The sequence below is a fragment of the Mangifera indica genome, chromosome 13 (assembly GCF_011075055.1).
Source record: "Mangifera indica cultivar Alphonso chromosome 13, CATAS_Mindica_2.1, whole genome shotgun sequence".
NCBI classification, from domain to species: Eukaryota; Viridiplantae; Streptophyta; class Magnoliopsida; order Sapindales; family Anacardiaceae; genus Mangifera; species Mangifera indica.
In genome coordinates this window covers 5,877,438-5,949,526 of record NC_058149.1, presented here as the reverse complement: position 1 = coordinate 5,949,526, position 72,089 = coordinate 5,877,438, and the positions used below count along the sequence as shown (strand labels likewise).

The 72,089-nt window shown below is 32.4% G+C and overlaps 2 protein-coding genes across 2 annotated transcripts in view; both read left to right on the top strand.

Annotated features, from left to right (window-relative positions):
* Nucleotides 1–42,473: 42,473 nt before the first annotated feature.
* LOC123194989 (homogentisate phytyltransferase 1, chloroplastic-like) lies at nt 42,474–56,998 on the top strand. Its single transcript, XM_044608518.1, has 13 exons — nt 42,474–42,735; nt 42,902–42,952; nt 43,638–43,888; nt 44,071–44,154; nt 44,243–44,317; nt 44,933–45,016; nt 51,764–51,853; nt 54,269–54,370; nt 55,172–55,267; nt 55,448–55,519; nt 55,603–55,698; nt 55,983–56,087; nt 56,704–56,998. The coding sequence occupies exons 1-13, from the start codon at nt 42,684–42,686 to the stop codon at nt 56,743–56,745; spliced, it is 1,200 nt and encodes a 399-aa protein (XP_044464453.1). The 5' UTR covers nt 42,474–42,683; the 3' UTR covers nt 56,746–56,998.
* A 7,954-nt stretch (nt 56,999–64,952) lies between these two features.
* LOC123195024 (lysine--tRNA ligase, cytoplasmic-like) overlaps nt 64,953–72,089 on the top strand; it is a 7,505-nt gene continuing 368 nt past the window's right edge. Inside the window, exons 1-16 of the mRNA XM_044608578.1 lie at nt 64,953–65,231; nt 65,352–65,427; nt 65,782–65,847; nt 65,953–66,118; nt 66,200–66,293; nt 66,989–67,074; nt 67,464–67,618; nt 67,698–67,760; nt 69,701–69,826; nt 69,964–70,246; nt 70,354–70,450; nt 70,554–70,710; nt 71,260–71,403; nt 71,520–71,588; nt 71,678–71,821; nt 71,911–71,962. Coding sequence (XP_044464513.1) covers nt 65,131–65,231; nt 65,352–65,427; nt 65,782–65,847; nt 65,953–66,118; nt 66,200–66,293; nt 66,989–67,074; nt 67,464–67,618; nt 67,698–67,760; nt 69,701–69,826; nt 69,964–70,246; nt 70,354–70,450; nt 70,554–70,710; nt 71,260–71,403; nt 71,520–71,588; nt 71,678–71,821; nt 71,911–71,962 — 1,879 coding nt within the window. The 5' untranslated portion in view covers nt 64,953–65,130. The remainder of the gene's footprint in view (nt 65,232–65,351; nt 65,428–65,781; nt 65,848–65,952; nt 66,119–66,199; nt 66,294–66,988; nt 67,075–67,463; nt 67,619–67,697; nt 67,761–69,700; nt 69,827–69,963; nt 70,247–70,353; nt 70,451–70,553; nt 70,711–71,259; nt 71,404–71,519; nt 71,589–71,677; nt 71,822–71,910; nt 71,963–72,089) is intronic.

Genomic DNA, 72,089 nt, shown 5'->3' with positions numbered 1-72,089 from the left:
TAGAACTCACATTTAGTAAAATTTATGAATAATTACCCCTCTCTCAATCTCTGAAGCACAAATCTCAAGTGTTATTCATGTTCTTTTCGAGTTTTATAGTAAACTAGGATGTCATTAATGAAAACCAGCAAAAACGTATATAAAAAATCTTAGAACACCCATTTATAAGGTTTATAAATACTGTTAGGGCATTGGTCAATCTGAAAAGCATGACCACAAACTTATAATGCCCATATCTGATTCTGAAAGCAATCTTAAGTATGTCTTGCTTTATTACTCTAACTTAGTGATACCCTACCCTCAAATCTATTTTAAAGAATAATGAAACACTTTTAAGTTGTTCAAATAAATCATCAATTCTTGAAAATGGGTACTTATTCTTCATTGTTGCCTTATTCAACTTTATATAGTTAATACACATCTTTATCGATCCATCTTTCTTCTTTACAAAGAGGATTGGTGCACCCTATAGTGAGTAGCTTGGATTGATGAATCCATTATCTAGTAGTTCTTGTAACTATTTCTTTAGTTCTTGTAATTTGGCTAGGCCATTATGTAGGGGGCTTTAGAAATTGGTGCTTTTTCCAAGGCCAACTTAATGCTAAACTTTATCTCCCTTTTTAGTGCTAACCCTAAAGGCTATCAAGGAATACATTGCGAAACTGCACCATTGAAGTATCTTTTATGCCTAGAACTATCTCTACTGATTTTTGAACCACATGTACTAAATACACCATACACTTTTTACTCAGCATCTTCTTAGCCTTGAAACTACTAATCATTATGTTGAGAATTCGACCTTATCCAAACATGAATTGCTTACCATTATCCATATTGAATCTAACTTTCTTTTTCTTGTAGTCTATTTCAACTTCATATATGTTCAAGAAGTCAAGGCCAACTATCACATCGAAGTTTGGCATGTCTATGATTATTAGGTTTATAACCATTACATGGCCTCTCAGGAAGACTGTTTCTCTTACCAAGATTAAACTGTTGTGGACCTAATTCTCATCTGACATTTTTATTCTTATCTAGGGAATAACTAAAAGCTCTAAACCTAATCTCTCAACTATACCTCAAGCTATAAAATAATGTGTGGTATCAGAGCCAATTAAAACATATAAAAGACAAGTATGAAATAATAACTGACTCGTCAGAGCTATAGGGCTAGCTTCTGCTTATGTCTGAGTAGCTACGAATACTCAAGCTTATCATTTCCAAATTATCAACTTTATTGGGGTTAGCATCATTACTGGGGTTGTGTACTACCTGGCAAAATGTTCTGGCTACTTATATCTATAATATACTTTTTTTCTGGCTAAACACTCACCAGTGTGCCTCCTACCTTCTGACATGCAGAGGAATCATCATGTTTAGGTTTTTTTTTTTCTCTATTTCTTACCCCTTTAGTTTTTTGTATTCTTAGGCTTGAAAAGCCTTTTGTCTCTATTGTATATACTAGGACTATCTTTAGTGCCTCCCTTTTAGTTTGCACTAATAGTCAACTAACTCTATCTCTGCACTGGGGTTAGTGGTGCAAGCTCCGCTAACACCTCTTTGAACTTGGTCATGTGTTACCTCATGGTTTTAAATCTCTATGCTTGACTAAGGGCCTATGAAAGTCTTAGGAGGATTATCTTCTATCATCACATCTTTGGTTATATTTGGCCTTAGCCCTCTATAAACATATCCAATTCGTCTCTCTCTTAATTAGCCATGTTAGGAGCATAATTGGCCAACGCATTCAACTTAGTTGAGAACTCCCTAATCGATATGTTCTTCTACCTCAAATTAAGGAACTTTTAGGCCTTTACATACATGACATCAGTTGAAACACACTCTGACCCAAAAGTTTATCTAAAATTTGCCCATGAAATCTCTGAAACTTGATAGGTCTTATACAACATCCACCACTAGACCTTAAATCCTTATGACATCCTCTACTACCTCTAGCCACTCCTTAGTTGGCAGTCCCTTTGAAACTACACTACCTCTGAAGTCCAAAAGTTGATGATGACTAGACAGTTTATAAAAAAGGATACATTTGTCCTCTATTACTACTTCTAATCTCTACTCAAGATGCTCTTACACTTCTTCTTCTCTATTGGAAGGGTGTCTTTGTATCTGACTACTGCTCAAACATCAGTGAGTTCTAGGCTAAATGTATCATATTAGTCGACACCTCTCTATTTTGCCTTAAAACATCATCCACAATCTTGCTGATAGCAATACCATTAATAAATGGTGTAATTGGTACATGAATACTTATCATCGCCCTCCACTTGGCTCCTCTTCTAACTAGGGACCTCTAGGGCATCTCTAATTAATCTATTTGATTTTTTCATCTTAAAATCTTGATAACCTTTATGCATATATTGCTTTTAATCTGAAAGTAAGTATATTATACTTACTGTGGTAGGCATACTAGAACAATCTCTAGATTCTTTGTATTATACTTATTGTTATGTGACACTAATCTTTCTTGAATTCTTTATCCTTTATTAGTTTATTATTTCTCTCACATAACTCTTCCCTCTTATCTCATATGAGAATATTGAACGACATTCATACGTGTTTGTATCTATAGCCACAAAGGAATAACGTTATAGCCTAATCTATGTTAGTCATTGATCTATGTTAGTTTATCTTGAAAAACTACTAAGATAGACATATTTCTATGTCTCAGCCTTGAGAGATATTGGTTGATAAAAAGGATTGAATTACATGCAACTATGATGTTGTAAAAGCTTAAAAGATATCCACTTAATGTGCTAGTCATCTATTTAAAAGATATATGGGTTGAGAGGACTCAGTTTGACCATATCTTGACCAAGTACATAACCATGCACTTAATGTGCTAGTCATGTACTTGGCGAGAGAGGTACCAACCATACAAATGCATAATACCACTTAGCACCACAAAAAACGAAGATATGCCAATTGACACACATATATCATACTAGTTGTGCAAGTTTTTTTTTTAGCCATGTCTGTTGGCACGCATATGTGTGCCAATCGTGCAAGCTTTGGTTATGTTGGCTGATACATAAAAATGATGTCGATTGTGCAAATAGCCTGATGGATATTGGTTGGACAATTTTTCATGCCAGTCGTTCATTTGTATGTTAAAGGTATCGTGCACACTTAGAATTTCAATTGTGCTTGGATACTTGCACATATATATAAGGCATGTTTTTTCATATAAATTAGATAAGTGGATACAAAACACATAAAACCCTAGTAGTTGTTTTCTATGCTCTCTTCTTTTGTCATGAATAGTTTTTCCAATCGAGGTCCCTAATAACCTTTTCGCTTAGATTTTCTTTATCTATGTTTGTGTTTCACATGGATATCAAGATGCCACCTCATGAGGCTTGGATAATGTACTATTTCAAGTCACATGATGTTTGAATGAGTCATTAATACAGGTATTAATTCTAAAACACTTTATGAGTGTTTTGCATGTTTATGAATTTTATGTTTAAAATAGGTATCCTAGTTGGGGTTTTCAAGTTTATTTGATTTTAAAATTTTAAATTTCATTGTGCTGCCAATTATTAGTGCCCTAAAAACCTTACAAATTTACCATCCATTATTAGGTATTTTGTACCATTAACAAGTGATCTGCATAATATACAAATTGTCACTTTATACATACATGTAATAAGGTTTGGTCAAAAAGGTAAGTTGGCCCTAAGGTATGCGAAACTATTTAAAATTTTGGAGTGTGTAAGTAAAGTTGTTAACTGACTTACGCTACCAACAAGCATAGATTGCATTCATAACGTGTTCTATATGTTGTTACGACATAAGTATATCAATGACATAACTCATGTTTTCAAGATAAAAGATATAGAGCTCAAGAACAATATAGTTTATAAGAAGTGTTCTGTTCAAATTTTTGATATACTAGTAAAAGAGCTAAAAAAACAAGCAAATTGCTTTAGTTAAGGTTCTTTGGAAAAACCATCAAGTTGAGGTAGCCACTTAAGAGGTGAAGTAGGATATAAGGCAAAGGTTCTTATAACTTTTTAAGTAAATTTTAAGGACTAGATTCTATTAAATGAAGAAATATAACACCCACAAGTACATCTAAAGTTAATTTCATCTTTTGCCTCTTATTTTACTTGTTACATTGGTATGTTATGGTTTTTGTGGGTGTACATGACTATTTGAGGGAGTTATGTAGGGATTTTGTAGTCTTTGACAGTGGAATAACAACAAACAATCCACAAAACCTCCTGTTAGATCATCTTCATAGTACGATTAATTCATAAACATACAAAAACACGTATATGGTGTTTATTCGATACATTTACATTGGGTAGCTCTTTTGTCTTTTTCTAATGGTGAAAGGTTACAAAGTTGTGCTTTCAAAACAATACGCAAGTTCTCTTCTTAATATCCACACAAAGCAATAATGAATAGAGGCTTAGTTTTGCTTTTGCCTTGCTAGAACCAAAGGACAACTTTATGGTGTAAGGGAAAGGAAATTCTCACTCATCGACCAGTATTGTATATATAAAATAAAACTTCTCCTTTTAAAGCAAGGAGGAACCCATAAATATACATAATTGCATATGTCATCTGGGACTTGAACATGTCCTAGGTGGTATCCTTATACATGTTTTGGACAAAACAATGCCCAGGTATGTACGACTTAGGTGGGAATTGCCTCACCCGTGCATATGAATGTATAACTCACAAGAGTTTTTCATTCTATCAACACCCTCATTAATGCATATGTTTATTTAATTTCCATGATTCATAGGATTATCAACTTAATAAAATTAAGATAAAATTAATATCATCGTAATTTAAATTTCAAATTAGATGATGTGGAATTGAATCAATCAAACTCAATTCTGCCAATTCTCGTATACACTTTAACAACTCAAGATTATTACACTAATGTCCCAACATATTATAAAATGTATTTCAAGTCCATAAATCTTTTCAAGGCTTTAGTCTCTATCTGAAATCCAGAATGAATCCAATTTAAATAATCTTCGTGCCTTTAGAGTTTATCAACTTCTTTTGTGTGTGACTCATAGGCTCTTCTCTAAGTTGGTTCTAAATTTGTGTAAGACTCTCGACCTGAAATTCTTCCAAACACAAACTAAAATTGACCTCTAGTAAGGCATCATGGCCACCCAATTAGTGAAGGTCAGCATATGACTTCTTCTAACGTGTCAATAATATGGTTACTCTACAATTCAATATTTTCATCATATGATATCTCTTCAAGGCTAAGCTATAGATTAAGTGTCTCCTTTAAGGCTCCCCGAATTATATAGATTAACCTTTGTCAATGATTGAATAATATTGAATCAAGCATCAACTCAATCCAACTATAGCCACAAATCTAATTAGTCAATGACATTCATTAGATAAGCCCTAACTAAGACATCAGCTCTTGTGTTAGAAGTGACAAATCTTTTATTGATTCACCATAGCTTTTGTACAGATCTTGATAGAGCTAATTACCATATTTTTGTAATCCCTTTATCAAGCTACGTTAAGTTAGTGTCAAACCACATCAATTCTTGTATAAGATAGTTTGATGACCTTAAGTCTAGATCACATGTACCTCCGTTCACTAAGAGGATATTTTCCATAGTCAATAGATCAACAATCCATATGGAATCCTCTTAGTGGGTTAATCCAGTGGACATGTCTATAACATGTACTCATGTGTTGCACCAAGTCATTAACAAACAACTTTGACACTTGAGAACTATCATCATCTTTCGATGAGATTATTCAACACCATGATAACTCTATCATTGTTACTTATGCCCTTGGTCATGGTAATACCAAAATTACAAACATTTTAACAATAGCCATCTAATATGCATATAAGGTTCTCACAGTCAAGTGTTAAGCACTAATACCCCTATAATGTTTAGCTATTTTTATGACAATTATTTATTTAATATAATGTACAGATAATATATATATATATATATATATATATATATATATATATATCATTTTTATTAATTAAATATGAATGATTACATTAAATACTAATTGTGATGATTGATTCTAGGGCACTACCCTAATAATTTATCACTTGTATTATAATCAATCATACATATATCTAATGGCATATAAGGCTACATGTCTATCATTCTTCTATTGCGATAAAGGTTTCATCAATGGGTTAGACAGTTTGTCATAAGTATCTACTCTTCTTATCTGTACATCTTCATGTCAATACAACTTATGTGATTTATCTCTATAGATCTTTATTCCAAGGATATATGTTGTTTCTCTTAATTTTTTCATAGAAAAGCACTTGAATAACTAAGTCTTTACCAAATACAAGTTCGATATATTGTTCCAAATAATTAATATGTTATCAACATATAATATCAAAAATATTACCTTGCCTCTACTGACCTTCTAGTACACACATGACTCATTTTCATTTTTTATGAATCCAAATTCTCTCATAGTTTTGTCAAAACAAATGTTCTAACTCTTAGAAGTTTGTTTGAGTTCATAAATGTCTCTTTATAACTTACATACCTGATTTGCTTGTCTATTAATAACAAAACTATTAGGTTGTGTCATATACACATCCTTTACTAGGTTTCCATTCAAGAAAGCAATTTCAACATTTATACGCCAAATTTCATAATCATGGTATGTAATTACTGTAAGTATAATCCAAATAGACTTTAGGATTACAACTAGTAAAAACGTTTCACTATAGTCTATGCCATGTTTTTGTGTGAAACCTTCTGTAACCAGTCATGCCTTATAAATATGCATGTTACCTTTCATATCGATCTTCTTTTTGAAAACTTGTTTATACCTTACAAGTTTTACCCTTTGAGGTGGATCTACCAGAGTGTAAATTTGGTTCTAGTATATGGAATATGTTTTAGATTTCATGGCTTTAAGCCATTTAGCAGAATCGAGATTTGAGATAGTGTATTGGTAAGTCTTAGGTTTATCATCTTGAATGACTAGTGCATCATCATATTGATTCAAGAGATAACCAAACCTCTATGGCTTAAAATATACTCAATTGGACATATATGGCTCATATCTATGCTGAGTTGGTTATACAACAATCCTCTCATGATGTTTAAGCTTTTGAGGTGACACATCCTCATATCCTATTTTTGTGATATCTTTTAATGTTTGAACTTTATTAAGTTCAATCTTCCTCTTACTCGTTCTTTTGGAAATGAGCTCATTTTCCAAGATGATAGAAGTAGTATCTCTTAGTTTCCTTAGGATACCCTATAAAGATACATATTTCATATTTGAAACTTAATTTTTTTTGAAATCAATTTTTTGACATAAGCTTTACTATTCCAAACCTATAGATATTATAAATTGGGCTTCCACCAAGTCCATAATTCATAAGGAGTTTTATCTATAGACTTGGATGGGACTCGGTTTAGTGTATATGTAATTGTTTATATTGCATATCCTCATAATGATATGGGTAGATCAATAAAGCTCATCATGGATTTAATCATATCCATCAGAGTCTTATTCCTCTATTCAGATACACCATTATATTATGGTGTACCACGAGGAGTGAGTTGTGATACTATCCCATGTACCTTTTTGTACTCTGAACTTAATAGATAAGTATTCACCTCCTCAATTATTTTGGAGAATCTTTATACTATTTCTACTTTGTTTTTCCATTTCACTTTTGAATTCTTTGAATTTTTCAAAGCATTTAGACTTGTGTTTCATTAGATACACAAAGTCATATATACTAAAATCATCAGTAAATATAAAGAAATAAAAATACACATTTCTAGCTTGCACGATTACGGCTCCAGATACATCACTATAAATAATGCCTAATAGTTTACTTGTTTTTTCACTGTGTCTAGTGAAGGGCATCTTGGTTATCTTTTCTAAAAGGTGTGATTCACATTCATCATAAGACTTTAGGTCAAATAATTATAAAACTCCATTTTTGTGAAGTTTTGAAATGCATTTTACTCTTATATGACTAAGCATGAAATGCCATAGATATGTGGTATTCAAATCAAAATGTTTAGTTCTCTTGTTATCAATACTAAATACTTTATCATCCAAATCAATAACATAAAAACCTATTTATTAAACTAGCAGTTCCATAATGAATATTATTTAAACTGATGGTTATAACACTAGTAGAAATCAAGAAAAAATATCCAAATTTGTCTAAAGCAGACACAAAAATTTTGGGCTTTGGGCTTAAACTTGGCCTTGGTCTTACCTTTGCCTTTGTATGCCTTGGTATCCACCAGAAGCATATAAGAAGACTTTTTCATCTCCTGCTCAACAATCCTAAGCAACGTTAAAAGCTCATGAAAGACATTCCTTTTTCAAAAATGTATAATTTTTTTTTCTTGACATAGTATGATCTAAAGGCTTTGGTATCAGTCATTGAAGTTATCACCTTCAAGCCTGTTTTTTTTTAAATCGATCAAACATTCATATTGTTTGACATTGTGGTCTTTTTATCTACTTGTGCAAAAAGGTAATTATCAATAACCTTGATTTTAATTAATTATTTATTCAACGTGGTCTTTATTGAATAAATCCTCCAATTATTTTATTCAAGCCAACAACTCTCTTTGTTAGACTTGAGAGCTCCTGATGGAATTCCTTGTATGTCAAGATTCCATTGCATTAGCTTTCATATTCTCTTTGGCAAATAAGTTTGAATTAATCAACAAATAAGTCAATCAAACCAATCACAAAAATCCACAATCTCTATTTTAGCATTTAGCATGAATCAATTGTGTAATATCAATTGTAATTTTTGGTTTATAGTAGGGTGGACACTACATATCGTCTATGCAACGATATCCTTAACTCTACCTCTAATGCACTCACATTTGATTTGTTGAACAAATTAGGTGTACTAGTTAAGTCAAACCCAATACGAATAATCACTTAGTCTTCTGCCTAGCAAAAGTATACCCTTCAGATTGGTGAACAAGGTTTCAATGAATAGGAGCTTGTCTTGATGCATTGTATTGAAAGGTATTGGTTATTTTTGACTTAATATGTTTAAGGGAGTTTTTATGGTCTCAACAATTTTAATTGTTTAACATATGAGGTGTTTATTTTAAAAATAAAACCTAACATGCATATTACAACGTAAATTTAAATATGTTGGTATATAATTTTAACTAATGTTAATCCCCTAGAGCCATGAAAGATTGGCTGGTCAATCTAGTCTTGCTCTTCGACTCTTCAAAAGCCTTCATCTTCAATCTTTAGTAGTACGTTGTTTTATTTCCTAGTGACAATTCTTCTAATAAAGAAAAAATATATTCTTATTCTAATTTTACTTTCATAAAATAAAAACCTCGACTTACATTCAAAGGGATTTAAGCAAGAGAAGAAGTACGTTAAAAATTAAGAGAAGACAGGATGCCCATGTCCTATTTTAATTACAAACCCAATAAAAACATTCATAATATAGGTTATCTAACTATATATTAAGCACCATGCATATCAATAAATAGGTACACATATAACCCACATTAAAAACTATTCATTTTAATTAATTTAACCCAACTGTCAATTTACTTTTAGTCCCTTAAATTTTTTACAATTGTAATTCAACCCCAAAGGCTAAGAAAAGTTCCAATTCAATCTTAGTTCATCAAAACAGGACTAAATAAAATTTTTCCCACCTTAATTAAGAGTGTAAGTAGATTGCTAGTCATGCATGCCATGTTTATAAAACTCACAAAAACTCCAAAAGTCTACATGACTTCCAGAACAGCTTAGTGCTAACCATGCCAACCATGCATGACCATGCACAAATTATGGCATGACCATGCCATTCAAGTACAACTTGTGGAATAGTCATGCCATTGAAGCATAACTTGTGGCATGGTCATGCCATCCGTGGTATGACTTAATTTTCCCAAGGCACGATTATTCACAAAAGTGTCTAATTGTGTCTTCCAAAGGAGTTTGTTAAGAAAAATATTGCTTGTTCTAGCAACCATCCATGCACAACCATGAGCATAGGCATTCTCGATGTAATTTTCCAATGACTTGCCATGACGTAGGGATTTTGCATCTTCAACAACGGAATAACAAATTAAAATTTTAATTTAACATCAAACAATTTGCAAAACCCCTTTTTGGATTATCCATGTGGTATGATTCATTAACAAACATACAACAACACACATAAGGTTTTTATTTGATATAGTTATATTGGGTGTTCTTTCGTCTTTCTCTGTTTGTGAGAGGTTATAAAGTCGTGCTTTCATAACCAAACATAGGCCTATTCCTTGGTATCTATATGAAGTAGTACCGAATAAAGGGTTAGTTATGTTCTTCACTTGCTAAAACTAGAAGACAACTTTATGGTGTAAGGAAAGGGAAATTTTCACTCAATGACCAAGTTTGTCTATATAAAATAAAACTTGTCCTTTTAAGCAAAAAGGTACCCCTATATATACATAATTGCATGTGTTGCTCGGAACTTGAACATGTCCTAGGCGAAATCCCTATGCATGCCTAAGACAAAATAATGTCCTAGGTGTGCATAACTTGGGTAGGAATTGTCCCACTTGTGCACATGAATGTACAACTCACAAGGGTTGTACATTCAATCAACGTCTTCTTTAATGCATATATGTTTATGTAATTCCCATGATTCATGGGATTATTAATTTAATAAAATTAAGATAAAATCCCACAACATCCTCATATTTATTTCAAATTAAACGATATGGATTTGAGTCAGTCCAACTCAATTATGCTAATTCTCACATATACCCCAACAACTCAGGATTACTACACTAAGGTCCCAAAATATAATAAAATAGATTTTGGGTCTATAGATCTTTCCAAGGCTTTAGATTCTCTATCGAAAATCTAAACCAAATCTAACTTGGACAATTCTCATGTTCCCAAAGTTTATCAACTCTTTTTATGTATGACCCATAGGCTCTCTACTAAGTCAATAGTGACCAAATTTGTGTTAGACTCTCAACCCCACATTTGTCTAGACATAAACCAATATTGGTCTCTAACAAGACATTAAGGTTGCCCAATTAGTATAGATCAACATATGACATCTTTTAACTAGCTAATGATATAGTCACTCATACAATTTGATCCTTTCATCATATAATATCTCTTTGAGGCTAAGTTATATATTAAATGTCTCCCTCAAGACTCTCTGAACTATATAGATTCACTTCTATCAAAGATCGAACAATATTGAATCAAGCATCAACTTAATCCCATTATGGCCACAGATTTAATTAGTTATTGACATCTATCACTAAACCCTAACTACAACATCCACAAATAAGTCCAAAGGCATTTTAGTAGTTCGCTTATATTCAAATTTATATTTGAAGTGTCATTTAAATGGATTTATAGTGAGAACATTCATATTTAAATGTAAGGTTTGATCATTTTGCGATTATTTTACCTTAACAACCATCTAACCCACAGAAAAAAAGGAAAAGAAAGAGAGAATGATCTTGGCCATTGGAAAGTAGCCTACAGTCGTTGGAATCCCTGTAGCAATGCCAAGAACTTGCAAGCTTTGGAAAACAGGTATAGTAGTTTCTTGGGTAAGAAATCTTAGGGCTTTCATCCATAAAACTTTACAATTATGCTATTAAATTTTAATAGATTATTTGTGAGTGATGTTTGATGATTTAAAATTGATTATATGTTGAGTTTATGTTAAATTATGTAGAAGAATTTTGTATGGTTAATATATGCATTAAAAAGAGAGAATTGGTGAAAATTTGATGAACATGACAAAGGTTTGATGGTTTAAGCTTATATTGCATGTTTTTAGGTTAAAGACAAAGCATCTAAGGTCTTTAGAGGCATATTCTAGAAATATTTGGTTGATTAGACATCAAAGTTTCACCAAAAAATTGTAGAAAATAGTAAGAGACAAAACTCAAATTTGTGACACATGGTTATGCATAGTTAGCACATACTTATGTGTCACCTTTTTTCGATAAAAGAAGAATGATGAAGTAGAAGCACATTGACTTAAGAAAGATGTCCATACAATCATGTGATATGGGATACATGCTCATGTGTGGCTTTTTTAACGATAGACGAATGTGTAAAAGGAAGAACAACAAAGTATAATTGAATCAAAAAGACGTTTATTCCTTACCAAACATACCCTTACGTTTAGTCCAAGGAGAAGCATAAGAAGATAAATTAAGAACATGCCCGTATAAGTTTAAGTGAAGTTCACGAGAAAGAAGAGGTAAGGGTCACATGCATAAGATACTTTAGTAAGAAATGGAAAAGACTATTTTAGCCCTAAGCTAAATGTAAGGATAAGGGAGGCAAAAGGAAGAAAGACATGGTAGATAAAGATAAAAGAGTGTTAGACTATATGGAAGATGACACATGATCTCAACCGAATCAAATCCAAGTAAACAATCATAAAAGTTAAGAAAAGTGGTCTACATGCAAAAGTGACAATATACATGAAAGCAATAAGGCTAGATGCCTATGAGATGCATTATGCACTCAACACCAAAATGCATGGGCAGTCAATTCAATTCAGGTGTTCATAGTAAGGGATTATGGCTCTTTAGTTATTCCTCACATTGTTAGTGGGATACATCACATATATGTTATGGTAAATACCCTGTAGCTAATTGATTTGAAATTCATAATTGTAATTTATCTCACTAATTAATAAAAGGATTTATAGTTGTTTAGTTCATATGTTTGTATATTATATGATTATGTGAATAATATGCCCTTAGAATGGTAAAATTGTGATGAAAAGATCAAATTATTGATCATAAGAACCCTATGCACACATTACATAACAATTCTAGAAATGTTTATAATCCTGACATTATAATGCCCAAAGGCACATGTAACACATAGGTGCATCTTATAGATATATTCATTGGATTGACCCACTAGAGAATATTTATATGGATGGTTGTTCCAATGTTTATGAAACAAATCTTTTAAACAACATTGGTGTATGTGATCCTTTGACTTAAGGTTACTAAATCGTCATGTGTAAGGATTGATATGGTTTAACATTATCCAATGTATCGTCATAATAGAGGTATCATAAAGATAGTGAACGACTATATCGTGAGATACATAGAGGCTACGGTTAATCAATAAAGGATTTGTCACTCTTGAGCATAAGAAAAGATATCTCATATACAAATGTTGAAAAACATTCATGACTGATTGAATCTGTGGTCATAGTGGGATGAGGTTGTAGTCTGATTTGTATAAGTCATTAATGTGTATTAGCTCATATCGAAGAGCTACTAAGATAGACTTACTTTTACATTTTAGTTTCAAGAGATATTAATTGATGAAATAATTGAATTACACGTAACCATGATGTTGTAAAAGCTTATAGAGATGTTCATTGACACTATTATCTAGGGTGGTCATGACGCTTTGTTAGAGGCCAATCTTGGTTTGTGTCTTAATTTGATCCAAATTTAGACACTATTGATTTGATAAATAGCTTATGGGTCACACGTATTAAAAGGTTAACACAAACCAAGAGGCAAGGATCGTTTGATGACAATCATGAGATCATAGAAAGAGAGAAACGTATAAATGTGTGTTAACTAGAATCATTTGGTATTACATAATACCATGTGGCATCGTGCACACATCTCTATACGTAGAATCTTGTTGATGTAAGCTTATATTATTGTGATCTAATTTCCAAGATCCAATCGACAAAAGCCCTAGTAGCCTTATTTTTGGATTACTTCTCATTCGTGCTTCATGTGGATACTAAGACGCCACCTTAAGACAATTGGATAGTCACATGAAGTCTTAGAAAAGCCAACAATGCAGGTATAATTTCTAAACACCCTATGGCTGTTTAATATGTTCATGAATCTATGCATTAAAATGGGTATCTTAGATGGATTTTAGGATATTTGATGTTTTTTAAAATTTTTAATTCCACTGCACTATCGGTTAGCAATACTCTAAAACCCTATAGTGGTATTAGAACCACTGTTTAGATATACTTTTATGAAAATATACCTACAAGTTTGGGTTATTTTTATATGTTGTTGCATATAATTGATAAATAATCAAAACCCTAAAATTGGTAAAATTGATTTGCAATCGTATTGTCACACGATTTGTTAAGTTCAAGAACAACGTAAAGATGTGTTAAATTTATTAAATGATTATTCCTAAAATTTCTTGAGTTTAATTGTTAATGCAGGATTAACAATTAAATGATTATTCCTAAAATTGCTTGATAGTAGATTTGTCATGTGAATGTGGTTTACATACTACTATTGCTCACACAATGATTGGTTTGCCTACTATGCTTAATGGCTCCTAGATTTCTCTTAACTAGAAAGTCTAAAAACTCAGACTGGAAACATTACTCAACACAACTAGAACTAAACTTGAATAAGGTGGTACCACACACGACAAGGCTAGTCCACACCATGACACACACTGAATATAATATGTTTTATGGGTCAACGAAGGGGACAACCTATGCTCTGACATTTTGGAAGTGGTAGGGTAGCCTTTGTCACATCCTATTCTTAAGGTAAAGGCTGGTGCATTATCAAATGGCATCCATTTGGGTAATTTTATTCAGGTTGCATGCTACCACTGTTGTATTCGCCCCACCTTGAACTTACATGTGGTTGGTTAGTTTTTCTACCAAAGCTATGATTGTTTTTTATGCAAATTGTGTATGGTGGTCCTCCATCATGCCCTTGACGTGCCTCTTGAGATGCCTACATGCCCTTTGAGATTAGGAATTAGATTTTGGTTTGAGTTTCATTGAATTGGAACCAAAAATAAAATTTCCTTAAGTCTTGGGGTTGAACAATTATTTTGCAAAGTTTGAGGGATAAAAATGTAATTTAACACTTGGCTAATTAATAATTAAAAATTAATTTTAATTGGATGTGTATATATGGAAGTATGTATGCATGGTGCCCAATATATATCCAATAAACTGATATGAAAGTTTTTATTTTATTTATTTTCTTTGGGTTGTAATTCTCAAATAGGGCTTGCGTACCCTACCTTAATTCCCCTTCTTCTTTAGTTTTGGTTATTATTTTATTTTTTTAGAATAATATAACTAAGAAATAAAGTCATATAATTATTGAAGACTAGAGGTGAAAATGACAAGCGCAAAGACGAAGACCCGAAAGATAAAATATTCGCATAAGTTGACCAATCAAACCTCTCTTAGCTCGAAAGGTTTGACACTAGTTATAGTTTTGTACCGATGCATTTTCATTTTACATTGTTAAATGGATGTGAATGGTTATATTTTTCCAAATATCACCTAATATATGGTATAAAATCTGACAAGTCCGATTAATTAAAAACCCTTAATTTAAATATTAAGTCAAGATTAAAGTTATGCCTTCCAATATGATGTCCTAATTAAACCCCTATTCATTGAAACTTTGTTCGCCAAAGCAAATGATACACTTTTAGCAAATGGAAAATTAGAAAATGTTCATATTCTTTCCGACTTAACTAGTGTAACTTTGTTTGTTCGCCAAAGCAAATGTGAAGTATATTAGAAGCATGAGTAGGGAAAGCATTTTGTCAATGCAAGGTGATATGTAGTATCCACCCTACTGATACTGAAAGTCACATTTGAGGTTACATGATTTGTTAGGCCAAAACCTAACTTGAGATCATAAGCTTTCAACGATTAATTTGAAATTTACCAATTTAATTATTCGAACTTGTTCGCCAAAGCGAATGGGAGAATTAATGAGATAAGGTCTCGATCCACTAGAAAGTTCGTCAGAACTTTCTTAATACAATAATGAGGGCTATTGGCTTGAAGAAAATAGTGGGAGAATTTTAACTAATTAAATCCATAATTAAAATGAATAGTAATTATGAATAAAATTACTAATTATCTTTATATGTAAATTGTGGATCAAATAATCATCATGTCATATCCAACGAAAAAAAGAATAGACTTGATGGAAGTAATTTCACTGATTAGTACAGAAATCTTCGGATCATTTTGCATTAGGATAAGAGATTGTACATCCTTGAAGGGTCATTGCCCAAAAATCCTGTTCCTAATACCACCCAAGCAAAGAAAGATATTTTCAACAAATATCTTGATGACTCTATGGAAGTTTAGTGTCTCATGCTGACTGCGATGACATTTGAGCTTCAAAAACAACATAAGGAAATAGATGTTCCATCCATGCTTGCTCACCTTTGAGAGTTGTATGACACTCGTGCAAGGGTTGAATAATATGAGGTGTTAAGTGCAATGTTTAATTACAAGCTCTTTAAGAGAGAACAAGTTGGCCCCTATGTGGTCAAGATGATTGGCTACATTGCGCATTTTATGAGCTTGAACTTCAGGATAGTGCTAAAATCTCTCCCTAAATCATAGACTAATTTTATTATGAATTTTAACCTAAACAAAAAGGAGAAAACCCTTGAAAAGTTACTATATATGCTTAGACAAGCTAAACAAGAGGCACGAAAGGTAGCTCTAACTAATATGCTTGTGGTTAAAGCTCATGCACCTAGATCTAAGGCTAAAAGCAAACCAAGGCTAAACCTAAGCCTAAAGTGAAGAAGCAACTAGATACTACTACTTAGCCAATAGGTAGTATAGGCCAAAGAAAGGATGCCAGCTTCTATTGTAACAAAGTTGGTAATTGAAAAGACATTGCAAAACCTTCCTAGAGAACAAGAAAAAGAAGGTAGTTGAAGCCTCTACTTTAGGTATGTTTTTCACTAAAATAAATTATTCTTTTTATTCATCCTAGGTTATAAACACAGGATGTGGTTCTCAAATTTATTCTAATAAGCAAGAATTATGACATAGTTAATCACCTACTAAAAGGTAGTATAGGGAAAAGAAAGGATGCTAGCTTTTATTGTAGCAAAGTTGGTCACTGAAGAGACATTGCAAAGCCTTTCTAGAGAACAAGAAAAAGAAAGTAAATGAAGCCTCTACTTTAGGGATGTTTTTCATTAAGATAAATTATTCTTTTTATTCATCCTAGGTTGTAAAAACAGGATGTAGTTCTCAAATTTGTTTTGATATGTAAGAATTGTGACACAGTTAATCACTTGCCAAAAGAGAGGTTGACTTACAAGTTGAAAATAGAGCTCATATTGTTGAATTAGCTGTAGGAATTTATTTTCTTAGATTGCCTACTAGGTTTGTTTTAGAATTAAATAATTTCTATTATTTTTGTTTGTTTCTAAAAATTTAATTTCTGTGTTTGTTTTAAATAAGGAAGAATATTCATTTTTTTATTGCTAGTGGTACTATAACCATTAGCTTTAATAATATTCTTTATGGAATGACTGATTTGCATAATGGTTTATACATTCTAAAACTAAATAATGAAACTCTCATTGTGCAAAATAATAAACATTTGAAAACAAACGAACTGAATACCACATATCTATGGCATTATAAGTTAAGCCACATGAGATCGAAATACATATCAAGACTTCTTGAACAAAGAGTTTTGCAATCATTTGGCCTGAGCACCTTTCATTGGACACAATGAAAAGGCAACTGAACTATTAAGATTATTTACAGTGATATATGTGAGCCTATGATAGTGTATACTAGATATGAGAAAACCTACTTCGTCACATTTGTTTATGACTTTAGTAGATATGGCTATATATTTTTGTTGAAAAACAAGTCTAAACGTTTTGAAAAATTCAAAGAATTCAAGACTTAAGTAGAAAAATAGCTTGGGAAACAAATTAAAATCCTTTGAAGTGATAAAGGATGTAAATACTTAAATGTTAAATTTAGAGGATACTTAAAGGAACATGTGATAGTCTCTCAACTCACTCTTCTTGGTATACCACAACATAATCTTGTATTTAAATGGAGGAATAGGACATTGATAGAAATGGTCAAGTCTATGATGAGTTTTATCAAACTACCAATGTCTTTCAAAAGACATGCCCTAAAGACTGCTACCTATACACTAAACCATGTCTTATTTAAATCTATAGATAAAACTTTATATGAGTTATAACTGGGTGTAAGCCTAACTAGAATACTTGAGGATTTAGGTTACGAAGCTTATGTTAAGAAATTGACTTCAAACAAGTGTATCTTTATGGGGTACCCAAAGGAAACTAAAGGATACTACTTCTATAACTTAGAAGAGTGAAAAGTTTTTATTACTTACATCAGTATATTCCTTGAGAAAGAATTTATTCTCAAAAGGACTAGTAGGAGGAAGGTTGAACTTGATGAAGTTCTTATACCACAAGATACCAAAATGTTAGACAAGATGATGTACCATCATAAATGGTTGATCATAAGGAGTTCCTTAACCTCGAGAGGAATAACCTCGGAGCATATAAGAGCTATGTAGATCTATACAAGTATGTTGCAAGTTAGAAAGATTTGGTTTTCTTATGACATAGTATGGTAATGTATTGGTCATCTTTAATAACAAACTTATGACTTACAATGATGTCGTCTCAAGTCTAAATTCTGATAGATGGTTGGATGCAATAAAATTCAAAATAAACTTCATATACCAAAACCAAGTCTGGACTCTGGTGGATGAACCTAAAAGAGTAAAACCTATAAGGTGCAAATAGGCTTTTAAAAAGACAACTAACATGGAAGATAACATGCAAACTTGTAAAGCATAACTGCTTGCCGAAGGTTTCACATAAAAATATGATTTTGACTATGATGAAACCTTTACGTCAATCACTATGTTTAAGTCTATTAGGGTTATGCTTGCTATTACTGCATACCATGACTATAAAATCTTTCATATGGATGTTAAAACTGTTTTCCTAAATGCAACCTTGTAGAAGACGTCTATATGGCGCAATCTGATGGTTTTGTTCTTACTAGACAAGTTAATAAAGTATACATGCTACAAAAGTCCTTTTATAGGCTTAGGCAGGCTTTAAAAAGCTAGAATATTTGTTTTGATGAAGTTGTATGAGAGTTCAATTTTATCAAAAATGAAGACAAGTAGTATATGTATAAAAAAGTCAGTAGGAGTGTGATTGCATTTTTAGTATTGTATGTCAATGACATCTTAATTATCAAAAATGATATACCAAATTTGTAATCGATAAACGTTTGGTTCTCTAAGTGTTTCTCTATGAAAGACTTAGGAAAAACAACCTAAATTTTTGTGATTAAAATTTACTAAGATAGAGAGTATAGACTATCAAGCCTAAGTTAAAATACGTACATAGATAAGATGTTGACAAGATTCTGAATGGAAGAATCCAAGAACCATGTCTCATGGTGTATATCTTTTGCAAAGGATATGGCTATCCTCATAATCTGAGAAAGATAAGATAAGTAGGATTCCATATGTCTTAACTATAGGATCCATCATGTACACCATGTTATTTACAAGGGTTGATGCCATATATGTAGTAAGCATTTTTAATAGATATCTTTCTGATCTAGGTGAAAAATATCAAATGGCTATCAAAAACATCCTAAAGTACTTGAGAAGGACTAAGGATACATTCTTCATTAATAGAGGGAATTCTGAACTCACTATTAGAAGCTACAATGATGCCAATTTCCAAATTGATTGAGACAATTTTAAATCCTAATCAGGATTTGTGTTCAGTTTGAATAGTGGTGTAGTCAACTAGAAAGTACCTAAGCAAAGTATAGTGGCTAATTTTATAATGGAGTTTGAGTACATTACCCTTTTAGAAGCGATAAAAAAGGTTGTATAGATCAAGAAGTTCGTGACAAAACTTGGAGTGGTTCTAAGTATTACTAAGTCGATTAAGCTCTATTGTGACAACAATGGAGTGATTACTTAAGCAAAGAAACCACAGTCTCATCAAAGGTCCAAGCACATACTTAGATGATATAATTTGATTTAAGAGATTATTCAATAAGGTAACATACAAATAAAGAGGATTGATACATATGGCAATTTAGCTGACCCATTTATAAAGTCTTTGTGATAGTAGAAACATGACAGACATGTAGAAGGATTGGGTGTTAGATACATGATCGATTGGCTATAATGCAAGTAGGAGATTGTTAAGGTAGATGTCCTAAAGTCAATTGATTTAACATTTATAATTGTAATTTATCTCATTAATTAATAAAAGAATTTATAGTTATTCAGTTCATATGTTTGTCCATTATATGATTGTGCGAATAACATGCCCTTAAAATGGAAAAATTATGATAAAGGGATCAAAAGACTAATCATAAGAATCTTATACACACATTAGTGGTTATACTAGAAATGTCCATGATCCCAACATTACAATAACCAAGGGCACATTTAATGGTGATAGAATTATCATAGTATTGAACAACTCTACTAAAAAGTGGCGATAATTTTTATATGTCGAAGTTCAAAGACTGATGGCTTGGTGCAACACATAGCACGTTATAGACTTATTCATCAAACTGACCCCACTAGAGGATATCTATATGGATGATTACTCTAGTGTTTATGGAACAAATACTCTGAACACGTGATCTTTTAACTTGAGGTTTCTAAATCGTTTCATATAAAGATCGGTATAGTTTGACACTATCTAACATATTGTTTGTAGTAAGGGTATCATAAAAGTAATGAATGGCTATATTGTGAGATACATGGTTGATCAATAAAGATTTATCACTCTTAAGCACAAGAAAAGATATCTCATATACGAATGTTAAAAGACATTTATGACTGTTTGAATTTGTGGCAACAGTGGAATGAGGTTATAGTCTAATTCATATAAGTTATTAATATGTATCAGTTCATATCGAGGAACTACTAAGATAGACATATTAGCTGATGAAATGATTGAATTACATGTAACTGTGATATTGTAAAAGCTTATAGAAATGTTTATTAACATTTTATCTTTGGGTGGCTATGAGGCTTTACTAGAGGCCAATCTTAGTCTGCGTCTAAACTTAACCTGAATTTAGATATTATCAGTTTGATAAAAAGCTTATAGGTCACGTGCATTAAAGGGTTGATACAAACCAAAAGGCAATGATCGTTTGACAACAGTCTTGAGATCATGGAAAGAGAGAAACATATGGATATGTTTGACTATAATCATTTGTTGTGGCATCGTGCAAACACAATGCATGGTTTCGGTTGGACAATTTAAAAGTCCAATAGAGCAAGGCCAAATAATAGATACAAGTCAACTAGTTAAGTTAACTCGTGCGTTAGGTGTCTTAATTAAACAAGGATTCTCCAAAGTCCTTGTTTGATAGAAAGTTTAAGCTGAATTGAAATCCTAATTTAATTAGGATTCCTATTTATTAAACTTTCAATAAGTTCAAAGCCTTTGTTTGATAGAAAGTTTAGTTTGAGTTAGAATTCCAATTTAATTAGGATTTTTATATATTAAGACTTTCAATAAATAAAGAGTTTTAATATAATAAGAACTCTTACATACCTTATCACCTAAATAGTTAGAGTCCCAACTAACTTAGGATTCTTTGACACCTTATAAATAAAGGTGTCAAGTTTGAGTCAATTTTTTTTTTAACAACACAATAATCCTAAACACATACATCCTAAACACCTATCTCTACACCTAAAATCTTGTTGATGTAAGTTTCCGTTATCATGATCTAATTTCCAATATCCAATTGACATAAGCTTTAACTGCCTTTTTTTTAAATCACCTCCCATTTATGCTCTATGTGGATACCAAAGCGTTTCCTCAAGAAGGTTAGATAGCCACGTGAGGTCTTGGAGGAGCTAACAACGCAAGTATAATTTCTAAACACCCTATATGTGTTTAACATGTTCATGAACCTATGCGTTAAAACAGGTATCCTAGATGAGTTTTATGATCTTTGATATACTTTTTTAATTTCTAAATCTGCTACACTACCAATTAATAGCACCTTAAAACCCTACAATATGTACCCACGATAAGAGCTATCCCATGATAGTTTAGACAGTATTTCCGATTAATTTATGTGATAAGGGAAAAAACTACTCCCAGATTTTTCTTTTGTGACTAAAGTATCCTAGTTAGCTAGCCCAATAAGCTGTATGGAATGTGTGTAAGGTGTCCTAGATAATGACATGTAAGGTATCTTATGCTTTCACTAAGGCATTAGATATGTTTATTTCAATTTAGGCTTAAGTAATCTATATGGGTGACCTATGTTAGGGTTTAAGGGTGCCAAGTTATTACCATGTCCAGATACATAAATGGAACACCAAGTTTATCATTTTTATATGTTAGTCAAGGTACCATAATTAGTTGGCCTAATAGGCCATATAGTATGTATGCAAGGCATAATAGTTAGCAAACATGCAAAGTGTCATATGTTTTCACTAAGACATCAGATATGATGAGATCAGCTTAGGCTTTACAAGTCTGTGTGAGATGACCTATGTATTTGAGGCATAAGCACACTGAGAATAGATAGATAAACAAAGAAGAGAGCCAAAAAACATCCATTTTAGCTAAACAGATATTTAGTGATGGAACTCTAAGATTTCAGATTTATGAATTTTATAGGGTACCAAGATATCACTAATTTACTACATGTTTTCACTCATATGTTCCTTTTATGGTTTTGCAACTAAAGTGAGTATTGGGGCATGTAAGGGAGCCAACGGTCAAATCAAGTTGTTACATAAGAGTAAGAGGCAAAATCATCATTTCCAGAAATTATGAGATTTATGTGTTTTGTTCTTAAATATGAAGTTATGGATTTTTAGTTGCTTTCATACATCTGATTTGTAATAATGGAGAATTTTAATGTATGTTAAGGCTTTCATTCAATTTACCCCTTCTTGCACACTTTTAAATATAAGTTAATTAATTGCATGCTCTTAAATTACATTGTTTTTAATTAAGAAATCAAGCAGTGCACGTCTCTTTGAGCCATATTATATATAGGGTTATGTTTTAGAAGAGGAGTGTCACATTTATGGTGTTAGAGCATGATTTTATAACCACAAAATGTGGTAAGTCTTAACGTGTCTAAAAGTGTATAAGTAAGTCAAGGAAAGTGGCTTCCTTATGCAATGTTAACCACTCCTGCACGTCTATTGCCATATGTAAGTTTTAAACTTGTATTAGAAAAGTAGTGTATTTTCCTAAGATCAATTTTATTTAAGGATGAAAAGATCAAGGAAGTTTATTGAGAATACTTCAATGGTCCTTAACAAGAGAGATGTCAAGCTAAGGCTCAAGGATAAGCCTTCAGTGCATCAATAAACCATGCAATAGTCAGACATCATACCAGAGCTTCTCAAAGAGAAAAGTGGGACATTTGAAAGGGTTGAATAATTAGTTCCAGCCCTACCAATTGTTAAACAACTACCTTAGTTGTTAAGTTATCACCCTACCAAGATAAAATGGGTAAAAAGGCATAAAGATTCCTAATTATAGTATCGAGTGGCAGTAAAGGGTAGTTTCACCCTATTTATAGTTTGGTAGAAAGACATCTGCTTTTTAAGTTTAAAGGCAACCTACTTTTAAAGATAGTACTAACAAATAAGTGGTCAAAGGTAGTTCAAGATGTCATATGGATGTTTAAAATGATTGACAAAGAAAAGATTTAGTATGTCAACTCTTTTATAAAAAGATATGCTAAGATATGGTGTTAGATGTTGTATAAGACCTATTAAGTAGAAAACATGACTTAGGCTGACTTCAAATGGGCTTTTAAGAAAGAGTTCCTACCAGTTGACTGTTGACTCAATGAGTCATTATGCTCTTATTTTTATGATAACAAACTAATATATCCCTTAGCATATTAAATAATGATTTTACTTGAGTGTGAGTTTAGATTACAAGAATTTATCTAATGCATTTGAAGAAGTTTCAAGATGAAAATGAAGACAAGGCTCAAGTGAAGAATTCTTGAAGATTTGAAGTAAAACTCAAGTTTAGGTAGACATGTTTGTAATTTGGAGCATTCGTTTTGATTAGAATATTTATTTGCATGAGATAGTTCACTTGAAAACTCATTTTTATATCTTTCACATTTTAGGTTAAAATGTCATTTTTCACACTTATTGGGTTAAGCCAAGTCTTTCACTAAAGTTTATTAATTCATTTAAAATGATGAAGTTTTGTGAACTATATTTTCATATCTTAAAGTTGGTTTTGAAAAAATTTTCAAAAATAGGTTAAATTGTCACTTTTCAAAGTTTTAGGAGTCAAATATAATTTTTAAAAATTCAAGGGGTAAAATGTAATAAAATTCGATCGACCGAATCAGCTTCCGAATTATCCAGAAGCTATGTATTTTGGCTTCTAAAAATTTGGTCAACCGAATTAAATTCGATCAACCGAATTAAATTTGGTCAACCGAATTAAATTCGGTCGACCGAATTTTGGTTTGAATTTTCTAACGGCTAATGCCATGTAAGCTCTACGGAAGTGCCACGTCATATCCAATTGATCGAATTACATCCGGTCGATCGAATTATGTGTTTTCTGGAAAACTAAAACGCTATTTTTTGTGCACAATGGTAACTTTCTTTATTTTCCCCTATATAAAACCAATCAAATTCATTCGAAAAGAACTTTTGCCACTAAGAACTTTCACATATTTGAGAGCAAATTAGTTTTAAGTGATTTACTTGCAAATTCTTTTCTCTAATCAAAACCCTTGTTCAAACACTTTGTAATTTCATTTGCATTGGGTTGTACTAAGCTTTAACTTTCATATATACTCTTGAGAAAGATCATATTTCAATTTCGTACTAAAATTCGTGCTATAAAAGAGTGAGGTTCACTCTTGGAGAGATTAGAAAATTTCTTGTGAGAGAAATTGAGTTTTAACATTTGTAAACGTTAATAGCACCTTAGAAGCTATTTTGGTTATGAAGAAAAGCTTGGTTGAGGTTTAGGTCAACCAAGGATTAATTGAATACTCCAAAGGAGAAAGCTTGGAGGAGTGGACGTGGGTCAGGTTGAGCCGAACCACTATACATCGCGTGTTTGATTTCCTTTTCCCTTAAACTCATATTTTATGTTATGTTATTTTGATTGTATTGATTATTTGGAATATTTTAGTTATTCTCATAAATTGGATTAAAAATAGGCAACATTTATTGATTTGAATAAATTGCTTTAATTCTCAAATTTGGTAAAGATTGTTTTAAAATTGCCTAATTCACCCCCCCTCTTAGGTCATTCGATCCTACAATTGGTATCAGAGCTTGATTGCTCATTCTCATAAACTTAACTGTTTAAAGAAATGGCCATGAACCTAGGAAAATCCTATACCGTTAGTGAAGGGTTTGCCCTTAATAGACCGTCATTGTTTGATGGCACCGGATATGCCCATTGGAAAAATCATATGTCGATTTTCCTTCAAAGTGATTATGAATTGTGGGATATAGTGCAAGATGGACCTTTTGTTCTTATGAAAGAAGTAGATGGAAAACAAGTGCCCAAAACTAGGGAAGAAATGACCCCTCAAGATAAGAAGAATATTGTCATTAATGCTAGAGCTATGAATGTGTTATATTGTGCATTAAATGAATATAACTTTAACAAGGTACAGGCTTGTACCTCGGCTAAAGAAATTTGGGAATTATTGATGGTGTCAAATGAGGGGACTTCATAAGTCAATGAGACTAAAATTAGCATGCTCACACACTCATACGAGTTGTTTAAGATGAATGAAAATGAAACTATTAGTGACATGTTTGATAGATTTATTACTATTGTGAATAAATTGAAAAATCTTGGTAAAGTTTATACTAACCAAGAAAATGTCAAGAAACTTCTTAGGTGTTTGCCTCCCTCTTGGGATCCCAAAGTGATAGCAATTGAAGAAGCAAAAGATGTCAAGACTCTACCTCTTGAAAGGCTTTTAGGTTCACTTCTCACTCATGAGCTTACTATGAAGCAACGACAAATTGAAGAAGTATAGAAGAAGAAAAAGAGTATCGCCTTCAAGTCATCCATCAAAGAGAATGCAAAGTTCCTAGAAGAAGAAGAGAAGACATCAAATGATGAAGATGAAGACATTACACTCTTGACTAGAAAGATTGGAAAGCTTCTAAGGAATAGAAAGCTAAGAAGAAATGGAAACTTCATAAAAAGGGAGGCTTCTAAAGGTGAAAGGGGAGAAAGATAAAGGAGAGAACAAGTTGTGTGCTATGAATGCAAGAAGCCGGGACACATCAAATATGATTGCCCTCTCCTCAAAATTGGTAGATCAAAAAAGAAAGCAATGAAGGCTACATGGGATGATAGCGATGAAAATGAATCCAAAAATGAGGATAATGAAGTGGCCAACATGTGTTTCATGGCAATTACAAATAATGAGGTAACTAACTCTAACTCATCTAATACTTGTGATGATTTAGATGACATAGATGATGAGATAGATGAAAACCCCTCATGTGAGGAGTTATATGATACAGTTGAAGAGATGAATGAAAAACTTGCTCTTTGCATGTCTAAAAATGCAACCCTTAAAAAGAAAAATTTTAATTTGGAAAAGGAAAATGAGTCCTTAAAGAAAGAAAATGAAAATCTTAACCAAAAAATCTTTAAGCTTAAAGGGAAAGAAAATTAAGAAAACAAGTGTTCCATTTTTGAAAAAGAAAAACAAAAGTTTGAAAAAGAAAAACAAAAGTTTGAAAATGATCTTTGCATAGCTAAAAGGGAAAAAAAATTATAGAAAATGAAATTGAAGTTTTAAAAAGGGGAGCAAAGGATTTAAGTGAAATAGTTTTAAAATTTAAAAATTGAAAAGAAATTCTTGATAAAATGCTTGGTGTACAAAGGGGAGTCTTAAACAAAAAAGGACTTGGTTATAAACCTTTTATCAAGGCAAAATACTTAAAAAATTATTTTGTTAAAGTCTCAACTTCAAGTGAATCAAATATAATTTGCAATTATTGTAGAAATAAAAGTCATATCTCATCATCTTGCCCAATTCAAAAGAAACATCATATGGGCACTAAGAAAGTATGGATTCCTAAGGAAACAAAAACTAACCACTAAGGACCCAACATGATTTGGGTACCTAAGACAAATTCTTGAATCTCCCATTGTGTTTAGGAACCGAAAAATAAAAGGAAGAAAAGCAAATGGTTCCTTGATAGTGTTTACTCAAGACACATGACCAGAGATATTTCACTTTTCTCGACAATAAGTAAGAAAGATGGAGGATATGTCACCTTTGGAGACAATACGAAGGGTAAAAAATTATTGGCATTGGAGATATTGGTAACAACTCTCATATTATCATTGAAAATGTTCTTTTGGTAGATAGTCTTAAGCATAATCTCCTTAGCATTAGTCAACTATGTGATAAAGAATTTAAAGTCATTTTTGAGCCAAATAGTTGCACTATAGAAAACATGAATGATAGAAAAACAAATTGTGTAGGAAATAGAGATGGAAATGTTTACACTATAGATGTAGAAAATGCATCTCATGAAAATCTATGTTTCTCCGCATTGCATGAAAATAGTTAGTTATGGCATAGAAGATTAGGTCATGCTAGCATGGACTTGATTTTAAAAATCTCCAAGAAGGAGCTTGTAAAAGGTCTTCCAAAAATAGATTTCATTAAAGATAAAATTTGTGATGCATGTTAATTTGGTAAACAAACAAAAAATTTTTTTAAAAGTAAAACTCATATTTCTACATCTAGACCTTTACAACTTCTTCATATTGATCTTTTTAGTCCTTCAAGAACCACAAGCCTAAGTGGAAAACATTATGCTTTTGTTATTGTTGATGATTTTTCAAGATTCACTTGTGTACTTTTTCTTGCATCAAAAGATAAAGCCCTCCATGCATTTTCAAAATTTGTCAAGAAAATACAAAAAGAAAAAGAAATGCATATTTCTTGCATTAGAAGTGATCATAGGGGAGAATTTGAAAATTATTTATTTGAAAACTTTTGTGATGAGCATGGTATTGAACATCAATTCTCTTGTCCTAGAATTCCCCAACAAAATGGGGTTGTTGAAAGAAAGAATAGAACAATTCAAGAGATGGCTAAAACCATGTTAAATGAAAAAACTTTACCTCAATATTTTTGGGTGGAAGCCGTAAACACCGCATGCTATATTTTAAATCGTGTTTTAATAAGACCATATTTAGATAAAACTCCATATGAATTTTGGAAAAACAAAAAACCAAATATTGGTTATTTTAAAGTTTTTGGATGCAAATGCTTTATTTTGAATACAAAAGAAAACTTAGGAAAATTTCATTCAAAATCGGACATTGGCATTTTTCTTGGATATTCATCACCTAGCAAAGCATATAGAGTGTTTAACAAAAGAACACTAGTAGTTGAAGAATCCATGCATGTCATTTTTTTATGAATCTAATCCTTCAACTAGTGTGCAAGTTGATATTGATGATGATCAAGTTAAAAATGGAGACCGAACGAAAATTCATGATTCACCAAATGATGATAAAGATGAAACAAAACAAGAGCTAAAACATGAAGAAGATAAAGATAAAGATCTTCCTAAGGCTTAGAGGTATGCAAATGTTCATCCTAAAGAATTAATTATTGGTGAGGAAAATCAAGGTGTTAAAACTAAATCATCCTTTAATCTTTGTAATAATTTAGCATTTCTTTCACAATTTGAACCAAAAACTTTTCATGATGCATTAAATGATGAATTTTGGATTTTAGCCATGCAAGAGGAACTAAATCAATTTGAAAGAAATAATGTTTGGGAACTAGTCCCTCGTCCGAATCATCAATCCGTTATTGGCATAAAATGGGTTTTTAGAAACAAAATAGATGAGTCTGGAGTGGTTGTTAGAAATAAAGTTAGATTAGTGGCTCAAGGCTACAACCAAAAGGAGAGAATAGATTTTGAAGAAACTTTTGCACCGGTAGCTAGACTAGAATCCAGTAGGATGCTTTTGGCATTTGCATGTTCTAAAAATTTTATTTTATATCAAATGGATATCAAAAGTGCTTTCTTAAATGGATTTATCATGGAGGAAGTTTATGTTGAACAACCTCTTGGGTTTGAAAGTCATGATTTCCCAAACCATGTTTTTAAACTTCAAAAAGCTCTTTATGATTTAAAACAAACACCTCGAGCATGGTATGAATGTTTGAGTAAATTCTTGCTTGAAAAAGACTTTTGCATTGGAAAAGTAGATACTACATTGTTTATTAAGAGAAAAGAAAATGATATACTTTTGATTCAAATTTATGTTGATGATATCATCTTTGGATCTACTAATGTCTCTTTGTGTGAAGAATTTTCTAACCTTATGAGCAAAGAATTTGAAATGAGCATGATAGAAGAACTCAAGTATTTTCTCGGACTTAATATCAAGCAAAGCAAAGAGGGTATCTTCATCAACCAATCTTCATACATCAAGGACTTATTAAAGAAGTTTGGCATGGAAAGACTAAAAGCTTCAAGCACACCAATGAGTTCAACTATCAAGCTTACCAAAAGTAAGAGTGGGCCAAATGTTGATGTTAAAATGTATAGAGGTATGATTGGCTCTCTTTTATATTTAACCGCTAGTAGACCCGATATTATGTTTAGTGTGTGCTTGTGTGCTCGATTCCAATCATGTCCCAAGGAATCTCATTTAAAAGCCCTCAAAAGAATCTTCAAATATTTACATGGTACAAGATTTTTAGGGTTATGTTATCCTAAAGAAACGTCTTTTGACCTAGTGAGCTATTCGGATGCCGACCTTGCCGGAAGCCAAGTCGATAGAAAAAGTACTAATGGTACTTGTCATTTTCTAGGTCATGCATTAGTTTCATGGTTTTCAAGGAAACAAAACTCCGTAGCTTTATCAACCGCGGAAGAAAAATATATTGTCGCCGGTAGTTGTTGTGCTCAAGCCTTGTGGACGCAACAAACTCTTAGGGATTATAGAGTTAGCCTATCTAAAACTCCAATCTTGTGTGACAACACAAGTGCTATTAGCTTATCCAAAAATCTCATTCAACACTCTCGAGCCAAGCATATAGAAATTAAATATCATTTTATTCGAGATCATATTCAAAAGGGTGATATTTGTCTTGATTTTGTATCCACCGAAAATCAACTTGTGGATATTTTTACAAAACCTCTTTGGAAAGAACGTTTTTGTAAAATTAGAGGTGAGCTTGGGATCATGGAATCACCACATTAGCATTTGCACTTAAATATCATTGTGGTTATGGTGTTTTGGATTAATTGAAAATGTCAATATATGTTTTATGCATCATTTCATGTTTGACCATCCTTGATAGTTTTCTTGTACCAATTATTCTTGCATTGATTTTTAATGTGTTTGATTTAATTTTCCTCATATTTAGCATCAAATTTCATTGTACTTTATGTTATTAAGTCAAAATTGCATAGTTGGATCATATTGGCTTGTTTATACTCAATATGGGACAACAAAGTGCATAAAATATACACCAGAATTTTGAAGAATTCGGCTGACGAATTGGAAAATTTGATCGACCTAATTTGTCAAAATTCGGTCGATCATTTTCTATAGTATTCTACAATGTATAAGGGCAAATGTTTCTCCACCTTTTTACATCATGTTTCTTCAACTTTTTTTTATCAGATTGGTTCCCAACATTTTTTTCTATACTTTCTAACCAAAATTCTCTTTCAAAAACATCATAATTCATCTAAAATTTCAACAAAATCTCCAAAAATTCTAAACCCTAAAAATTTGATTTTTGCTCAAATTCATCCAAATTTTTGTTATTTTATATAAAATACACATTTATCCCTTCTAGTATCATTCTAATATTTCCTAAATACCAATTTTTGAAATTAAGTCTTAAATCGAAAACCCCTAATTTTATCATCCAAAATTCGGTTTTTGTCTTAAAATACCTCTTTTAGTTATCATTTTTTGGATTTCAATTATACCATTAGATTTCTCTCACCATTTTTAATTTGGATGTGTATTCAAATTTCAAATGTGTGAATGTTCATGTAGATTTACATTTTTGCCCTTGTACATACATTCGAAATCATGGTGCATTTCATCACATTTTATTGCATTTAGTATGGCATTTATACTTCTTCTTCTCTATTTTCCATTTCGAACTTACTTTTGTTCTTCATTTTATTTAAGTTGATAATTATGTGATTAGTTTGTGCATAGTTAAGCATTTGTTAATTTATGTGATATATTTGTGCATTTTACATGAACTTACACTTTATATTATCTAAGCATTAGTACTCTTACTTGGATGATTATGATTGTTTGGATTTTTTTTTTCATTTGTATTCCAGAACTCGAGGGTAACATGTATAGCATTTAAGATTTGTGCTATAAAGATTGAAAGAGAGGCAATTGTATCCTAAGTTTTCCAAATGCGAGTTATGGCTAGACAAAATGTCTTTTCTTGGACATATAGCCTTAGCAGATAGGATCTCAATAGACCCAAGCAAAATATAAGTCATCTTAGAGTGGTAAAGGCCCAAAATAGCTAAGAAGGTAAAGGTATAGTATATACCTCTAAATAGTTAAAAAGATATGAGACTTGGTACTTGACACATGACCTTGAGTTGGTAGCAATTGTGTTTACATTAAAAATATGCAATATTATTTGTCTATGGTCAAGAACAATGTTTACATAGATCACAAGAGCCTCAAGGATTTCTTTGCCCTTAATAAGCTCAATATAAGACAAAAGTAATGGTTAAAGTTAGTTTAAGATTATAAGTGTGAGATCAGATACCACTCAGACAAGGCCAATATAGTTACAAATGCTTTGAGTAGAAAAGTAGTTCTATTGCAGAATACCACTCACCAAGAGTTATAATAAGAGTTAGTAAAAGAGTAGATAAAAGTAATCACAAAATAGTTAGTTGGCTTGTTAATTTAGCTAACTTTTTTAGATGGGATCCGTATGGCCCAAGTACCAGAGGATTAGTGTGTCCAGTTAAGGCAAAGAGTTATCAAGGGTGTCAAGTTAGATTTTAGTTTTGTTGAGAACATCCTGAGGTTTTGAAGTTGAGTATATGTTCCCAAAGATTAGAGTTTGAGAGATAGAATCCTCACTAAAATGTATAGTTCCCTTTACACAACTTACCTTGGGAGTGTAAAGATGTATTAAAATCTGATAAGATCTTTCAAGTGGTCAGGTATGAAGAAAGATATAATAGATTTTGTAGTTAAGTGCCTAGTGTGTCAACAAGTTAAGATTGAACATCATAAACCATTAGGACTAATACAGCCCTTTAGTATTCTAGAGTGGAACTAGAAACACATTTTAATGGACTTTATAGTAGGTTTCCCAAAAGTCAGAGAAGGATACAATGCTTTATAGGTCATAGTTGATTGGTTGACCAAGTCAACGCATTTCATTATAGTTAAAGACACCACAAGTATAGATTAGTTTAGTCAGATGTATGTTAAAAAGATAGTTAGGCTTTATAGGGCACCAAGAATGATAATATCAAATCGAGATCATGTTGGCAAAGTATGCAAAGGTCTTTAGGTACAAAGTTAGCCTTCAATATGACCTATCATTCCTAAACAAATGGTTAGACTCAGAGAGTCAACCAGGTGATCGAAGATATGTTGAAGGTTTGTTGCCTAGATAGAAGAGCATGTAGGATAGCCAAGTTGCCATTAATAGGTTCATATTCAATAATAATCACTAGGTAACCATATTGATGGCTCCGTCTGAGGCACTTTAAGGTAGAAAGTGTCGATCACCTTCGTATATGGATGAGATAGGTAAGAAAGACATCCTGTCACAAGCATAAAGGTTAGAGTTGACCCAAAGGTTGATAGAGAATGTTAGATAGATCAAAGAAGGACAAGCAAACTTAAGATTATTAGAAAAGTATGTTGACAAGATGAGCTAAGATCTTGAGTATTAAATAAGTGATTAAGTTTTTGTAAAAGTGGCCTCTATAAGCATATTATGAGTTTCGACAAAAAAGACAAGTTAACATTAAGATAAGTAGAACCATTTGAGATGTTGGAGGAACCATTTGGTCAAGAAGGCCACATAAGAGGTTAAGGAAGATATGATAGTTGAATTTTAATGATGAAATTCATTTAAGGGGGAAGAAATGTAGCACCCACAAGAAAGGATTTTAGTTTTTTCTTTATATTTAGATTTATGTTTAAAATATCATTTAAATGGAGTTATAATAGGAATGAACATGCATTATAAGAGTGATGTCCATTTGTACCTAGAAAGGGCAAGAAAGTCATTTCATGAAAACATATGAAAGTTTGTTGAATTAAAGGGGCACTTAGTCGTGTGTCATGTTACAGTAGGATTCATATTTGAATGTAAGGTACGATTATTTTGTGATTATTTTACCCTAGTAGCCACCTAACTAGGGAGAAAAGAGAGGAAAAGAGAGAGAAGAGGATCATGGCCATTAGAGAAGAACCTACAGTCACTAGAATCATTATGGCAATACTAAGAACTTGCAAGCTTTGGAAGACAAGTAGGTGGTTTCTTGGCTATGAAATTTTAGGGTTTTCATCCATAAAACTTTATAACTATGTTTTGAGATTTTCATAGATTATTTATGAGTGATGCTTGATGATTTAAGATTGATTATATGTTGAGTTTATGTTAAAATAAGTAAAAAAATTCTATACAATTGATTATATGCATTAAGAGGAGAGAATTGGTGAAACTTTGATGCATATGATAAAGATTTGATGGTTAAAGCTTATATTACATGTTTTTGGGTTAAAGATAAAGTATCTAAGGTGTTTAAAGGCATAATCTAGAAAGGTTTGGTTGATAAGTTGTCAAAGCTTCACCGAAAAATCGTAGAAAATAGTAGGGGACAAAACTCAAATTTGCAACACATGGTCATGCATAGTTAGTACATGTCTGTGTGTCACCTTTTCCTAATAAAAGAAGAATAATGATGCAAAAGCACACTCAACTTAAAAAGGATGTCCATTCAATCATATTGTATGGGATGCACACATATATGTGACTTTTCCAATCGTGGACGAACATCTAGAAAGAAGAACGACCAAGTAGAATTAAATCAAAGAGATGCTCGTTCTTGACCAAGCATACCCTTGTGTTTAGTCTAAGGAGAAGCATAGGAAGATAAATTAAAAACACACCCATATAAGTTTAAGTGAAGGTCACAAGAAAGAATGAGTAAGAGACGCATGCATAAGATACTTTAGTAAGAAATAAAAAAGACTATTTTATCCCTAAGCTAAGTGTAATGATAGGGGAGAAAAAAAGAAAAGAATAAGAAACATTAGTAAGAAAAACAAGGTAGATAGAGATAAAAGAGTGTTGGACTATATGAAAGATAACATGTGACCTTAATCAAGTCGAATCTAGGTCAAAAATTAGAAAAGTTAAGGAAAGTGGTTCATATCTAATTAGCCATTAGTTGTGTATAGAAGTGGTAAGATACGTGAAAGCAATAGGGTTGGATACCTATAAGATTCATCATGTACTCAATACTAAAGCCAACAGTCATTCAGTTTAGTTCATGTGTGTATACTAAAAGATTATGACTTTTTAGTTATTCCTCACGTGGTCAACAAAATGCATCATATACGTACCTATAGTAAGGGTCATCTTAGGATGGTTTAGATAACAATTTTAATTAGCTTTTGTTATAAGGGAATGGAGTATTACCAGATCTTTTTCATGTGACCAAGGCATGCATGGTAAGGGATTGTGGCTTTTTAGTTATTTCTCATGTGTTCAGTGAGATGCATCACATATGTACCTATGGTAAGGGTCATCTTAGGATGGTTTAGACAATAGTTTCAATTAGCTTTTGTTATAAGGAAAAAAAGTACTACCAGACTTTTTTCTTGTGACTAAGGTGTCCCAATTAGTTAGCCCAATAGGTTGTATGACATGTGTGCAAGCTACGATAGATAGTGACACACAATATGTCTTATGTTTTCACTAGTGCATCAGATATGTCGATTTTAGCTTAGGTTTTAGTAACCTATATGGATGGCCTATGTTAGGGCACAAAGATGCCAAGTTGTGACCATGCTTAAATACATAATGGAACACCAAGTTTATTAGTCTAATATGTTACTTATGGTACTATAGTTAGCTGGCCTAATAAGTCATATGACATGTGTACAAGGCATGAAAATTAGTAGACACAAGGTGTCATATGCTTTCACCCATACATCAGATATGTTGAGATCAACTTAAGCCTTACTAGTCTGTGTGAGATGACCTATGTATTTAAGGCACAAAGGTGATAAGAATAGACAAATAGGTAAATGAGAGAGTTAGAAAACATCTATTTCAGCCACATGGATATTTAGTGATAAAACATCAAGATTTCAATTTTATGCTTTGTGTAAGGTATCGAGATGTCACTAGCTTACTGAGTATTTTCACTTATGCGATGTTTTGTGTAGTTTTACAAGTAGATAAAAGTAGCAGGGCATGCAAGGGAACAAACAGTTGAGCTAAGCTATTGTCTGAGGGTGAAGGGCAAAATCATCATTTATAGAAATTATGTCAATTTTGTGTTTTGCTTTCAAATATGCATTTTATGAATTTTTAGTAACTTACACCTGATTTGTAATAATATAGAATTTTAATGCATGTTAAAGTATTCATTCAGTTTACACCTTTTTATACGCTTTTAGATATAAGTGAATTAATTGCATGTTTTTAAATTCCATTGTCTTTAATTAAGAAATCAAGTAGTGCACGTTTCTTTCAGTCATATTCTGTGTAGGGATATGTTTCTAGAGAGAGGTGTTACACTAATTGAAAATATCAGCTCTTATGCTTAGGAGTGACAAATCCTTTATTGATCCACCATAGCCTTAGTACAAATCTCAATATGACCAATTACCATTTTTCTGGCAACACACTAATCGAATTGCGTTAGGCTGGTGTTAAGCCATACCGATTCTTGTATAAGATGATCTAGTGATCTCAAGTCTAAGGATCATATGTACCTCTGTTTACTAAAAATATATTTTCCATAAACACTAAAACAACATCTATATGGAATTCTCTTGGTAAATCAATCTGGTGGATATGTCTACAATATGCACCTATATGTTGTACTAAGTTATCAACAAACAAGTTTCACATGTGAGAACTATAAGGTCATTCAACACTATGATAAATCTATCATTATTACCTATGTATTTGATCATGGTAATATCAAAGTCACAAACATTTTAAAAATATCCATTTAATATGTACATAAGGTTCTCACAATCAGGTGTCGAACACTGATACCTTTACCATAGTTCAACTACTCTTAAGACAATTATCTGTTTAATATAATATACAAATAAAATGAATTCTATTTTCATTAATTAAATATCAATAATTATATTAAATATTAATTGTAAAGATTAGCTCTAGGGCAGTACCCTAACTGTTCACATACCCATGTGTGTAATAAGAAAGGGAAGAATGGTCATTTTCTATAAGATGCATGAAAATAACTAAGTTCGGGAGAAATACATGCGCATGTTTGCAAGAGTACATGTTCATGTATGCCTAACGAATTTCAATTTTGGATAAGGATCAAAATTTGCAATGATTTTAAAAATTATCATTAATGGGTAACAACTTACACGCGCATGTGTAAGGAGACACATCGTCATGTGTCATACATTTCTAGCAAAATTGAAAGAGGCATTTGCAATATGTTTGGCTCATTTGGTTGATACTTCATAATTTAGAGCAAAAGAGTGAGTTTAAGGGTTCAAAGGCATTGTGTTAGACTAAAGGATTTGTTGGAAAATTCATCTTTGCTACAAGAAGATTTGTTTTGTTGCCAGAAGAAAGGTAAGTATAATGACTTCTTTTTAATTTTGGATCTTGGTGAATCTTGATAGATGTGTTGGATCTTACAACAAAACTTGATGATCTAGTTTTGTATTATATGATGATTTAACATCTACTTTAAATGATTGATGTCCTTAATGAAAGGGTTTATACATATATTACATTGTATAATGCTTAATGGCATTATTAAGGTAATCTAATGTTATTTTTGCTATTTAGAGGGTATAGGATTATTGAAAACAAATGGGGATGATTGTATGTGCAGTGAATGAAATTGATGTAACTCTTCATGAGACTTTACTCTATTGTGTTGAAAACATATGTAGTTTGTTTAATTATGCAATCTAAGAATTCTGTGGTTGAATGTACTATACAGTTTGTTAGAAACATACTAGTAATAGATTTTGCTTGATTAAGATGAATTATAAATTGTAGGTGCTAGATAATTGGTTAGAAATCGGAGAATTCTTTAGGTTGAAAATTTGCAAAAGTGCAATACACTCTCATGTTAGGTATCAACTGTAGGATTTTGGCAAGAAAATTAAAATTTTAGATCATGTTCACATCAAATGTAACAATAGTAATATAAAATTTACATGTTGTTTCAAGAAATAAAACATAAAAACATATAAACTATCTTGTACCTTGTAATTTGATTTGAAGTTTGGAAGCTTGAATCACCAAAATAAGTGATCTCTTGACTTACACCCTTCAAGGAAGAAAAATGGAAGCTTTCCCGACAAAAGAAGAAAAGAAAATGTCATATTTTTCTACATTTCTCTCTTTTTTATTAAACTAAAACTTGATATTTATCAAGTTTAAATTATATGTCTAATTCTCATTGGTTGATAATTAAAAGTAAATAATAATTTGACACATGTTGAATAATTTGTGCCTAAAATTATTCATGCAACTTTCTAAACAATTTAAAAGGTGTAAAATGACAATTTCGCCCCTTTTCTGAATTTTATTCGAAAAGCACAATTTTTATCCTTGGAAAGTGCTAGTCAACCATGGATAAATATTTTCAGCTTCATAATACCATTTTCTTCTTTGAAATATGGGTGTGACCTTCAAGATTTATAGTGACGTAGTCATAGGTCCCATATCAGACGATACGTTTCATTATATCATTGTATAACTTAAAACTGTCGTTAGTCTATATACTTCATTTTTCGCTATAAAACAAAGCTCCTACTGATCATGTGGTGTTATCTGGCAATGTCTCATGACCCCTACATCACAATGAAGAACAAGTTTCACATAATATCAAATGAACATTTCTTACTCACACTTACCATGTAGTCCAATCCCTCCGTCATTACATCCCGATTAAACTTGGATTCATGGAATGTCAAAATCCAATATTTAGTCTTTGTGAATATCAAGTAATACATCATAATGTGCCACATCGAAACTCTCTTCATATGGTCTTTTATCTATACTGGCCAGTGTCTTAGATTTTCATATTTCTCGATATTTGTATAGGAACTTGGGAGCAATCGAGCTAACGGATCCCTATATGATCATCACTTATCCTCTCGCTCAAGCAACATATGATCAAAACGGCTTCTGAACGAGACATGATTAGCCTTATGGTATACACCATATGAACCATACATTCTAGAACAAAGCACAACTATGATATCTCAAGTCAAAGGATCTATACACTAGTATAATTTACGATATATAATTAACTACATATTAATGCCCATGTGATCATCGTTCAGCGATCACATTCGATAAACAATATAATATAATAATCTTTGATCAATTCTCTAATCATCAAACGGTTCTATTGTTTACCCATATATATGTCCACCATATCTAATATCATCCACTGATATACTGTGGTGATATAGCACACACCCACTATGCAATACTATTGCCCAAACAAATTGCCTATGCAATGAACAATTTGATGACGTTTATTAAAATTCATCAGGACCTTTTACATGTCATATGTATGTAGCTAATATAGATGTAATATACAACTATAACATATATATAAAAGTGACACAGAAAACATGTGAAGTATGATAGAACTCTTCTTTTATTAATAATATATATGCAATATGTACAACCCTTGAAACTAACAAAGCGATTGGTTTTTAAGGCATATTCTAACATCAACACGCCCATATGTCTTAGTTTTAGAATAGTCTTCATATGTGTGGAGAGAATGAGAATTTGAAATTAGGGAAAATGCACACGTCTATATGGTATGGGACACACAACTGTGTGTGATAGTTTAGGTTAACACACTCCTGTGTAGAGGAAACACAATTGTGCATTTTAGGAATTTTGGTGATGTGCGTGCATAGGGATAGTCAAACCCAGTTCATAGTTATAAGAAAGAATACTTTACCCATAAAAGTTGAAAATAAGGTGATTTTGGCCCTAATGAAGGCAAAATGAGTTAGTATAAGTTTCAAAGGTGTCTGACTATGTGCATGACAACACAAATGATTTTGAAAGGTGTTTGACTAAGTGTATCATGGTACGAATGATGTTTCAAAGGGTGTCTAACTGTGTGGACAACAATATGAACCCTAATCGGAGCAATTCTGTGTCAAAAATAAATAACTAGGTACATATTTATTTTAGCCATTAAGTTATCTGTAATGTGATAGTAAAAGCAATATGGCTAGTTCATGTGACTTTGATACCCATATGATTATTATACACTGATGTTGGGTGCCTTAGTATCTAGGATGCTTAGTCACACATTAATATCGAGTGTCTTAGCATTTGAGATGCTTATGTGATACTAGAAGAGGTTCAAGGTTGTACTCCTCATATGATAGGGTATTCTTAGCTCGAAGCCAGGACGACAAGTGTACTGAATGCACTTTATGATAGACATTTAGGATATCGTATGCTTTCACTAAACGTATGAAATGTTGATATATATCATTTGACATTAATCATTTGGGATGATAGTGCCAATGAAGAATATGCACTGGGTGTCAATATATTTCAAATAGACATTTAGGATATTGGAGAAACATTTAAGAATACTACATTGAGATTGAGAATGAAAATGGAACATTTATAGTTTATTATTAATTGTGATGTGTGCAAGGTATCGAGAAGTCACCTACTTACTAAGTGTTTATCACTTATTGTGTTCCTTTTGTGGTTTTACAAGTAGGTTCATGGATCAGCAAGGCAATAAAGAAGCTAATGGGGTCAACTTGAGACATCACATGAGATGAGGGGCATTTCAGTCATTTGGGTTTGTGGACCATCTCTATGTTTATTTTGTGTTGGAATTGTTAATTATGCAATGGTGTTTACGTATTATGATTTTCAGACACATGAGTATTTGGATTTGATTTATCATGTTTGAACTTGGATTATTTATATTATTGAGGCATGTTTGGTTTACTATATATGAATACTTTTTTGCACGTTGTGTGAGTTTGAATGTAATCATGATTTAATTATCTGTTGTGTGTGAATAGGTTTTGAATCCATATTCTAGATAAGAGTATATATCTAAAGAGGGGTGTTATATTTAGACTTACTCAATATTGGTGTATAATGTTCTATTGAGTCTACAGAGGATATTTCCTGAATTAAGAGGCATATCTTAAGTTTAAGCCAAGGTGGAGTTTGTGATATAATTATCTTAAACTTATAACATAAAGGTTATAAGAGTCATTGTATCGAGCAAGGTCTTTCATATAATTTTGGCTTATGGTTAAAATGGTCATTTTATTGAGTAGATATTTTTTTAACCTAGGTCTATGAACCTAGGTTTCCCATGGTCGATGACTTTAGTTATTTTTACTATCCGACTCTATTCTCTCTTCCTTTACTCTATTAAGGTTTACTATACATCGACGAAAACTATTTGTTTTCTTTGATCTATTGGTGCACTTGATGAGGTTTGTTGGTTATGGTCCTGTGTAACTTTGTTTTGAGGTTTTTGCGATAATATCTTGTATTTGATAAAGATTTATTGTTTGTATTATAAAGTATAAATTTCTTATGTTGTTTAGTGGATTTAACTAAAAGAATATTTTATACCTTAAATATAGGGTTTTGATTTAGAAACCTGAACCAAGTAATTTTTTTTTTTTTTTTTTGTGTATCATTTATATTCTTGCATGTTGTTTTGATAATCGGGTAAATCAATCCAAAATTCTAAACCAACAGAAACACTAAGAAGCATTTTGTTGCATTGGAGCAAAATGGTATACGTGTTAAAGTAGGTTCCACCTTGGATAAAATATGGGTTAATTCAAGACGGGAAATCTATCGCGAGGTATATGGATGCCCATACGCATGTAATTTACGGATAGCTGGACAATGTTCTGTCTTTAGCCAACTGAGGCTACGATGCATCTGTTTGTAACCTGTAGTTGAGACTAGTTTTTCCACCGCAAGTTGGAATTTTCTTTGCTGCAAGAAAACCCCAAAACCAATACTTGGTAGATTTTATGGCCACCGCTTTTTTGGGAAAATTAAAATAAAGAAGAATTTATCGTAACTTTAATTTGAATGTTGAACGTCACCAATTCATGATATAAACCTACTCAGGAATTAGTTTAAACAGCGGCCAAATGACTATTCCCCACGAAGGTATAATAAAATAAAGATACTATTTACCATATTAATTAAAAATAAGATTATTTTTGTTTTAAAAAATTAATAAATAAAAATATAGTTATAATAAAATTAAGATTATATTAATAATCTTTTAAACATAAAGTAAAAATAGTAATTACCTTTTATATTAATTATCATGTAATTATTAATGATAATATAATATTATTGAAATATTTTATTACTTGTAAACTAAATAAAATTAAATTAAATATAAATCAAATCAAATAATAAAATAATAAAAATAATAAAAGGTGGATTATAAACCCTTCAAGTGAAGCTAAAATAATCGCAGTAAAGCAACGAATTTGGGTATCTACAAGTAGGGATGGCAATGAGGAAGGGGGGGGGGGGGGATTTCAATCCTCATCCCTGTCTCTGTAGATGATATCAATCTTGATCCCCGACTCATTCTTATTATGGGGATGAAAATGATTTCCTATCCCCCCTCCATGAGGAAAAACTCTCTTCCCATTTCCTCCCCGTCCCCGTAAGAAAAAATTTCTTGTCCGTATCTACAAAAAATAATCTCCTCTTTATACCCTCTAAATACAATATAAATATATTAAATAACAAAATTAAATAAAATTAAAACAATCAATTATTTCAAATATCACAAATATAATATATTAACTATTTTAATATGCACAATAAAAGCTTAAATAAATTTAAAAAATATAAACAATTTAAAATTATAAAGATATGTTAGTATTTTAAATAAATATATTAATATAAAGAGATAGAAACACGAATGTAGCGAGAAAGAGATACATGTATCCTCATTTATGGCCTATTTTTTATTGGGAGAATTTTTTTTCTTATTTCTGTTTTTTTTCTGTTTTTATCAAAAAAATTTTCTTTTCGATAGGACAGAGAGGGTCAGGCTCCTAAAATTGGGCAAAATTACCATCTCTATCTACGGGGCAGGGGCTCTCCATACAAAATAGCAACCCTAGCTACCACTCTTTCTAGTTTCAAACAATTAATTTTTTTTTTCTTTTTTTTGTCATTAGAAAAAAGCTCTGACATCTAACTGGCTTCTGTAGTCAGTCTCTAAGCGTACAAAAAGTATTCATTTTTTTAAATAATTTTTGTTTACCTTTTCTAAAATAAATTTGAAGAAGAAAGAAAACCAATTTGACGTGAACTTTCGAACTGCCGACTTGACAGCAACAATAGAGAAAAAAAAAAGGCTTACACGCTTGCTATACTGGTTAATGCGACAAGAATTTTTCTCTCTCTCACTATCAAGAGCGTATTTAAAAGACTTGAATTTTTAAGTTTTAAGCCCCACTGGCGCTGAAGAAAGTTACCATTTTTCTTTGATTTGCTGTAGCAAGTTGCAGTTTTTCTCACTCCCATGGAGACTCTTCTTCTTGTGTTCTCTCCTGTTTCTCCTTTGGTTTCCTCCGGTCTGTGTTTATTTATTTATTTATTTTCACTTGCTTTTGGCTTTTACTCATCTCTGGGTATCATTTATTTTTATTTTTCAATTTCAATTTTTGTAAAAGTTATAATCCCTAACATTCAAGGACACTATTTTTTTATGTTCTACCTGATGCATGGTTCATTTTATAGGTGGAAGCAGTTCTTGCTGGAGTAAAAATTTGAAGGCAGGTCATTTTCCAAGTAAGTTTTTCTTTTCTTATAATCTTATAATGTTTGCATGGAGATTATAGGCTTGGATTTACGTTACTGTACCTTTGAGATTAAAAATTAGCAAAATGAAGGATGAAGATAGTTGCATAGGGGCCTGATTCTGAAAGTTCTGTAATAGGATTATAGAATAGTGGGTGAGAGATGTTCAAACTTCATGAGCTTCTTTTATAATTTAAATGGTTTCCATGATGCCAAACTGTAGCTTGGACTAAGCTTTTAATTATTACGGTTGAGACCCCTTCGGCTTAGGTAAAATTATAGGATCTTACTAGACAACATTGGAGCTTTGTTTTTTTCTACATCTTTGTTTTGTAACTTGTTTGTCAAACTAACTTCAACTTGAATTATAAAATAATCTATGAAGGATTTAGGAAATTGCTTTAGAATTAGTTTTTTGATGATCTAACCTACTGTCTACTCTGTTAAGCCTAGTTCCTAGGTATGATAGTTGAGCATTCTGTTTTGCACTTGGAAATACATAGTGTATTGTGGCATTTATACATTTTTCTGATAGTCCACCTTGTTTGTGGCTAGATATCTGTCACATTTTATGATGTTATTTTCTCACTGATCTGTAAAACGAAATACTTCAATTCTGTTCTTCAGCATCAGTTATACTCCTGCATTAACACTGTTCAAATCTCATGGATAACAGGTTCTAGTGTCAGAGTCCAAGTTTCAAGGCCCAATTCATGGAGCATCTTGGAAAACTCTCGTGTTAGAGGAATAGGGCCTCAATCAACCTTCAACCAGAGTAATAATTCTAAGTTTCTGGCAAATGCAGCCTCAGGTAACCCTCTTGATTGTGAGCCTGAAGCTTATAAACCCAAGAGCAGTTCAGACTCTGTTACAAAAGCCGTAGATGCCTTTTACAGGTTTTCAAGGCCTCACACAGTCATAGGCACAGTTAAGTATACATTTGATTGTATAGATCTATAAAATTTAAATGTTGATTGGTAGATCTCCTTGGGTTTGCATGAGTAATTTAATTGTAAATTTGATTTATATGGTTTTACGTCTATATAATTGGTTTGTATTGAGAAGGGAGAAAAGTGCTGAGCCACTAGCCATATGTTTTCTTGATACAGGCATTAAGCATTGTATCAGTTGCCCTCCTTGCAGTTGAAAAGCTTTCAGATATTTCTCCATTGTTTTTCACTGGAGTTTTGGAGGTATGCACCAACATCTAGATTGATTGAACAGTTAATTGTTATGCCTAATCAGTGCCCTTTTTTTAACATTTGTTAATTTATATTTCAGGCTGTTGCTGCTGCACTCATGATGAATATTTATATTGTTGGTTTGAATCAATTGTCAGACATTGAGATAGACAAGGTAGGTTTATGGATGAATCTTTTTGATAGTTTTTCAGTATTGTTAAAATTTTTTTAAAAAAAAAAAAAATTTGACTGCCTCCTTTAGACCTTGAATCTTTTTCACCGATGGTTGGCAATATGTTGGTGCAAGTGCTGGGAGGATCTGTTGTTGGATCATCAATCTGCTTGTCATTGCTGGCCATATATTGAATTAATCAAACAATCTAAATCTCCCACCTATTCATTATTCATCTTAGCATCCAATTCTAGTATGTAGTTGAGACATCATATGCGAATCCATATGTGGAAATCAACAACTTGTGATGCTTTATTGTTATTTAAGGAGTGATTTTACTTTCATAAACTAACCATACAAACTGTTGTGGGATAAAACAATGGGCAAAATAGCAAAGAAAAATAGTTAAGTAAATTAAATTAGATGATGTGGCAATGATGTAAGGAACAAATTAGTTTGTGTATAAGAGTTTGTTTGGTTGGTTTCTGAGTATCCCATTACTTGTGAAGAGCTCTAACTTCATGTACCTTCATTGTGTGGACAGAATTGCAGAAACAATTCCAATATACAATATTGGGATCATCTAATTGCAAATGTGTACTGCATGTGTCATTGCAGGTCAACAAGCCTTATCTTCCTTTAGCATCAGGGGAATATTCTTTCAAAACTGGTGTGCTGATTGTTTCATCCTTTTCCATCATGGTATGAGAACTTTAAGTTGTTCCTCTAATTTTTTTGGGTTTGACTATAATTGAATAACCTGCTGTTTAGACTGGTATAAATTATATTTTGCTAGCTGCAAACTGGAAAATTTTTCCTCAGTTGTTGCACCCTATGATCATATAAATTTAACTGCTGAAGAAGTGAATGAATAATCTTGTTGTGGTGGTTGAAGTTATTATGTTTCAGAGAAAAATATTGGTTTCTTAATTGAATCCATTTGTAATCTATTTTAATGATCCTTTTTTTTTTTTTTTTTGTATTTCTTTGTTATCATCTAAATATCAAGTAGATCTGATTAAGCAACGAGAAAAAGCACATAAAGCTGATAATCTTTTGTTCACCTTGAAAAACAAACTACTAATTCTATGAGTAGGATAATGGATGAAGGAAAAGGTGCTTCACAACTTAAGTTTTCTAATTGAGATTGTGAAAGGTTGTCTGTGAAATAGTAACTTGAATTGTTTTAGACATTTAAAAAATAAAAAACTTATATCCTAGATGAAAAGTAATAATAAATCCTTAAGAACATGAATGCCCCTCATACATAATTGTTATTGGATTAGAAATGGTTTTTGGTAGGAAACCATCTCATAGGCATTTTCTTTACCTTCTAAAAAGAGCTTTTGATGTGTACTTGGCCAGAGTTTCGATTTGTCTTCCTCAGTGGTCACTCCCCTTTGTAGCAATAAATTTAGACTTCTACAAGAATGTAAGACTAAGAATAGTAAAATTCTCACTAGTAACACAATAGAGTCAATACACAAAGTAACTAAATAAGCCCTTTATTGATTGGAATTAAACAAGACACATTTTCTAGCTCAGCTGGATTATATTGGTATGAATAGAAATAGAAAATATATTGGTACTAGATCCTCCAGTTCGTAGCTCCCAAATTCCTGAATTTCCTTTACTTTTTCCTTGATCCTTTCATTTTGTATTCTTCCCTATTAAACAACCGACCAGCACATTTAAAATCAAAATTTGTTTTGTTATCTTTTTGTTGTCTTTCTACGTGTGTTGAGTTTCTTTTTTTTCCACTCCAGTTGCTACCACCTCAACATGTGATGAATTCCCTTGTTGTCCTCCTTCATTGATACATTTTGATTGTTGATGGTTTATCAAACACCCCCCTTCCCCTAACGAGTTTCACCTTATCCTCAAGATGAAAGGTACGAAACATGGTTTCTATAGTATCAAAATTTTCTCATGTCCTCTCCCATGAAGGTTATCCATCCCACCAAATTAAAACCTCCGACAAGTTGTGGCCATCCCTCTGCACATCCAAAACATCATGAGGTTGCACCTGTAATTCAATATCATTAGTGAGACATTGAGGCAATGGTTGACTAACCTGGGTAGGACCAATAGCTTTCTTTAATTAAGAGATGTGGAAAACAAGGTGGATGTGAGCATAGGGAGGAATAGCTAGATAATAGACAACAACACCAATTTTTCCCACAATTTCCTAAAGACGGTAGTAGTGTGGGTTCAACTTTTCGTTGGGTCAAGAGGCCAATGATTGGAGCCTAGATGGTTGTAGTTTCAAGAAAACCCAGTTGCGTTGTTCAAAATGCACCTCTTGGTGAGAATTGTCAACAGATTACTTTATGCAATTTTATGCCTCCCTAACTTTGTTTTAAGTTCATCTAGAATGAAATTTCTTTCTTGAATCTATAGGTTGACATCTTCGACGTGTGATTCCATATCCCCAAATCGTAACAAAATTGGAGGCTCTTCACCATACAAGGCTTTGAAAGGTGTCATTCTAACAACACCATGGAAGGTGGTGTTACACCAGAACTCCACCCACGAAAGCTATTTCACCTTTATTTGGGTTGCATACCTAAGATATGTTTCAAGACTGCGGTTGACCACTCTGTTTGCCTATCGAACCTAGGATGATAAGCAGAACTAAACTTCAGGGGTGTCTTAACCATTCAGAAAGGTGCTTAAGAATATCCTATCTCAATCAGATACAATAATATGAGGATATCCTTTCAGTCAAACTATCTCCAAAGTGAACAAATCAACCATCTAATGGACTATGTGAGGATGTCTAAACGAAAGGAAATGATTATATTTTGTAAGTTAATCGACTACTACCATGATATTGTCGAACCCATTAGACTTTGGTAATCCCCTATAAAATTCATAGCAATGTCTTCCCAAACTTAGGCAAGAATAAAAGAGGTTGTAGAAGGTCAGTCGAGTGAAGTGTCGCATACTTGTTTCTTTGACATACCTCACACATTCCTATGAAAGCTTGAACATCACTTTTTTGCCCCTTTTAATAAACTAGTGTTGACACTCTCTTATATGTCTTGAAAATTCTTGAATGACCTCCTCCTGAAGATAAATGAAAATCCTATAGCAATTTCGGAATGAGTAATGAAGTTTTGGACGCCATTACCACCCTTTATAAAACAAAGTCTCTTGTCTGAGAGCATATTTTGAATGAGATTCTGGCAACCGTAGTAAATCTTGAACTATGACCTATAATTTACTATCAGTCGTGACCTCCTTCGTAATACCATCTGTATAAGAGCTTGAACCACCGAGACTACTGAAAGCTCCCCTTGTTTAGATAATGTGTTGGCAACGCTATTTACTTGCCTTGGTTGATATTGAATTTCAAAATCAAATTCTAAAAGTTTAATTATCCATTTTTGTTGATCTTCCTCCAATAACCCCTGGTCCATTAAATACTTTAGACTTTTTTGATCCATTCTAATGATAAAATGATGACCTAATAAGTAATAACGCCACTTTTTTTTTGCGAATACTGTGACCATTAATTCTTTTTCGTAAATTGACTTTAACTAGTTTCTATTGGAAAGAGTCTAGCATATGAAGGCAATTGATTGCCTCTCTTACATTAAAACTGCTCCAAGCCCAACCCCTAATGCATTAATTTCCACCACAAACATCTTGGTAAAGTCTGGCATGGCAAGTACAAGCTCAGTGGTCATTGTAATTTTGAATATCTCAAATGCTTCTTGAGCTTCAGAATTCCATTGAAAACCTTTTTTGAGAAGTCGTATAAGTGGTTTAGCTATTTTACCATACCCCTTCAAAAAATGCCTGTAATACCCAATAATTCCTAGGAAGTCATGTAACTCCTTTACATCTTTTGGAATTCTCCATTTTAACATGCTCTCAATTTTGGTTGGGTCAACCACTACTCTTTCAACTGAAATGATATGACCAAGGTACTCAATTTGTTAAATGAAACATTTCTTTTTATTTAGTATTAATTGATGATCACTTAAGAGTTGTAAAGTCATTCAAAGATGCATCACGTGAGCCTACATGTTTGAATTATATATTAGTATATCATAAAAAAAAACTAATATGAATTTTCTCATATGGGGCCTGAAAATGTCATTCATTAATATCTGAAAGGTTTCCAGAGTGTTGGATAACCTAAATGACATTACTATAAAGTTGTAATGGCCATTGTGGGTATGAAATGTTGTTTTTTTTTCACATCCTTCTCTACCACCATTATTTGATGATAACCTAACTTTAAAACTAACTTCGCAAAAGTGGTCGCCCTGCTCAATTCATTGAGAAGTTCATCTATGGCTAGAATTGGGAACTTGTTTATTATAGTAACTTTATTCAAAGCCTTATAACCCACACAGAACCTCTAACCACCATCCTTCTGTTAAACAAGTAAAATCAGACTTGAATATGGGCTAGTATTGGGTCTTATGATGCCTAATTCTAACATTACTTATACTATGTTCTCCACCTTATTCTTTCGATAGCAAGGACAACAATAAGGCCATATATTTTGGGCTTTTGTACCTTCGACAAATTTGATTGCATGATCACTCGGGCGTGGCGTTGCAAAGGTACTGTGTTGGGAATCTCAAACAATTTTGGGAATTCCTGTAACAACTCATTTATTTCTTTGTCTATTTCCTGTTTGTAGGATTCAACCTGTTCCTTTGTGCTTCTCAACTCTATCCAATACCCAATCCCTATCTCCTTAACAGTTTTAACAAAGGTTTTTAAGGAAATTTCAAATTTGGACAGTGTTGGATTCCCTTGATTTTCGATCCATTTCCCATGCAACTGAAATTTTAGAGTCAGCAATTTCCAATTCGCTTTACCTCCCCTAATTAGTATAGCCACTCTACCCCTAAAATCACATTCATATTTCCAAATTTTATAGGTAAAAAATCCTAAACATTTTAATCCCCTAAAATTTCAATTTCACTTTTTGGTAAACGTCTGCACCTTTAATCTGATACCCATCACCCATAATAACCCTAAACCCCTTAGTCGGTGATATGCTCAAATTAAGTTCTTCTATTAAACTGTGATACCTCTGTCAATTAAAACACACCTCTCTATTGTTAACCTTCCATGTGATTTTGAATGTTCTGTAGGGGTTGATTTTGGCAACGCAGTGGTTGACAATTTAATCTGAGTATCCTTGGCGTCACATTCTGGTTGGATTTCGTCGATGTTCCTCCTCTCGTCGTTTGGCAACTGTCCTTCCCCCTCACATCTTCGTTGACCAACAACACCTATTGTAGCTTATTCCAGCACTGATGATTAGGCCTAAAGCTCTCATCCCACTTAAAACACAAACCTTTAGTGTACTTATCTTAATGCTCGACATTAGACAGTTGCTAAATAGGAAGTTGGTGGTTGTTACCCTGGGATTTTTTTAAACAACCTGTCGATTGTCGGGAGAGATTAGGGCTTGAGTTGGAGAGTGGAGGATTTGATTTCAACAGTGTTGGGATGAATGGTGCTCAGTTTAGGTTGGTCATGTTGGTCCAAATGTGTGGTTGGATGTTGGGTTAGAAGGATTGGGGTCGAACATGATTAAAGTGGTTGGAATGGGTTAACTGGGTAGGAGGAGTTTAGGTTGGTGGTGGTGTATTTTGGTTATGGGGTTGCATAATTCCATCATGAAAATGAATTAGGTGTAGTACTATGATTTCCCTTTAATGGGTTGGCCCTTTAGCTTCCTCATTTGGTCCAAGATTATGTTACGGTCTTCAATTTTCTAGGCCATTTCCATGACTTGGTTAAATGTGCTAGGACCCATCACGATTTCAGCCTGAATATCTTCCTTCAAGTCATTAATAAATGTCCCCTTCAATAGTTCATCAGACAAATCTAGTAAGAGCACTGATAATCATTCAAACTAGCTCCTGTATTCTGCTATAGTACCATGCTGCCAAAGTGAAAGTAGTTCTTCATGCATTGTTCCATCTTATGATGGTTGAAATCTTTTTTTCAAGGCTTGCTTAAATTGCTTCCATCATATGATCAGTGGACACGTTTCCACCCACTGTAACCAAATTAAAACCAAGTCATCCATACAAATTGTAATTGTCAAAACCTTGTCCTTGGCCCCAATGCGATTCACGGTAGAGTACCGCTCATTCTAGAAAATCCACCCCATGGGATTCTCTTCATGAAATACGGGTAAATCAATGACTTTTGATTCCACAAATCCTTCGACTCCTCCTTGGTTTGACAACTTTGGTTCCCTCCATTCCATGACTCTCAATCCCCCTTAGGGACCCTCTTTTTCCTTCTCCTATCTCGTCTTGAGCCTTGGAGTGTTCCATCAGGGCTTTATCTCTATTTGCCTGATTATTTTGATAAATTATAGTCAACAAATCCTTGACATTTGTAAGGCCTTCTTGCAATGAATGAACCTTTGATTCTAAATCATCAACCCTATTCTTTACATCTTTATCCAACTGCTCAAATTTGGCGTCCATTCTTGTACTGACCATAACACATCTTGAAGCCTCACGCTCTAATACTAATTTTGATGCATACCTAGTCAGAGTTCCAAGTTGTCTTCCTCTATGGTCGCTTCCCTTTGCAATAGTAAATTCAGACTTCTGCAAGAATGTTAGACTAAAGGTAGTAGAATTCTCACTAGTAGTATAATAGAGTCAATACACAAAGTAACTGAATTAGTCTTTTATTGATTGAAATTAAGCAATACATAGTTTTCAACTGAGTTAGATTATTTTGGAATGAATAGAAATAGAAAACCAATAGCAATAGAGGTGCTAGATCCTTTAGGTCGCAGCCCCTAAATTACTGAATTTTCTTTACTTTTTCCTTGATCCTTTCTTTCTCTACAATCTCCTATTTAATAGCCAACCAGTCCTTTAAAAATATACTTCTATTTTGTTATCTTTTTGTTGTCTTTCCACTTGTGTTAAGTTCCTTTTTTCCATTTCAACTATTGCCACCTCAACCTATGATAAAATTCCCCTATTGTCCCTCCTTTGATACACTTTGATCGTTGATGGTCCATTAGCTTTATTTTCCAAATTGGCAAGGATTGTGCGATTGGTAGCTCATTTTGAAGTTAAGATATGGCTTTTCTTTTTTTGTTTGTTTGGAAGTTTATTTTGTTACTCTTCCCTTAATTGCAACTTATCTTCTAGTCTTATGCATAATTTGGGGTCTTTTTCTTTTGTTTTGAAATGTCAATAGAATTCCTTGTTTAAATTTTTAGCATGAATAAATTTAAAAGGTAAAATCCTTTAGGATTTAACTTTGAATTACCTAAAAACTTTAGGTGAACATTGATGAAGAGTTATGTGTTATTTGCAAAAGAAGACTACTCTTGTTTCAATCATTCAACTTTGTGAATCTTATTATTCATGATGCGGAATGTGCAAGTTGGATTCTTAACTGCAATGACTATAAATAACTTCCTTTCTACCTTTACAGAGTTTTTGGCTTGGATGGATTGTTGGTTCATGGCCATTGTTTTGGGCTCTTTTCATCAGTTTTGTACTCGGAACTGCATATTCAATCAATGTGAGTTATTATTATAATATTAATTTGTCATTTATTCTCACTCTCAACAGGTTTTTACAATGTACAACTTAGAGATGGCGACGGGCAGTGTTAGGCCGACTTCGGCACAACCCACCATGCCTATGGGTCGTGTCGGGCCAAGGCCTATGGCACAACCTTATATATATAGGATTGTAGTGTTGGGCCCTTATTGGGCAAGCCCGAAAAATATTTAAAAAATAATAATTTAAAAAACAATAATTATTAAACTTTACTAATTTATATTTCCTTTCAAATTAATACAACCAAGGATCGTAAATTGTGGGTCTATCCTTCAAATCATATTTTGTACATATTTTCAAATGGTGTAAAATCATTTTCTAATATTGTTTGTTGTATTTAATTAAAGAAAACTCTTTTTTTCACATTGGAGCTTGTTTTCTCTAACTACGTTTTCTTAGTTTATTTGACACTTGAGATCCGAGACATGTTAGTTGTTCACATGCTCCCACCAACAAGAAGAATCAAGTAACTCGTGCACATGGTCGTTAGACAATGTCCCTTCTCATACTTTTGTTGTACCTCCTACTGTCACTATTCTTTTAATGTTTATTAACAATTGAGTTTTTATTTTGTATTTTTAATTTTGTTAATTTTTTTTTTTTTGAATATTTTGATAATGAAAAAATTTAGTATTTTACAAACGAAAAAGTTGTTTAAATGATTGGGATGATTTCACTTTTGTAGACTCAATTAACCCAAAATAGGTGCAATGTAAACATTGTAAGAAATACCTTGTAGAAGTTTTTATTTGTTTCTAGAACTCTTATTTGTTTTTATAATTTTTTTTTTACAATGTTTATATTGCACCTATTTCTATTCAATTGACTCTACAAAGTTGAAAATACAAAATAGAAACTAAGTTGTTAATAGATATTAAGGGGAATGGTGGAAGTAACAAGTACAACAAAAAAAAACAAGTGACACTTTCTATGGCCATGCGCGCAAATTTTGTAGTTCTTCTGTTATGCAAAGTGTATGAATGACAGATGTCTTAGATATCAAGTGTCAAGTAAGCCAAGAAAACTTAATCAAAGAAAACAAGTTCCAACACAGCGTCACCATTAAAATAAAGAATTTCTTTTAATTAGAATATAATAATTAGTAATAAAAAACGATTTTACATCATTTGAACTTATAAACAAAATGTGATTTAGAGGTTTGACCTACTATTTATGATTTTCGATTATATTAATTTGAAAGAAATATAAATTAATAAAGTTTAATAATTATTAAAAAAATATATATTTTTAATATAAAACCGAACACAAAAAAATAAATGAAGAAAATGTAGAGAGAAATTGAATGAAGAAAATGTAGAGAGAGATTGAGAAATTAGGTTTGGATGTATATGGTTAGAGAGTAGGGAGGTGTGGGGTTTATATATAAAAAAATTTAAAGTTGGCCAAGCCAACAGCTACTTGCCAAGCCAGTAGTCAAGTAGTCATTGGCTTGGCCAAGCATCCAGACCTTTTGCAGAACAGTTTCTTGTCAGTAGGCCAGTAGCTATTGGTCTGGCCAAGCGTCCAGGCCTTTTGTAGAATGACTTCTGCAATTGCAAAAGCCGTTCTGCAATATTTTTAAAAAATTTTTTAATTTTTTTGCTACAGTGTCAGGCTTGCTCGAGCACGACCCACTACAATAGTTTGCTGAGGCCAAAAAATAGGGGCCCAGGCCATTCCTCGGGCTTTGCCGTCTCTAGCACAACTTGATATGTGTTATTACTCGCAGGGCAGCATACATGTGGCTGTTATTTGCTTAATCTTGCATGCTTGGTACTAATTTGCTTAATCTTGCATGTATGGTCGTCTTCAAATGGCTTGCGAATAAGTCAAAAGGAAACATGTTAGTTGTGTTTACATAAAGATAAAATGCAGTCATGTTGTCAGCTTTATGCGTCTAAAGTATCTGCTAGTCATATCAAGCTAAGGTCAACACTTTAAACCTATTACAAGTTCTTGATATGGAGCATGCTAGTATTAGCTTCTGCACTCCAACTAATTATTGCTAGACATGAGTTTTGAACACATAGATGAACTTAAAATTATTGCTAGACCAGTACTTATTAAATAATTTGAAGCATCCTGTCAACACAAAATAAATCAATAACCTAGGTAGAAGACTTTTTGCTTTCTTGATCTAATGTTCACTAGGTTTCTATAGTATACTTTGAGTTTGTCAACCATGAAAAGTTATTCAATGGAAAAAAAAAATGGCGCATGCTGGAGTGTATAATATATTTGATGCATCTCAAGCAGTGGGCATGTTTAAATGCAAATGCATTTGCAACAGAACAGCAGCAGAGAAACAAGAGACAGTCATTCAAACTATGGAGTTGGTTATCAGATTTAACAATTGTTTCTCTGTGTATTTCAGTTGCCCCTATTGAGATGGAAAAGGTCTGCAGTGGTTGCGGCAATGTGCATCCTAGCAGTTCGAGCAGTAATAGTTCAACTTGCTTTTTATCTTCACATGCAGGTCATTCTTTCCCTATTTCCTTTTCAAGACTCTTAGAAGTCTCATTATTCCTTAAGCAATTTTTTTATCTTTTGAATTTAAACATTTTATTCCTGATTTGGTTTGATCTATTCTTCTTTGACTGAGTTTGCCTATTTAAGGAGGCATTATGATAGTTATTGGAAGTAATTTCTGTTTCCTAATCTGTTTGGTCTCGGCCAATATGTAAGAAGAACGTTATTCTCTGTTTTCAAGATGACTTGATGATTATTGGATACTGAAATATTTGTTTCTGCCCTGAATGTTTCGTCCCCTTTCTGATTCTTACAGTTTATCATTCCTTTCTTCTCCTTATTTTGCTTTATTTGTTCTACTCTTTTATTTTCTGCTGGACCCCCATCAAACATCACTCTCCCTTTGGTAATACATGGCTTATAGACCTTTTTTCCGATTAAAAAACCAGGATTTCTATCTTCCTAACTGATATAGTTTTTTATGGCAAACAAGAATATGAAGAAATTGTTGCATGTTACAAGGCTCTCCTCCCTGTTAGCACTTGAAACACTAGCTTGTGTATATATATATATATATATAACATAAACGAGAGTGCTCTCAATTCATGTCTTGATTAATCTGTGTTTTTGAAAAATCCAATGCAGACATCAAAAAACTTAATTATTTTCACATAGATGTCAGGACCAAAATATTGTCTGACTTCATTATCTGCTAATCTGCACAAAATTTTTCAACCTTGAAGTGTTTCCTTTTTCATGCCTTGTGCACCTCGAATTCCTAAATACTAACATGATAGGCAATTTCCAGACTCATGTGTATGGAAGACCAGCCATGTTTTCAAGGGCTCTAATCTTTGCAACTGCATTCATGAGCTTCTTCTCAGTTGTTATAGCACTATTTAAGGTAACTGTTGTTTCATTTGAATATTAATAAATGTTGATCCTGTAAATACTATGTATCATTTCTGGTGTTCTTTTTGTTTTGATCCAATATGCATATATTGTAATTAACATATTCTGGCCTTGCGGTTCTCTCAATTTAAATGATATATTTTCTTTTACGCTCACACTGGATCTTATTCAGGATATACCTGATATTGAAGGAGATAAAATATTTGGAATCCGATCTTTTACAGTACGGTTAGGTCAAGAGCGGGTTAGTTTTAAATATAGGCATTCTCCCTTGAGTCACATTTTCTTTTGTCCTTTTATCCTCATGTGTGTGCTTGACTTTGGCAGGTGTTTTGGACTTGTATCTCTCTACTACAAATGGCTTATGGTGTTGCAATTTTAGTCGGAGCAACATCTTCCTATGTTTGGAGCAAAATCATCACTGTAATGTCATTGGTTTCTTTATGGGTGAATGGCATCTATTGAGTTTTGTTCAATTGAACAATTCAGCTTCTCTTTCCTATATAATTTAGGCTCTGTTATTGCATGACAAGAAGTTCTACGCATAAAAAGCTGTTCCATGCAATAATAGGGACCTTTCACTCACTTATTAAGCAATAAATAATCTAATCAAAGTCAAATTTTAATATCTTGCAAACAATTCAGTTAGATTTTTTTGTGAATTAAGTCGCCATAGAATATGATTTACTCTCTCTGAATTGGTTCAGGTTTTGTGTCATGGCATCATGGCTTTGATACTGTGGCAACGTGCCAAATCCATAGATTTAAAGAGCAAAAGTGCAATAACTTCCTGTTATATGTTCATCTGGAAGGTAACCATCAATTTTTACCTTACTGAATGCAAAGTTTGCTACAAGAATACAACCAAAATTTACACCTCAACATAGCCTGTGAGTATTTTAATGAGAGTTAGGAGTCAGTTCAGCTTTCTATTCTAATGAGCTACAGCCGGACAAGTCGATTTTATATAAAGCTCTTTCTGAAAAAATTATGATCACACAAATGTGAGTTCAAAAACTGGCCCAGGTTTTGATACTGGTAGTTTTCAATCTGTCAGCTACTCTCTTTAAAAAGCATATCTAGGTTGTAGCCTTTGCATATAGGAGTTAAATGGAATTCAAGTAGTAATATTTTTAACTATGCTAATATTCATCGGTTAAAAGAACATTAATTTAATTGATCTTCCCTAAAGTTTGCCAAAATTACAAGCGGACCTTTCTGATTAATAAAATGCGTTGGAATCTCTCTTCTGGATGTTTCTGATAAATTATATGAAATTTAGCTGAAGTCTCTAATGAACTTCACTGGAGAATTTTGTCATTATCTAAACTTCAAAGGAAATTTCTTGATGTTTTCCAAATTAAAGTTAGTCTGAAATTAGGCAAATCAAATATGTGGTTTCATGATAAGATGTGTTTTGTGTTGCAGCTGTTTTATGCAGAGTATTTGCTGATACCATTTGTAAGATAAGTGAGCAGAGGAAGATTAACTTGCAATCCAAGGACTTTTTATTAATTTGTATGTAGTTTATCTTCTTGAATCTTGACCCACCAATGAGACATCTATAATTTCTATGCTCTTGAGCAATATAACATCTTTGGTGTACCTCATTACAAATGAGTTTAGTTTGATTACATGTATGTATGTAATGTCTCAACAGTGAAGTTACTGATATGCTTGTGCCAAAGATATTTAATAGTTCAGGAACGAACCATTTCAACCATTTACCTCTACAGAGTTTCTCATAAAGTGGGGGTCTAAATTTTGGAACACCGGTAAGTCAAATTGGCTTTACTTCAAAAAGTGGATTAGGCTTCGGTTGGTTTATCTTTATGAAATCTTGTAAATTTTAATCATCAAAACTTGCTTATTAACATTCCTTGGTAGAATTATTAAGCCATTTTGATTTAGGTTTTGAAATCTCCAAATGAGTAGTATTATATGCATTAACAAATAGAATTTTGGGTACAAATGTTGATGTGTCACATCATGTAACTGAGAATTATTTCAACTTAAAATCATTTATTTTGTTAAATTTTTAAGTGTTTAGATAATAACGTAAACTAAGTGAAAATATCTAAATTGTTCATGACATGAATTAGTTCATAATCGAATTTGACAAAAGTTGAAAAATACAATATTTTAGGTCAAGTACAACTGTGTTTTTGGATATATATTTGTTATTATTCAAATATGGCATGTACGACTGTACATAACAAAACATATGTTCATATATTGTTAAATATAGGCCAATCACAAGTGTCCTCTTCCTATACACATCAAGTTGTGCATTTACAAGAAAAGTTAACACAGGTCATGGTCAAAGTTTCATGTACACTCGTACATTCAAAGAATGTGCATCTATACATATGTTTATTGAAGAAGTCACGAGAAGGGTGTCCCATATGCGAAGAAGTCGTGCATCGTCGAACATTCAAGTCAAAGCAAAACATATGCTCATGCATTTATAAAGCACATGCTTGTACATCATATTTACATAGAGTCACGACTCACTTTCCTCATACACAAATAGTATATCCAAGAAAAGTCAAACCAAGTCAAATATTATTTGTACACTGATGCAAGAGCAATGTACATCCACGCATAGGCAAAATTTAAGACGTACATGATAATCGTCCACAACTCTAGAATTAACAAAAACACTTTATATACACCTATATATGCCTATGCATAGCATTTGCACACCCATACATGTGTGGCGCAAGAAGGAATTTGACTATTGGGAGGTCTGACCGAAGTTGATTTTATTTGAAAAGTCAATTTTGCGGTCAAGTATGCTAGTACCTCTTGCTAGTATGCTTGTATGCATTTGCATTTCAAGAGAAAAAAAAAAAAACTCATTTTTAGATGTCAACAGGCACCTCTCTAAATCCAACAGTGATAACAATCTTCCTAGCCATCTAAGCCTATAAATTCATGTTATTTTAAATTTGATAAAGTTAGAGATCATATATATAAAATTTATACTTTTTTTCTCCTAAAAAATTCTCTCTAAAGCTCATACCCATACATTTAAGAGAATCATCATACTTCATATTTTGTATTAACCTTTGTAAAGGCATTTCCATTTTTTTTTTAATTTGTAACCATCTTATTGGGTGAAATCTCATATCACTATTTTTGGGTACAATCTTTAATAAATTAGTGTAATTAGGTGAAATTTAGAAAAACTATTATAAAGGGAAGTGATTTTTACAAGCAGAATTTCAAACTAGTTACTTGAAGAAATAGATGTAAAAGGCTTGGGTTGAGGGGCTCCAAACAATATAAATTTTGAACACTTCTTTCCCTTTCCCTTTATTCAAAGTTCATTATTATGGGGTTTGATTTTGGTTAGATTTTGATCAATTATTTATATGAAAGTTCTAATTTTTTATAAGTTTTTAAATAATCATAATGTCATCATCTAGGATTATATTAGCTATTAAGATATTTTTATAGATAATGTATAAAAAATTATTGATTATTAATTTTTTTTCTTCAAATTACAATAAACGCATGAAAATAAAAGAAACCTTGCAATTATCAATATCTGCTAAATAAGGGTATACTTATAGTTTTCCAAAATAATTTAGGCTCTTCAATTACTATATAAAATAAAATAGAAAAAAAATTCTTATTAGTTTTACCTACTTTTTTTTATTTAAAAAAGTAAAAAGATACGTTAATGTTAACTTTAAAGCCAAGTACTCAATTCGGTCGGATCCATGTAATATTATACCATTGGACAAAAGCCTTTAACAAATAAAAACAATTTGGCTAGTGGGCTCCATTATATGTGTGTATGGATTTTACTGTATATGACATCTTTTCCATATTATATAAAATATAAACTCAACGAGACGTGTATATTTAAAATTTCTACTCAAATAAACAACGTAATTAAAAGTATGATATACACTTAATAGTGCATTGCGTGCAAAAAGGTGTATATAACAACTTAAACAAAACCATTTCCAATCAAAACACATAAAGTCATACAATCAATGTCTAAAATACAAATCCATAACTAAATATTGTATAATCATCATACGTAATCCCAAACTATAAATCCACTACAATAACTTAAAAATAAATACAAATGACTAAAATGCCCCTCTTTATGCAAGCTCCATAAATTAGATCGCTAGCTCTCCTGCATGTCTCGCTACTCACCTTGCATATTTGCAAAATCACAAACAAAAGATTGTGTGAGTGCTATAACACTCAATAAGTAGATAACCTTTCATTACCTTTAGCACAAATTAACTAAACTAGCGTTTCTAAGCTGAACTGAAATCTCATAAGGCTGTGGTCTACTTTTGGATGTTTTTCAGCATCCTTGATACCCATCCGACTAATCTATAACATATTCATGCCCTAACTCCATAAGCACTATCATCCTAGATGACTAGTCCTAAGCTTACAGTATCATTGAGATAACAACTCCTAATCTCGACATCTCTAATGTCATGTGAACACATACTAAATAATATCTCAGATGTTTACAACTACTAGTGCACATAACACTATATTGATTGAGCATCGAGCTAACTAATCATTGACACCCTGGTCACACGAGGAATCTGATCGTAATCCTTGCCTTGAGGAATCTAATCATAATCCTTCCTTTTTCCACATATACATAACTACAAAACTACTAACTATTAACCATCATCAAATGACCCTTACCACGGGCACATACGCGAAACATCACGTTGACCATGTGAAGAACTAAACTAGTGCAACTCTCTTTTACCATGCGCACTTGAATATAAATGAGTTGTTAATATGCCTTGGTGTTGAGTGTATGATGTATCTCATAGGCATTTAACTTCTAACCTTATTGCTTTTATATATACTATGCCACTTCGCACATAGATGGTGACTAAATCGATGTACATCATTTTCCTAACTTTTCTGAATTCAACTCAAGTCTGTTTCATTTAGGGTTTATGTCATTTTTTACACAATTAAGCATGTATCATTTGTTAACTCTCTTGAGTTGCCTTTAAAAAAGCCTCACTATCCTTATCCTCATTCTAGTGTATATCATAGGGGCAAAATCATCTTTTCTCTACTATGTATGAGCATGACTAAACCATACATGCCTATACCTTTAAAGGACTATGTATGAACGTACATTCTTTGGAGTCACAATTGTGTATCGTAAAATCCTTCATAACAACATGCTAACTTGACTAACACTTGTTAACCTTAATTTCATTCTTTATGGTCATACATTGTCCTCATATTGAAATACCTCTGCACGATTGTGCGTTCGCTTTGAACATGTACTAGCATACACCTCATAATGTATAACAATACATAACCTAGTTATACAACGTCACGAGTGTGAAACTAATGCACAAATTGATCATTGCCTATTTAAAGCATTTACAATAGTACAACCTATTTGTACGGTCATACATCATCGTTTGATAATATTGTTTCTAGCATTTTCTAATACAACCAATCAATCTCTATGCCTATTGAACACTAAAATAAGTTTCTAATACTTAAACATCACATAATATATAGATAACAAATTATACCAACCTAGTTCATCAATGACATAGTTATTCTTCTATTAATAAGTATAATGCACAGATTATAATCCATTTAGGCTCAATTTCACATGTATTTAGGTATTCAAACGTAAATGTATAGGATCTAAACTACAACATGCCAATCAGTTCGTCTAGAATTCTTTAAATCGTAGTTATTCTACCTGTCTTTCCTTCGGCGAAACAGAATCTTCATGTGGCTTTTGGAGTTATTTCTGGTGATCCCACACTCTCTTCCAATACTCTTTAATCACATTAATATCTCTCACAACTCTCTCTTGTTTCTCTTGTACAGTAAAAATAAACAAAATGCACAAATGCCTTAACACCCAACCTTTGCATTTTTTTTATTTTACATAAATAATGTCACTTACGGTCGTGCAACCCTTGTGCACTGGTGTACCAATGGTTTCATGATAAAAACCATGACTTGTGATCATTGAAAATGTTTTTATCCAAAATTTAAACCCTATGTACAGTTATAGATTTTGTTATGCATAGACATATATTGCTACTTAGTTGGCATTGTTCCTTATTTATCTGGTATACGAATGTGCACCACCAATATGCATAGTCATACATCCTCCTTTACATGAGCAAATCATGTGATATGCTTAAAATAACAATTATACCTTTCTTGACTCATGTCCGGGCATACACTTTGGATGTGTACAACCATACATGGTTCCTTATACTAAAAAAATTAAAGCAACCAAAAGAGAAAAAATGACAAAATTACCCTTAGACATACTTATGAGTGTTATTGGTACATTCTTAGCCAAAACATGTAACAACATCTACAATACAAAAATTTGTTTTCACTATTCATTTGAAAGGGACAGTTTTTCAATTCATTCAAGTTGATAGCCAAGACGAATTCCAATCCAAACCAAACTTATATTAATACATTCACAACACAATGAGATTTCTTTTGATCTATGACAACACAAAAACGAGACAAGATAAAACAATCAAAATGAAGATAAAACTCAGTGGTAGATTTAGTAATTTCTTGGCAACTCTCTGGTGCATACACTTCAAACATACACAAATACATTCAACTTTGGATTTTAAGAATGTAAAAATGAAACCAAGGCATAAATGAATAATTCCACCAACCTTAGGGCCTTCTACCACTAATCTTCCATCAAGATGATTGGATAAAGGAAATGAGAGATAAAAGCTTCAATGTTTTATCTCAAGTTTCATTCAAAATGCCAACCCAAAAAAGTACAAATAAAGAAGGCCCACCCTTTTATATAAAAAGCATGGATGACAATGATACAGTTTTGTCAACAAAATTAATTAAAAATCAACTAAACTTCTTAATATATGCTAAGTCATCCATCATATACTAAGCCCATATCTAAACAAAAGTGGTTATCTTTTTCCCTAAATCTAGAAAATATGTCTCCTATTTTTGCAACAAAGTTTTCATCTAGTTTTAAAGCAACTAAATATACAAGTTTGGGCCAAATGGGTTTCTTAAAGCTCTTTGGACGGTTTGAGCTCAAAATGGACATCATTTGTTGCTTTTTTGGGCTAATGAGTGCAAGCTATTAACTTGGACCTTGACTGCATGTTATGAGGCTATGCCCAAAAGTGAGATTAGGCCAAAAATAAGAAAACATGCTTCTTTTGGCTTGTCAGTTGTTGGATTTTCATTCTTCTTAAACTCTTGGATGACATGGAGGCTTGAGGAAGATTTGGAATCCAACAATGGTGATGGAGCCGGGTATGCATCAACTATAGGGATGACAATGAGAAGAGGTGGGGCTGAGTACCCTATTCCCCATCCCCGTCCCTGTCTCTGTTACATAGATGACAAAGATTTATTGTCCCCTCCCCCTCCTAGTACCTATGGCCGTGGTAAAAAATCTCTACCCCGTACTCATTAAACGCAACATAAATATATTAAACAATAAAATTAACTAAAATTAAAACAAACTTATTTCAAATGTCACAAATAACATATGCCAACTACCTTAATATGCACAAAAAAAACATAAATAAATTTAAAAACATAAATAATATAAAACTATAAAAGTATGTTAGTATTTTAAGTAAAAATATTAATATAAAGAGACGAGGATAGACATGGGGTAAGAAGGGGAAAGGACATATATATCCTTGTCCTCGTTCTTTTCCCTATTTCTATTTAAGGATTCTTTCCCCATTAGGGTTGGAAAAGGTTGAAGACTTTAAATTTAGATTGAAATTATCATCTCTAGGGTTTTACACTATGAATGTGACATAATATTATCCCCCTTGAAAAAAGGAGATGATTTTAACCTATATTAGGGCTAGACTTGAACTGAGTTATTCACACCTTATATTTTTTAAACTATAATTATAGTTCTAATAGATTGAAATATTATATTTACACTCTTAATTTGTTGCAATTTGTGTAGTTCTAGGAGGTGAAAAAGTCTTTTTCCAAACTTTTGAAGGGCATATTAAAAATTTTTAATTAAAAAAATTCCTAAACTTTTTCAAATCTCCAAAGAATCCTCTAAAAAATTCATTAACGCCTCTGATATTTTCAAAATTATAGCTCACCCTAAGCATGTGATTCTACGTTATTGGCACCCTTTATCTATTTTTGTACAAGTAAAATTTTTAATTATTTTTAATTGAAATTAATATTAATTAGAGATAAACAATTTAGTTAATAAATTTTAGGGACAAAATATTATTTAGTTTGAGGGTTTATCTTTTCTTTTCAACAATTTCATAAAAAAATTAGCATATTTTTTTTAACAAATTTAGCAAAAGTGTGATAAAATGACTCTTTAAAATTTGATGAGTGGGAAGATCATTTCATCAAACATTGGGTGGGAAATAGTCATTTGGCCTCTTTACTATGCTAGGATACTATTGGAGGGTATGGGACTAAGTATTTCTTGGAAAATATGAGCTTTTTATACCGGCTTTGGCTCTAGGGAGGGACTTTTACATTGTTTTTACGTATAAGCTTCAAACTCATCTATCCTATTTTTGTTTTACAAAAGTGATAAATGTGGTGATATCGATATTATAATATTCACTTAGAACTAATATGAGTTAGACAATCATGCCTTTTAATTATAATTGAATGATATTAATTACAATTACACAATACAAGTGATAACATCGACATTACAGTATTCACTTATGAGTCGACACAATGGACATTGGAATTGCAAAGCATGGTAAGCTCGTCACTCTTACAAACTGGTATTTAGAGTGTCTTTATACCTAGGTTTATATCACAATCCAATTCACCAATTCATTCTATGGATCCTCCAAAAGTAGGTTATTTAATTTTAATTTTAGTAATTTTAATAATAATAAAAAAAGAAAAAATTCATATGCCAAAGGAGTACTATTATCAAGTGTCAAATTAGTATTGGGCATTACAACATAAAATATATGAGTATATCACCTTTTCCCACTTAAGGTTTGATATAAAAACACCTCGTCACCCTTAAAATGATATAAGGTAACACTTTTCAACATAAAATAAAACAATATTAATGATTAAAAAAAAAACTCTTGAAAGTGAGATTATTATTTTATTTTTTAAAATTATCATATAATTTTAAATTAATAAAAATTAAAAATAAACACTTTAAATATCCAAATTACATAATAACTCACTTATTTCCTTTTTTTCACCCTCACTCCTTCCACTCGTCTCGTTTTTAAGCCATTATTGGTTTCATCAATTTCTTTTTCTTCCTTAATTATGTTGTACTATTTCCTCCCATTTCTTAACTTGACTATTTTAAGTTATAATCAATGACAACTCATATCATGATAGAAGAAAAAGTGATAGAGGTTAACATCAATGACACCGTAGAAGTAGTGAATGAAAGAAGTTGACTACTAAAGTTTTCAAAAATTTAGGGATTGCTTTATAAATTTTTAAAAATTTTTTAAAAGCTAAATGTCATATTTAAAATATGTGGGTTTAACATGTCAGAGATTTATTTTTTAATTTTTCAAAATTAATGGACAGTGAGATTACTATATACTTTTACATCAATAATGTTTTTTTTTTAAATAAAATATAATTTTATGGGAAAAATTGTTACTCCTTAGTCCAATCCTTAGTCGGGATACGCTGTTATTTGCCCCTTACATGTTTTCCTTTTAGATCAATTTTTTCTCAACTTAACAAATAGAAACCCTACATATACTCTCTCAGTGGCGGCTGTTCCCTTCATCTTCTACTTCCCTCTCTCTCATTCCACTTTCACAGCTCGCCATCTCACACTCAAACCCACGCACAAACGAGCCAAAGGTAATGGAGGGCTCAGTTGGCGAAACAGCCAAAGCTGTTTCGAGCTTGGCCGTGGATTCATCCTCTTCTGAACCTTCAGCTCCCGAAGAAACAATAAGCAAAAAGTCTCCTTTCTCTATCATTTCTGGGATTTTTTAAATAATGAATTTTCCCTTTTTTTATTTCTTTTCTATTTTTTGAATTTTAGTTAACTGATTTATCTCTTGTGGGTTTCGTGTGTTCAGTGCGCGCAAGAAGGAGCTGAAGAACAAGCAAAGAGAGGAGGAGAGGAAGCGTAAAGAAGAGGAAAAGGCGAAACAGGTACTTAGCGTTTATTTTAAGCTGATAGCTGGTTGAGTTTTTGATATGTCTATTGGGTATTTGTATTCGGTTTTTCTATTTGTTGGTTTTTGTTCTTCTTTGAGGATAGACCAAAATTGAAGTAATGAAGTTATTAGTTTGAACATATGTGTTTATGCTTATTGGTGATTTTTTGTTTGTTGTAAGGATTAAGAAACTAGAATAGGTGTAATGTAGTTAATAATTTGAAGTTAAATCATAAGTGTGTGCTAATGTTGGTGTTATAATCTTCTTGTCTGAGGATTAAGAGACTAGAAATATGTGTAATGTAGTTAATGATTTGATGTTATTTACACATTTGTTTACAAATTCCAGGCAGCTGCCAAGGCAAGCATGCAGAACCAGAAACCTGCAGCTGATGATGAAGATATGGATCCAACGGTATGATTGCATGGTTCTCAGCAAAAAATTTTGAGGCCATCTTGTATTTCTTTTGCAGATAACACCTGTTTGCTGTTTTGTTTCTCTGATTTGTTTCTTCTGCAGCAATACTTCGAAAATCGAGTGAAATATCTTTCTTCCCAGAAGGCTGATGGAAAAAATCCATATCCCCACAAATTCTTTGTTGATGTGTCTATACTTGAGTATACTGAGAAATATGGGGGCTTAGGCAATGGGGAGCATCTCGAGGAACTGACTCTATCATTGGCAGGTATAAAAAATGGGACTTTGAGCATTGTAGCTATCTTCTGATTTTTTTTATTTTTTTAAATATCAAACTTTTTTTCTCCAGGAAGAATCATGAGCAAACGATCTTCATCATCAAAGCTCTTCTTCTATGATTTGCATGGTGGTGGTGCAAAACTCCAAGTTATGGCTGATGCTAGGTTTTTTTTTTTTTTTTTTGATTACTACATTATCTATTTCTTAAAGTCATTTGCATTTTACATATTTTCTCTTTCAATTTGGGAGGATGAGTAGGATGGGGTTAAATTACAAATAAATTTACGTTTCTGCAATGATAGTGAGATTTTTCTATGTCATTATTTTTATTTGTTCAACTAACTGAATACTTTAACTATTAAGGTCTAGCTTGATTAAGCATTCAAATATAATTTTTTATTTTTAAAGTAAGGGTTTCAAGGAATTTTAAGAAAATTATTTACTTAAAAGCTCTAAAACAGTTTTGGGATAAAATATCAAAAGCTATTGTAAAACCATAAAAATGAAATGAAGTCAAGATAAGAATTTTATCCTGAGTGTTAAAAGTTGAATCAGGGGAAATGATTACTTATCTGAAATAAAAAGGCAAGGGGGAAGAATTTGAATTTTTCTCCAAGATAGAATTGGCCCCGGTTTTATAAGTGCGGTTATAATAATTTGTAGTTTGTATGAGTTGGTACTATTTGCCTGTCAAGGTTGAAAAATTCCATATCCTGTATCTTTCAATATGTGACACCAAATAAACAACCTCTCTTCTTGTATTTTGTTAGGTATTTGTTTCTGATTCCCTTTTTGTTCTGTTTTGTTTTATTGTTATCATTCTATTTGGGCTAACTAATTGGGAATTTACTGATTGTAGTAAGTCAGGCATGGACGAAGTTGAATTTTCGAAGTTCCATTCTAGTGTGAAGCGTGGTGACATCGTTGGTGTCACTGGATTCCCAGGTTTGGATGTTAAAATTGTTAATTAATTCACATTATCGTTTTAATTCACTATACGTGGATTCTAGAAGTTATTGATTTGGTCAGCTTGATTGAGCTTAGAAAATATCAGAATACGTTACCTGTGGCGGATCACTTTATTTGGATTCAAGAAGTAATTGATTTTTGTCTGATTGATTGTGCTTAAAAATATCTAAAAATATATTAGCTGTAGTAGAGATCTGCTGGACAAAGTGGTGATCCTACTTAATAGTTTTTTATCCACCCAAAAAAACATAAAAATGTATCTTCATTTGCAATTGATGGTAGTGCGTTTTCTGGTCTGAGATACAAACCTTTATGCTAGTTAGTTGCATATTTTGGTTTAATTTTTCTCTTCCTCATTTTTCCAGGAAAAACTAAGAGAGGGGAATTGAGTATCTTTCCTAAAATATTCGTGGTGCTTTCTCATTGTCTCCATATGATGCCAAGTAAGAAACCCAGTCTTGGTGGGGATAATACTAAGGGGAACAAAATTAAACCTGATCCTGCTGTGGATAATTCTAAGGTGTGCAAATTTTGTTCTGAAAGATTTGATTTTGATGAAGATTCTTCATGATGTTAGCTATCTGATCCTTTTTCTGCAGAAAGCTGACATATGGGTCCCAGGAAGTACCAGGAACCCTGACAATTATATATTAAAAGATCAGGTATCAGTTATATCAATTATTAAGGAGAAGTCATTTTTGCGCTTTTTAGATGTTTTGGACCATGTTCATGAAATTAAACTGCATCCAATTTGGGGATGCATAGATTATCTTGGTGTATTAAGTGTGCATTGTCATACATTTGGATCTGCATGAAATTCTGATGCAAAATGCCAGAAGCTAATTAGAGAACAACATATAAGATTTGAGATTGGTTTTTTTTGTCTTTACATTTGTTGATATATTTAGTGCTAAACCTGTGGTAAGGATTGATTGTGGTATTCATAGCTCAATTGGAGTTAGTCTGTTTTGAGTATTTCTCCTTTCTCTTAAGCTTGGCAATGTCCAGGTCTTGGAAACATGAGATATACTGGTATAGCAAATTATTATTTTTTAATGTGTAATGAGTCAAACACTGTAATAACTAGTGTCACCTTGTTAACCAACTCATGAAAATTTTTAATAGGTTTGATGATTATGTTAAACAATAAACATGCTGCAATTAGTACCTTGGATTATTTACTGCCAGCATTCAAGCCCTTTTTGGAATTTTAGTTGAGCCTTCCATAGAAAAATATTTTGAGGGTCATCATTGGAGAATTCTGGGAATAGTCTTTTTCATTACCATCTTATGACAATGCTACATCTGTATAAATCAAAATAATCTACTCCATCTAATGTATTCAAGTTTTTGCATGCGTCTATAACCACACATATATGTATACTGCAAAATTTGCAGATCTGTGTTTTTCTGCTTATATATATTGGAAGTACTAAAATCAAGTACTATCATTATCATCTTTCATGGCGTAATAATTATATTTGATTGTGTTATACTTGATAAAAAGTACATGTTATTTTTTCTAGTGGTATGCACCTAAGGCTTTCACAAAAAGTTGGTTCAAAACCAAACCATGAACAGTTATTGTAGAATTTTTCTATCAAACCTTCACATATGTAAGCTCAGGTTAGTTGGAATTATTTAGCCTGTCCGTTGGCGATCCTAATTTGAGCAAAACCTTGGTTGATGTTTGTAGGTGATATCAGTACTTGAGACTGAGGATCTTACTTATTATTGATATCTTGTCTTCCAAACTTAAGTGGACATTGTTGGCCTTAGGATTGAAGCTGGAGTGTGTGATAATGGCTGAAAATAATTTTCAAAAGGAGAAGTTATTCTTGAGTTGCAACACACTGCTTTGGTATTTTACTAAATAGTCCAGTAGGGAACTTTGGGCTTCTCTCATGGGCTTTTATATCCTCGAAATGTAAGGAAGCTCTGTTTTTCTTTATTCTTCAAAGTTGGGAAGCTTCAGTAGCCTAATTAGAAAGGATCTTCTTGATTTATAGGCTAAGGCTTCACTTGTTTTTGGATTTGAGCTAACTTTTTCTTGTGTAGCTTCTGAAATTTTGGGTTTTGAAAAGCTTTTTCCTTTCTTTTTTTCAGTCGGCTTGTCCATTATGTTGTATCCTCTTTTTTTCTTAATATAATAGCCTAATTGCAATTTTTTTTTCCATAAAAATACGCGTTTGGAGCTATAGCAACAGGGAAATAATATGAATAATTTGCTAAGAGGGATGTCACTTCAGTATTGTGAACAAACCTGCTTTGTGTGTTGACAAATGTAGGCACCCTCTAATGCTTCTAGGCGGGCCCTCTAGTGCAATAGATGAAGCTTGTCTGACTGTTTAATCCTCTTAATTCTTGCATAATTTTTGGTGGTGAGCCACGGATTTCACTTTTAATATCTCATCTCTCATTTCTTCCTTTTTAATCTGTATTATTTTATTAATAATTATGTTTGGTTTGAGCCTGAGGAATTTTGTAGTGTTTTTGGTAATTATGTGAATATTGTAAGCGTGTTAATATTTACTTTTCATCAATTTAGTTTAAATTTGACCTTTTGTTAGCAGTGATTTAAAATGTTAATATTCCTCTGTAGGAAACTCGGTATCGTCAACGTTACTTGGACTTGATGTTGAATCTGGAAGTTCGACAGATATTCAAGACCAGAGCAAAGATTATTTCTTATATTAGGAAATTCCTTGACAATCTTGATTTCTTGGAGGTTAGTCATCTGTCTGGTTGTTCAATGGTTCACTTTCTTTGCTGGAATTAGCATACAAATATATATATATATATATATATATATATATTTGGCTTAAGTTTACTTTTCATTTTCATTAATTCTGTATTCACCTTTAGGTTGAAACACCCATGATGAACATGATTGCTGGTGGAGCAGCTGCACGTCCTTTTGTTACCCATCACAATGAGCTTAATATGAAGTTGTTTATGCGCATTGCACCTGAACTGTATCTTAAGGAGCTAGTTGTTGGTGGACTGGATAGAGTTTATGAGATTGGAAAACAATTTAGAAACGAGGGTATTGATTTGACTCATAATCCTGAATTCACCACTTGCGAGTTCTATATGGCTTTTGCAGACTACAATGATTTGATGGAACTTACTGAATGTATGCTGAGTGGTAAGGAGAAAATATTGATATTTTGGGAAATCTGAGTTTCCAGTATATTAAGCTTTTCTTTTTCAACCAGGCTTTAGACAACTTTTGACTTTGTTTAAATGAAACAGGGATGGTCAAGGAAATTACCGGTGGCTATAAAATCAAATATCATGCTAATGGGCCTGATAAGGATCCAATCGAGATTGATTTCACACCTCCTTTCAGGTCCACAATCCTTTATTTTTGGGTTATCAAGGTTATAAAATTAAACATCTGTGTGAAGATCTGTTTTGTGGTTGAAATTGTCCTGATTGTTTTAATGTTACAGAAGGATTGATATGATAGATGAGTTGGAGAAGATGGCTAACCTCAATATACCAAAAGACCTATCAAGTGATGAGGCTAACAAATATCTGCAGGATGCTTGCTTAAAGTATGATATCAAATGTCCCCCTCCTCAAACAACAGCCCGGCTGTTAGACAAGGTTAATTTTCTTTTTTGGTTGACTTTCAAATTTATTGATGCAAATTGAAAACTTTTATTGCCCTTCTATTGTGTAGTATGTACCATGATTCTTAAAGTTTTGGATTTGGGAACATAGGAAAATTATATTGTTTTAGAAAAGGTCTACAGGACTAAAAACAAAAGATCTTTGTTGTGACTCTTGTTTTATGTTTCTATTTCTATTTATACTTGACCTCTGGCTGAAATATTCTTTTCACATGTTATTTAAGCATAATCATTATATAAGAAGTTTTTCCTGAGCTAATATTTGTGATTTTATCAGTAATTTTTTTGTCCCTTCCCATCTATTTGTTGAGGCTTGGTGGTGTGGGTTCAGGACCTTCAGTAGTCTGTGTCCTGGATTATCAAATAGAAGATTTAATTTTTCACATACACGTGTGCACATATGAACTCTAAGCATGAATATTCAACTGGAACATGCATGCACCATATATTACTCCCCGAAATGCCTTATGTTCTAACTGTATTATCTATCTTATTGATTAATCTTATTTTTCTGTGGTGGCAGCTTGTGGGTCACTTTTTGGAAGAGATGTGTGTTAATCCTGCCTTCATCATTAACCATCCTGAGATAATGAGTCCTTTGGCGAAGTGGCACAGATCAAAGCCAGGCTTGACTGAACGTTTTGAATTGTTCATTAACAAGCATGAAGTATGCTCATCTGATTATAGGATTCTAGTTTGTTTTTTTTTTAATTTGCCCATTTTGATGTAGTTCTTTTTTTGTCTTTAAATACGATTATTTCTCACTATTATGCAACTACACAGCTTTGCAATGCATACACCGAGCTGAATGATCCTGTTGTACAGCGTCAACGATTTGCTGAACAACTAAAGGTATGGCAAATGTTTAGAATTTGGGGTCACAATTTTGTCATAATAATCCGCCATGAATTTTGTGATCTGAAGTCTTGTTCAAATATCAGGACCGACAATCAGGTGATGATGAAGCAATGGCTCTGGATGAGACATTTTGTACGGCTCTAGAGTATGGATTGCCTCCAACGGGTGGATGGGGTTTGGGAATTGATCGGCTGACCATGTTGTTTACCGACTCTCAAAACATCAAGGTTTGTGTTCTCTCTCATGCATTTCTTCCTTGGCATTAGTTGCGTTTTTAGCAGTCAGTGTTCATCACTTGTATCTTATTTTGTAACAGGAGGTTCTCCTCTTCCCAGCCATGAAACCTCAGGATGAACCTGCTGGTAAAGGTAATCCACCTACATATATATTTTATTTTAAAACTTTATTTTAGCACCTGGATATATGTTTGTGCTGGTTGCAAGTAGGGAACAATTCAGGTTGCATATCATCGAAATGTACCCTTCTTTGACATTG

Excerpts from the sequence above, each read along its gene's own strand:
- LOC123194989 (XM_044608518.1), top strand. The coding sequence starts at position 42,684 with ATGGAGACTCTTCTTCTTGTGTTCTCTCCTGTTTCTCCTTTGGTTTCC. Across the intron at positions 44,155-44,242 it reads TTTTCACTGGAGTTTTGGAG|GCTGTTGCTGCTGCACTCAT; the intron begins GTATGCACCAAC and ends TTTATATTTCAG. Across the intron at positions 44,318-44,932 it reads CAGACATTGAGATAGACAAG|GTCAACAAGCCTTATCTTCC; the intron begins GTAGGTTTATGG and ends GTGTCATTGCAG.